Source organism: Panicum virgatum, chromosome 8K (assembly GCF_016808335.1).
Source record: "Panicum virgatum strain AP13 chromosome 8K, P.virgatum_v5, whole genome shotgun sequence".
Lineage (NCBI taxonomy): Eukaryota > Viridiplantae > Streptophyta > Magnoliopsida > Poales > Poaceae > Panicum > Panicum virgatum.
Window position 1 is genome coordinate 43,103,466 of NC_053143.1, and position 70,375 is coordinate 43,173,840.

Consider the following 70,375-nt stretch of genomic DNA (forward strand, 5'->3'; position numbering starts at 1 on the left):
TCTTTACATATAAGATCATGATAAATTTATGTAAAATACTTTGTTAAGTATAATTACAGGATATAATCAGTAAGAATTAGTTTGTGCTATTAAATTGTACTCGTGCAACTTATTTCATTCCTAGCATGTGCAATTTATCTTGTTTTGTGCCATGTAAATATAACATTAGGTGTCACACTTAAATACACACCACCTTGGTTCTTTAGGTAGTTACTAATGCTTGGTTCTCTGTAAACGAGTGTCCAATGAGATAAGTTCAGAAGAGAGTAATTATCATGTTAAGTATCACTTTTACCACCTAATAAATTTCACCTATGTTACTGTAGTTTAAGTCTTACATGTTTGTAACTAAAGGTACTTAATGTATATAGATGATGCAATTAACATGTGGTAGACTTCTTATTCTTGTGACGATATCCATGATGCCTTGTTAGCTTTAATCACTAGGGCAAGTAACTTCATAAGACAAATCTCAAGGATGAACTAGTCCTTCGGGTGAGGATGAGTGATCAACCTTAGTACGATTTGTACCTTACTTCTTTACAACAACGTACCACGCATTACTTTCTGGTCGTCCTTAGAATATGTGCTTATGCCTCTTTTGTGCATGCATGTGCATCTATGCATATCATTTAGGTACGAGGGTAGATCAATTGAAGAACGATTGGAACATGAAGATGGAGAAAACTCCAAAAGATGGTGTGTTAGTTTCTATCCAGAAGGTGGTGGATTATCTATCATGAAGCTCCAACCTACTAACTTATAGCGATACTTTACTCCCAGGCAAGCCCCGGTGCATGTCCTATTATTTTAAATTATGACTCACTATATATATTATTACTTGTGCATTACGTTTCAGGAGTTGTTTGGAACCCTAGTTGTATGATCCCTAGGTTTCCTTGAGTTATACTAGGATGTATAGGATGATAGAAATGCTATGCTTAATGGTTCCCGGTAGAAGTCGAGTGATTTCTTGTCACTCGCGAGATATAAGATGTTTAGAAGTCGAGTAATTTCCGGTTACTCACGAGATATAAGATATATTTATATTCCAGTACATGAGTTGTTGAATTTGATATGGAATGAATGGAGAATTGAGACCGGACGAAAAAATATGATATATAGGTATGGCAGCAGGACAGAGTTCCTGAGTGTCTTAGTCCCGTCTGTGTCGGTTAAGGACCATCCGTTGTCTGGCCCTACTGATCATGTTTGAATTGTACTAACCGCATGCCGGGAGTAGGAGTTAGTCGAAACCGGTAAGCCGAGTACTGGCTTGCTTCGAAAGTACAGAACTTATACCCACCCCTTAGGGCGAGTCGAGTAGTCACGGAGAATTAGGATGCATGTATTTACTTTTGGTGGTCTCACATTGAGCTCGGCTGACTATATGCAGGTGGGGCGGTTCTGTAGTTCGAGGCAGAGAGGGAAATGGTTGGCACGTATAGTCCGATGGGGCTTATACGTGCCATGTTGGTTAGGTTCACCTTGCAAGATTAAATCGGATCGATTCGCCGTCAGTCGCTCTCGGATATGAGCACCTTGATCGCAACACCGCATCGTAGTAATGAGTTGGAATATGAATGATATATGAGGAGGATTATTTTGAACTGTTATTTAATGCTCCATCATGATTGCTCTAGTTAGGAGGCAAATATTACATGATGGTTACCATACAAAAATCCTGAGCTAAAATATAGAAAATAAGGATCCACTTTTAGTTGCTTTTCTGCAAAATAAACTATCAGCCAGAAAGCTTTGCATATCTAGATATGTGGGCTAAGTATACCCAATAGTCGGGTAAGTCTTGCTGAGTATTAGTTGCTCAGGGTTTGTTGTTTACCCTATTTTAGGTATAGGAGCTAACTAGTTTTCACATCGGTGGGCTCGATGTGGTGCCTTGTCTTCACGTCTCGGTAGTTCTCGACTTATTTATTTTATTTTATTTATTCTCTAGTAAAAATGCTCTGTAAGTTAGATTTTCTTCCGCTGCTATTTTTTCTTTTGTAAATTTTAAATTTAAAGCTGTTTTGTAAAAACCTTAATATTATTTACTATTTAGTAAGATTTTATCATGCCGGTACCGTCTGCGCTCGTTGTCGCGCGAGACTTCTGGTGTGTTTCGATCGGCCTGTGGGTTGGAAACAGGCTGTCAGATTACACTTAATTAAGCTAATGCGCCTGATGCGTTCAAATGATGGCCATTACGCTCAATTAAGCCGTTTAACTGAAGCGTCCCCTCATAAGAGAAGACTTAAATGTGATACCAACATCAGTCCCAGGAGGCTGATAACACATTTATTACATCAGATGGTTCATCACAGTATAACTCTACGCGGTAATGGGCAGTGAAGCGCCACTATCGCGAGGATTACAACTAAAACCCACACGACTACATTAACTATGAAGAGGTCATCAGTGTCTTGCGCCATGCGGAACTTCCTGCGGGTGACCCTAACCACAGGCAAGACTGGGTGCAGGACGGTACCCCTACTCAGCGTCGTCAGGAACGAAGTCTGGATCTTCCTCTGTAAAAATAAAGAATGGGGTGAGTACAAACGTACTCAGCAAGTCCAACCACACCCACGGAGGAGATATAAATAGAATATAATGCACAGGGTAAATCAAGGATAAGGCTAGGGTTTAATTTGCAGAAAGCAATATTTTATGCAGGGGTTCATTTGAAAGAAAGGATTTTCAAAGCAAGTTTTCATGTACCGAGTAACACGTAGTGTTGACCCACACAGGATCCAAGTTTTAAGCTGCTACCAGACTCCTCATCCGCCGTAGCACACGGCACAACTGCCGGACACTCTTCCTAAAACAACTCACGCCAACTCATCCCAAAATAAACACTAGTTATATGACCACACCGTAACTCGGCCAGTACCGTGGGCACGGCTATTCGAATAGATTTTAACTCTGCAGAGGTGTGCAACTTTACCCACAAACGGGGTACCACAGCTCGAACACCGTAGTGTCGGTGTAGATCCCAACAAAACCATTACCTACCTTAGCTAGACCTGACTAGCCATCACGGGATCCACCAAGGGGTCATTGACCTATCACAGAGGTTTTAACCGGGGCATAAGTCACACCGAGCTAATCCTTTCTCCTTGATCACCCGTTGCTCTCAGCTCTCCTGATGGCTATCAGACTAACTAGTGGAGTTTATGCTAAGCCGTTGTCCATTCAACGGTCGAGTGGTTTACACGATAGTGGAGTTAGGTGAGATGACACACCAACTCGATCCTTAATTGTGACAAGATGGATATCTACCTTCCTTGCTCTGCTACACAGGCACGAGCACAACAATCGGCAAATCACACAGAGATGCCATCCATCCCGTCTAAACTCATCTTTCGAAATTCCACATTTCTCCATTCCCACACACGCACACATTTTCTTTATAAAACAAGTTGTATTGTGTATAAGGTCCTAAGCATTCTAGCAGCGATTAATGTCCAAACAAGACACATTCAGACATTAATCTAGGTGGTCAAGGAATGGTTACAACAAATCAAGGGGTGGGTATCCAACCATATTTTTAGCAGGCAAAACATATGCAATTTTATAAAACAAGCCAATAGGTTGTGTTTATAAAAATTAGGACAGAAGCATGCATCAAAGGATGAGATTAAACTTGCCTTCGCTCAACAAACGGGTATTTCAACTCGCGGTACGTGTTTCGATTTCCGGCTCGCGGTACTAGTCCTCGTGCTCGTGGTACGTACTCTGGGCTTCTGCTTGTGGTACAAACTTCCTATCCTGCGGCACCGGACTCCAGGCTTCTTCTCGTCGTTGTTCGCGAACTCTCAGTGACTATTACGCGTCACAAATCAAACAAACAAAGCATACATAAATATAAACTGAACTCTATAAATTATAAAACTAACAAAGACAGTTAGAGTTAGATATTAGATAAATTTAGGAAGATGAATTAGGCCAGATAGCATGCAGTGCTTACCAAGAGCACGACAAGCTCGGGAGATTTTCCCCTAAAGGGTGGTCGGAGAGAGAGCAACGAGCAAAACCTTGCTCTAGTGGAACCGAGAGGGTGAGTGAGCCAGGTTTGGGAAGGTGGCCGTGTTGGTTGGAAATGAGTTGGGAGTGATGGAGGAGCTACGCGAATGCGCCATTTTATAGACCAAGAGGAGGCAGTGGCCGACAGCGGCGTGACGGGATACTGGTGCAAGAACAGAGCCAACGCTGTAGCGAGGAGCGGCGTTGTCACCACACGCGCGACGAGACGGCAAAGCCGGCGCGGGCGGCAAAGCATCATGGTACCACAGTGCGGAGCGGCGCCGAAAGCTGCCGGACATTGATGTGCAGTCTCATCGTGGGGCCAGAGTGTCGCGACATGCATGAGTGCGGTTCGCGCGTGTCGCGGGCTCAGCGAAAGGGGATGGCACCGTGAGGGGCGCCTTGAGCAGGATGTTGGCACGTGGCGACGAAAGGCTCGATTTTTTTGGCCAGGGTGAAGCAGGCGCGCGTGCTCGCATTGTCCTGGCACTCCAGGTCCGCGGCGCACGGTGGCAAGGCAGCGGCTAGGCGGGGCGGTGGTGAGGTGGCGCACGTTTAGGAGCAGGAAGAGGTCAGCTTGTTAACGTGGGTGCATGCATCATCAGTGGACTGAAGCTTGTTGTTCAACGTGTACAAGTTGTTAGCACAAGTTAGTTAGTGGTGATCTGCATGCAGGTAAGTGTGGCTTGCATGCAGGGAGGCGTGGTCAGGCCACGAGTGCTCGGCCATGTGGTGGGACCGGACGTGATGTGGGGTGTGTTTATTTAAACTGTGTAATCAGCTTGTACTGCATGTGTGTGGAGGTGAATACAAGTGCAGTGTTGGTGGGCAGCACGGAAGAGTTTCTGTGTGAGTTAGTGATCCTCTCAGAGTTTGTGTTCTTGTATTTGTTTTCCTCAAGTGTGTGTGCGTGTTTCCATCCACCGAGAGAAACTAGCAAGGTGCTCTTACTTGCCTTCGTGTAAACATCAGAGAGTGCGCGAGGGGAGCCGGTCATTTTGATCAGTCCCGACACATGCGAGCTCCGGTATCCCGGTTCGCGGCGGCCAGCGACTGCGGTGGTGGACGTGGGCGATGGCGAGGCAAAGGTAGGGCCTTTTGGTCCCGGCTCAGGTGGTGTTCGGCGCGTACGCGCGCGGGCTCTCGGCAACCCGTGTTCACGGCGGCCGCGTGTGCTCAGTGGTGGCCAAGAAGAAAATAAAGGGGCCGGCACTGCTGCACCGAGCGTGTGCGTGCACGGCATTCAGCATAGCCAAGGCCGCGGCATCTCCGCGGTGTTTGCGAAGCTCCAGCGCAGCCGGGCCACGATGGCGTCAGGCGGCAACAGGAAACGGATGGCGACGACGGATGGCGACGACGTTCGGCTTCTGCACAAAAATGGTAGAACAGGGAATTCCTAGGGTCAACTATGATGTTCATCGGCCATCGGCCGGCAGCACATGGTGGTTGGCAAGGATGAGACTCGGCTAGTGCTCACCGTGGGTCGACGGTGTAGGCGTGGCCGGCATGGTGTGGACTTGCGGTTCGACGACACTCGGCTCGGCGGCGGCAGCTTGGGCTGAGCCGTCGGCGAGGTCGGGGCTACAGTTCGCGGTACGGCTCGTCGTGGCCATCGGTGACTCGGCGTCGGCATCCATGTCGGCGTCGGCGTCTTCGCGCTCATGGCTGCCATCTTCGTTAGCGAGGCTGCTAGCTGGTGGTTGTGCTGCTCCGAGGGAGTGCCGTCCCCAAGCAGCGCAACATCGTGGCAGCTCGAAGATGGAGGGGACGTCGTGGTCGCCGGGCTTGGGGTCATCGTCGTTGTGCTGCTCCACTTGAGCAAGGATGGAGCGGAAGGGAGCTGCTGGTGGCATCGTTTGGAGAGAAAAAAGGGGGCTTGCTTGGTTTGCTGCTTGCGATGGAAAACCAACGGAGAGAAGAGAGAACAGGGTGCTTGCTTCACTGGGATGGAAGGACAGAGGACAGAGCAGCAGCGGGCGGCGGCTTCCAGCTGCTAGCTTGCCTGCGATGCTGTGCTTGCGATGGGTGAGAGAGGAACAACAGCTGTTGGTTTGCTCGGTGGAGAGAAGAAGAGCAGTGAGCAAAAGAGCTCCGTGGCTTGCGGTGGAAAAAAAAATCAGAGTAGCTGGTGTGCTGTGCTGCTGCTGCTGCTGCCGCCTTGTGGACTTTTGTCCACGACAGAGGGAGTGAGTCAGAGAGAGCTGCCGACAGAGAGAGAATGAGAGAGTGAGAGAGAACCAAAGAGACTGATTGTTGCTGCATGCTAGCTTGTTTGGATTTGGAGCAGAGAAATCAAGAAGAAGGTGACGTGGGAGAAAAAGAAATGGAGGTGGCATTAAAGAGGAGTTCAGGCTTGCTGTGTACTATGCGTGAGTGTGCACCGACGGAGAGAGTTAATTGCATGCATGTGTGCTGGGTTGGAGTGAACGAGAGTGTGCATGCATCAGCTCTGCTTCTCGCCGCGAATGGCTTCTGTGGTGTGTGCGTGAGTGCTGCACTGTTGTCCGCCTCTAATGCATATGCATGTGTGTGTGCTGCCTGCTTGCTCAGTGGAGCGACAAAAAAAATCAGAGGGGGCGCTGCACCACCGACGGAGAGAGGGAGTATGAAAGAGACGTGTGAGAGTGAGGTGTGTGCAGGGAGTGAGATGAGAATTAATGTGCTGCTGTTTGCTTGCTGTGTTCAAGAAAAGAACAGAGGCCTCGTTTGTTTGCGCGATGTAAAAATTTTGAAAAGTCATCTTTCTACATTTGAAGTACTAAACTTAGACTAATCACAAAAATAATTACATAACTCGTCTGTAAATCGCGAGACGAATCTAATGAGCCTAATTAATCCGTCATTAGAGGTTGTTACTGTAGAATTACTGTAGCAATTTAGCATCTAATTACAGCCTAATTAGGTTCATTAGATTCGTCTCGCCATTTACAGATAGCAGTCGCAATGCGTTTTTTATTTCGTCTAGATTTAAATCTCCATGCAGGTGCCGGAAAAAAAAATTGGAATTTGGAAGTTTGCAACCAAACACGGGCAGAGTGAGGGAGTACGGGTGAAGTAAGAGTTTGGGCTGATTCGTGTGTGCATGCACGTACTGCATCCCTTGGACCGGAGCCGAGATATTCTGGATGGTGGCTCTGATTGATGGAGAGAGGGGGGAATGCACGTGTGCAGAGAGATATTAGAGAAATAAAGAGAGAAACATGATTCGATCATAGTTGTTAGGAAGAAATTAGATAACTTAAACTTATGAGGGATTTTTCATACAAAGGAAGATGAACTCAACAGTCTTGAAATTAGATTTTGAAAATAAATTTTGAATTCAAACAATTTTTATTTGTGTGAGATTTTAGACTGTTACATTAACTTGGCGGTTCTATCACAATTAAGCAAAACCAAGCGTCGCGGTAACCGATTCTTCCTCCATACCTATCATGAACTAACCATCATGCCAATCAGCCAATGGCAGGCGCCCAAGCCAAGCTGACCTATCTAACACACAGGGCATGTGTGGAGCGATGTGACGGAACAGCTAAATTAAAACTTTAATTAAACATAATAGCCGTCATTTGAACACATCTGGCGCAGTAGCTTAACAGCTTAATTTGGCGATCCTTTCTCAACCCACGACCCGATCGAAACAACACCGGTAGTCCCACGCGACGGTGGGCGCAGATGGTACAAGCACGACAATATACTTAGAAATAGAACAACACGACATAAATAATACAAAACTTCTTACAAACCCAGTTCAAATACAGTAGTTTTACAAAGTTTACATAAATAAAATAATTTACAACTTTACACTAGGGAAACCAGGTTCAAACGGAAAGTAACCTACAACTAATTTAGCGTTCAGCCACTGCACTACCGGTCAGACCGGTTCGACCAACCGGTCAGACCGGTCTGCATGGATTCCCCACGTGAATTACCGGTCAGACCGGTCTAAGCAAAACAGAGGGGTTGCACCCTCATGCCTCAAGCGTGCAACCCGCCAATTCCCTAAACTAAGGGTCTCGCTCCATGACCTGCCACCCCTCTGCATCCTGACAGATGAACTTGACACAACAGGGGCAGAAATCGACGTCCCGGGGTCCTGAAATAATTTGGGTAGCAACAAACCCTGAGCAACTAATACTTAGCAAGACTTACCCGACCAGTGGGTATAACTTAGCTCACATACCTAGACATGCAAGTCATTTGGTTGGTGGTTATTTTGCAGAAAAGCGACTAAAGTAATTCCTTACTTTCATGATTTTAGCCCCAAATTCTATATAAATTAACTCTAATCTAACATTTGCATAGACCAACTCTAACAAACATGGTGGTGCAATAAATATTAATTCAAGGTAATAATCTTCATATACATATAACTTATCATCCCATCATAGCACTACTATGTGACTCGGTGACCAAGGTGCTCATATCCGAGAGCGACTGACGGCGAATCGATTCGATTTAACCTTACAAGGTGGACCTAACCAACATGGCACGTATTTGCCCCGTCGGACTATACATGCCAACCATTCCCCTCCCCGCCTCGAACTACAGGAACCAGCCCAACGACATATGGTCAGCCGAGCTCAACGTGAGACCACCAAAGTAAACAATGCATCCCTATTTCTCCACGACAACTCGACTACCCCAGGAGTTGGGTGCGAGTTCCTGTACTTTCGAAGCAAGGCAGTACTCGGCTTACCGGTTTCGACTACCTCCTACTCTCAGCATGCGGTTAGTACAATTCAAACATGATCAGCAGGGCCAACAACGGTACGGTCCTCAATCGATTCGGACGGGACTAAGACACCCAGGAACCCTGTCCTGTTGCCATACCTACACATCATCATCATTCCCCGCCCGGTCTCATATTTCCATGTCAATTTCAACAACTCAGGTACTATAGATAAGTATATAACCTATATCTCGCGAGTAACCGGAAATTACTCGACTTCTAAATATCCTATATCTCGCGAGTGCAAGAAGTCACTCGACTTCTATCGAGAACTATTAAGCATAGCATTTCTATCGTCCTATACATGCTAGTATAACTCAGGGAAACCTAGGGATCATGCAACTAGGGTTCCAATCAACTCCTGAAACGTAATGCACCAGTAATAAATACATATATAGGTGTCATAATTTCAAATAATAGGATTTGCACCGGGGCTTGCCTTGCGTCTGCTACTCAGTGCTAGGGTGAATTGGGCCTTGGGCCGGCCCTTCACGATCCTCCTGCTGCAGGGCTTGCCCCTGTGGCTCATGTGGCTCCGCAACCACCTCGTACACAATTTCCTCCGCCGCGGCTGCTACACGTATGCATATGCATATGATAAGAGAGAATGCATGCATGATTTATAAAAATTACAAGTAACCAATAACCAAATCAATTTCTATCTATTTTCACTAACAAACCCCAATTCAACCCTCTCAGCTCTGCTAGCACCGGTCAGACCGGTATACCAAACCGGTCAGACCGGTCTGGCCTGTGCGCGCCTCGATACCAAAAATTCGGAGTATCCGGACGTATTCTCGGAGTATCCGGACTCCCAAGTCCGGAGAATCCGGACCTAACTCTGGAACATCTAGATCACCACAAACCCGGAGTATCCGATCCAATGGCCGGACAGTCCGGCCCCTACCGGTCAGACCGGTCCCTCCGACCGATCAGACCGGTCCAACCCAGACCAAAAGCTAGAATCCTTGGCGCAGCGAAAATCGCCCACAAATCCTTAAACCCTTCTAGGCACTAGTTCAGGGATACATTTAGACGTTTTTGACCAGAGGAAATCGCCTAATATCATCTAGAAAAGGAGATCGATTCGTTCCTAGCTAGAGTACCTTGGGTGAGTCCTTCCCCTGCGAAGAACTTGGATCCACTGCTCCCCAAGGAGGGAGTCGTGGAGAAGAAGCTTCTCCACACCGGTTTGATCCTTCCTCGGCCTTGAATCGAGTGGAAATGAAGGATTGAAGAATTTAGGGCTTGGGGAGAGGGAGAGCTCGGGAGAGGGCAAGCTGAGCTGAGAGATGGCGAGTGACTGGTTAGGGAGAGAGAGGAAATGGTTTAAGTGATGTGGGGCCCAAAAACTGTTGAAGAGGTTAAACAGGTCAGATCGGTTGCTCATGCCGGTCAGACCGGTCCGGCCAGGCTGACAATGAATTTTTGCTATCTTAAGGTTTTATAGTTTAAGTTCGAATCTAATGACCCTGATTAACTTTAATTAGGGTTAATTAACACCTGGTTGTTACGAGTTGTGCGCCTTCCTAGCTACTGGAGTTAGGAGTAGTTAGCTAGTACAGTAACAAAGAAAAAATCTCCCACATGGCACTAGCTCGTGTGCAGTGTGAGTAGTGTGTTGCATAGCCTCGTACGTGGCGGGGAGATTTTTTTTTAAAGGAAGCCAATCAAGCAGCAGTGTGCTTGCATGATTCCGATCCTAACACAGAAAATTCACTGAGCAAACGACTATATTCCTCCTGGTGCATCGGAACCTTTCTGGCTGAGGTTCAATTGTTTTTTTTTCTGCCGAGGTTCAGTTAAAGAATGAAACATTGGCGGCTAAGTAAAGAACCCAAAGGTAAAAGAGACAAATCTCTTGTCCATTAATCTTACCACCCTTGTGAGAAACGTACGTTTGGCCCGGTACCATGACCAGTTGGGTGTCATTTGGTGGGGTGATAAAGCCGAGGTAAGTGTTTAAAATAAATCCTATTAACCCGACCTTATCCACATCCACATCTTTGTACAATGTATAGAAGACTTGTACATTATTCGTTACGTGTTTTATTGAAAACCTACATGTGGCAAGCGAGACCCTTCTGCTCCCTCCATTCCAAATTATAATTTGTTTGACTTTTTAACCATAAGTTTAACTGTTCGTCTTATTCAAAAATTTAGGTAAAATATCACCTCTTTTGTTGTGTCTTGCTTTATTATTAATACAAATTCTTCAAAAATAACTTAAATTTGACTAGATTTGCATAAAATTTTTGAATAAAACAGGTGGTCAAAAAAGAGTCAAACAAATTATAATTTAGAACAGAAAGAGTAGTTAACATTGGTTGCTAGGTAAAAACCAGAGGTAAATTGAAAGAGATAGGTCTCTTGTCCATTCTTACCATCCCTTGTGATAAACGTATGACCTAGTACCATGATCCGGGAAATACCATGACCAACCTCGCTACATCCTCATGACGGGGAGATTTTTTCTTTTTAAAAAAAGAAGAAGCCAATCAAGCAGTGTGCTTGCATGATTCCGAGCCCACCACGGAGAAGATGCCGCCTCCTTGCGGTTTTGGGCACTTGCTTCCTTGTAGCTCGTCACCACAATTCGCAAGCTCTACGTTTCCAAAAACAAAAACAAAAACAAAAATTGCAAGCTGATGATGTGCCTCGCTCTCGATCCATATATAAAAGCCAAACCACAACGCCGGCCGGCCTATATTACAACACCTCCTGCTGCTAAGCATAAGCACCGTCTTCCTCTCGCTCTAGCTAGCCTCTCTCCGGCCTTACTCCTCGCTCTCTCGACGCGCACGAGAGGAAGAGCGAGAGAGACATCAGGAGGTCGTCGCCATGCTCCTTGCAGCTCATCACGCTCACGGCGCTGGCGTCCGGCCAGCGGCGGCGTCATCGCCACCCTCTCTGCCGAAGCAGCAACGGAGCCGCTGCGGCTACACGAGGAGGGAGCGTGGGCTTCCCGCCGTGCGCGCGGTCATGGCAGGGCCGCATCAGAACGTGGCGCCGCCACCGGCCAGCAGGAAGATGGTGGCGGCGCCGCCGTCACCGGTGAGGGAGACGACGACGACCACGACGACGACGGTGTACCGCGACAACTGGTTCGACAAGCTGGCCATCGGATACCTGTCCCGGAACCTTCAAGAAGCTTCGGGTAATCCTCGCGCCTAAGCATTCCCGCCATGGCGCTTCCATGGCTGCGACTGGATTTGCATGAACCAGCCATGCTTTTGGAGAACTGTTCATGTTTTTTCTGTTCTTGGATTCATCATTCATGTGTCTCTTTTGATGTGCTAGTATTTGGCCTGCTTGCTATCGACAGACGTACAGTAGTGTGACCTCCTATGCTTGCTAGCTAGTTTGCCCCTGTCTCTATTTTAGCAATGGTCGACGATGTTGTTGATCATGCAAGCGACTGCATGATGTGACGCTAAGGTCATATAGATTTCCTCCTCGACTTCAACGGACTAGTGCTGATGCCTACTTGAACCTCTTACAAACTTTTGTGTTGAATTTGCAAGTGCTTTTTTAAAAAGAAGGGATTTGTAAGTGCTTTTTTTTTTAAAAAAAAGAACGAATTTGCAAGTGTTAGTTTGTTGTGTTGCTAGGCCAAAAGTTAGATGCGAGAGGCTTCTTAAAATTTATCCAATTGGGAGCTACAATAAGGTACATGTATAGAAAATTGCAGCACATGAAAGGAAGTGCATCATCAGCGTACGTACCGGCAACTAAGAGAGGTCGAAACCGGCGATTCGCACAGGTGTGAGGTGCGCATTTCTAGGAATCTAGTAGTGGATGAATCTATCCTCAAGTTTGGGTTTTCCCCTCCAACCTTTTTTTCTCTCTTGGAGCAAAGATGCCCAAGAAAATGGTGTTCAGCCTCCAAAAGACATCACGCGTGCAGATTTTTTTCCCCTTCAGTAGAAATTAATCAACCACGCTTCCCCTCTTGTAAATCTACCTGTTTATAACAATTAAGCATCCTTTACATGCACGGTTACTACAATAACTGGAACAAGATTCTCTGATCACTAGAGTAAATTAAGGCCGTAGTAGATCCATGTACCTCCGCGCCTTATCATAAACCTCGACCATCGGATCTGAAACGGAGAGCCTAGATCGACTGCAACAGATCAGCACAGTGGCCGCCACGGTGTCCTCCACTGTTCTCCACAGTGCCCTCCGCCCCCTACCGGACCAAACCCCATGCCGGCCCTCTCAGTTTTCTCCTCTCTCCCAGCACTGCGCTGACAGGGGAAAAAGGCATGAAGAAAAGCATGGGAAAGTTTGTTAACCAATTTCCCCACAGTCTTGTGATTGATACTCCTACCAGCGTGGATTCAGTGGATGTGTTATGCAGGGCTGAAGAACGGAAAGGACGGCTATGAAGGCCTGATAGAGGCAGCCCTCGCCATCTCCGGGCTGTTCAAGGTTGATCAGCAGTGGCAGACTGTGGCCACCGCTCTCGAACGGGCGTTCCCCAGCTACATCCTCACAATGGCAAGTATTTTTATGCTCTGGAAAAAGTAATGTCCATTTTTGCAAATTAGATAAAGTCCTTTCAAAATGACAAGAAAAATAGGATTATATAGGCAGTTCAGGAATAGTATTCTTTGAATAGAAGGTAAATTTATTTAATTTTACCTTAGCTTGTATTGACAACGTTCATTATGTTGGGCAGATCAAAGTGATGATGCCGCCTTCAAGATTTTCCCGGGAGTACTTTGCGGCCTTCACCACCATATTCTTCCCTTGGCTCGTTGGACCATGTGAGGTATAACACATCTTTCTCCTCCATATTATAATTTATTTCAGGAATGACCAAGGAATAGCCTGAAACAGAGTATTCTTTAAGAGTTCATGCATGTTGAGCATCTAGTGCATATAGTAGTGGAAAATGTAGTCATGGATGCAACATTCTCCAATATGTTTTTTCTTTCTTTGTGTGTGTGTGTGTGTGTGTGTGTGTGTTCTTACGTATACGCGTCCCAGAAGTATTCATAAAGTTGTACGAGTAATCATTGTGTCACTGAACGAATGCAAGGTCAGGGAATCGGAAGTTGATGGAAAGAAAGAGAAGAATGTGGTCTACATCCCCAAATGCAGGTAAACCGTTCAACATCCAGATTCTTTGATTGCATGAATAAGCTAGATGCATAGTGAATTCATTGCATAAGTTTAATAGGTATAAATATATATTGTTCAAACAACTTCTGGGTGCCAAGACTTCATAGCTAGTATAAATTCTTAAGGTTTATCTAAACATGATTAGGATTGCCACGTTATGAATCTGTAGCGTAAATTAGCTCAGCATAAACTTTTTGCAATATGTCAATCTTTACTCAAGTAAAACCACTTGGAAAAGGTGTGAAAGAACTAAGGCTCAAATGCAACATGTACTGCCCATGTCGTAATTGTGGCGAACTGGGCAATCCTACTCATACTCCACAAACTAGCTATATAATAGGGATACATTTTGAATAAAAAAAAGTACAGGGTAGTGCGATATACAATTCCATCCATGCGACCACTCTTAAAAACAATCTAAAAACATAGTAAGGTGCAGGTATAACAAAAAAATGGTTAAGAACAGGATAGTGGTACAGGGTATTCCTGACCTTTTCTTCCTTATCTTACTCTGACAGATTTCTGGAAAGCACCAACTGTGTTGGGATGTGCACGAATCTATGCAAGATCCCATGCCAGACGTTCATCCAAGATTCACTCGGCACGGCTGTCTACATGTCTCCCAGTAAGTTCCATTTGTTCTTATCCATGAGAACGATAACCTGAGAGACCAATCTAAACATATCAATGAGTAAAACAGCATGAACACTTCGATTTTAGAATACAAGAAAAATAATCAAGTCCAGTCAATGAATAAAGTTCGGAAGAAATTAGTGGACTGGCAGTCAACCAATCATCATCTCAAATTCAGAAAATGTGTCAGGATTTTAATCTTAACTTCCTTTGGTCACTAGCCTAATTGTTTGATAGCTGAACATTACACTGACCGTGGCCAAACATAAGTGAACTCAGAATATGACCTTTCCACTAGTGCTGGTGAAAGTCTTTGTGTATGGACATCTCGTGTAAGACGTCCATAGCCACACAACTCTTCCTACTATCTCTGAAACGGAATCTTAATGCTGAAAGCAACGCATCAAGATTCTCAGTCATATGAAAAATACAGAAGTTTAGCTACTTAGCTTGATGTGTTAAATCTCATATCCTGCCAGTACACCTTCTGTATTGAGGCACTATGCCTTTTCTGGGCATGGAATCTGTTGTGGACTCATTTGTGGGCCGCACATATGAGAGAAGGAGGAAGAAAAATGTGTGAGAAGTGTTATGGGCTGATCTAGGCCCACGAGTACTGTAGCGCGTGCGTGAACAGTGCCGAATCCTATTTGATTAGGTTAATTTGGTTTATTAGGAAAGAGATAAGATAGATTGATTCGGTTAGGATATTGCTTAGGGGTCAAGTCAGTCGTCTCTATAAAAAAGACTATCTTGTATCAATGAAGAACAAGCAAGATTAGAACCAAATACTTCCCAGAGCCTCCAACGTGAGGGCGGGTAGCCTCTAATCCTGTTATCTACCATATCATCTGGTATCACGATCCTCCGATCCTGCGCCTCCAACCCCACCACCAACCCTAGCCGCCAAAACCCCTACACAAACCATCCCTGCGCCTCCAGCCATAGGCGCCAACCCCTCCCTGCGCACTGCCTCCGCTAAACCCTCAACCAGCCGCCGGATCAGAGACTTCCTCACCCGGCACCACCTCTGTCCGCCAAGGCCGACGCCTAGGTTCCGGCGAACATCAGCGCCAAGCTCGACAACCTCCTCCGCGCGGTCGAGCTCAACACCCATGAGATCAGCCAAGTCAAGAACCAGTATTCAGCACTGGACGTAGCCGTCAATCGGATCCAAACCCGAGTCCTGGAGAAGTTTCCCACAAACCAGTTCGAGGCCTCGGGATCTGACCCGCCATCCCCCCACCCATCGCCCGCGCACAAGCTCAAGTTCCCCGACTACTACGGCAAGGACGATCCGGCAATCTGGCTGCACAAATGCGAGCAGTGCTTCCAAGCCTATCGCACCCCGGAGGCGAACAAGACCTGGACGGCATCCTTCTACCTCCACGAGGCAGCCGCCCGATGGTACTTTCGGCTGGAGCGTAATCGCGGCGTTCCATCGTGGCCAGAGTTCGTTCAGGCCATCAACCATCGCTTCGGGCCGTCCATCCGCAGCAACCCCCTCGGCGAACTGGCCCCGCTCCGCCGGACGGGTACGGTCGACGACTTCATCGACCAGTTCCTCACCCAACTCGCCCGCTGCGACGACGTCTCCGAACGGCAGCAGACCAACCTGTTTATGGCCGGTTTGGGCGGCACACTGCAGATCGATGTGGAGATGCAGCACCCGGAGCACCTCGAGGACGCCATGAATCTCGCTCGGGCATACGAGCGGCGTTCGACTTCGATCGCCATGGAGTCGCGATCTACGTGGCGCCCTCCCCCCCGCCCGGGGTTCCAGATCATCGTCAGCAGCGGCGTCGCCGGCCTCCCCAGCGTCCGCGGCGGCCTCCCAGCATCGGACGGCGCCCTCTGCGTGTTAGCAGCTCAATTTTCACTCTCATTGAGCTGAGAGGATGACACTCAAGTTGGGGAAGTTTTCTGGGTTTTCTTCATTCACACTCACAATGCCATGCCATCCAACGGGAGGGGAGGCAACACATTTATACACAGCTGCAGGGCAGCCAACACTGAGGCATATTCTACTCCTAGTCTAAGATGCCAAATGAAAGGACTAACTGCTGTCCTATCTAGATGCTAAAGCAGTCCAAGATGCTGTCCTCTAGGGCAGCAATGGTGCTAGTGCATGCTGCAGAAAAATGAGATGCTGCAGCCCCACATGCTGCAGCCCCACACAGCCCCACAAAGACCACAAGTACAGAGACTTATTCCCTTCATTCTCCCCCTAAGTCTTGTGCATCGTCTTGTGGGAAGATTGGACCATCCCGGTCTTGGAGCAGAGCTCAAGGAACTTGATCCTCCCAAGGGGCTTGGTGAGCAGATCCGCAAGCTGATCCTTGGTGTTGATGTAGCTCGTCTTGATGGTTCCTTCCTCCAAGCAGCCTCGGATGAAGTGATACCTGATCCGGATGTGCTTGCTCCGTTCGTGGAAAACGGGGTTCTTCGCCAAGGCCAGAGCGGACTTGCTGTCCACCCTGAGCTCCACTGCTCCAGCGTCTCTGCCGAGTAGATCACCAAGTAGTCGAGCGAGCCAGAGCGCCTGAGTCGACGCGGTGGAAGCCGCTATGTACTCGGCCTCGCAGCTGGACAAGGCCACCACCTGCTGCTTGACCGACTGCCAGCTAACGAGGCACTCGCCGAGGAAGAAGAGGATCCCGCTCGTACTCTTGCTGGTGTCGATGTCGCCGGCGTGGTCGCTGTCGCTGTACCCAACGAAGTGTGCCGCCCCAGGGCACCTCGGGTAGTGGAGACCGTGGTCGAGAGTCCCCGCAACATAGCGGATGATCCTCTTCACGGCCTGCTGGTGCTCCGTCGTCGGTCGCTGCATGAACCGACTGACGTAGCCGATGGAGAACGCCAAGTCCGGCCGTGTGTGGGCGAGGTAGCAGAGGCTCCCCACAAGACGCCGGTACTGAGTAGCGTCCACCTCCTCCGCCGTGCTGTCACGGCTCAGCTTCAGCCTCTCCTCCATCGGAGTGAGAGCTGGGTTGCAGTCGGTGAGCCCAGCGAGCTCGACGACGCGCTTGGCGTAGGCGGTCTGTCGAAGTGTGATCCCGGAGTCGTCCTGGTGCACCTCGATCCCCAGGTAGAAGGAGAGAGGCCCCAGGTCGCTCATCTAGAAGGTGGCCTTCATCTCCTCCTTGAACGCCACCACCTCCGCATCCTTGGTGCCGGTGATCACCAAGTCGTCGACGTAGACACCCACCAGCAGGGCATTTCCGCCATTGCCCCGCCGGTAGATGGCCGCCTCGTGCGGGCTTTGCTCGAAGCCCATCCCCTTGAGCGTGGAGTCCAGCTTGGCGTTCCACGCCCTCGGGGCCTGCCGCAAGCCGTAGAGGGCCTTGCGCAGACGTAGCACCTTACCCTCCTTGCCGGGGATCGCAAACCCCGGCGGCTGGTGCACGTAGACCTCCTCCTTCAAGTCGCCGTTGAGAAACGCCGACTTGACGTCCATGTGATGGACACGCCAGCCCTCCTGGGCAGCTAGCGCAAGGAGTCGCACGGACTCCATCCGTGCCACGGGAGCGAAGGCATCGTCGAAGTCGACTCCCTCCTGCTGCACGAAACCTCGTGCCACCAGGCGAGCCTTGTGCTTGACGACGGTGCCGGCCTCATCCCTCTTCAGCTTGAACACCCACTTAAGGGTGATCGCGCGGTGACCGCAAGGGAGATCAGCAAGCTCCCAAGTGCGGTTCTTCTCAACCGCGTCCATCTCCGACTGCATCGCGGCACGCCATGCCGCGTGTCCCTCGGCCTCTGCAAAAGACCGAGGCTCGCCGTCGTCGCACGCGAGGTGCAACTGCGCCTCCAGGTCGTGAGGCACCAGTCCCGGCACCGGCTGATCGCCGAGAAGGTCCTCCATCGTACGGTACCGCAGCGGCTCACCGTCGTGGTACGCGTCGATGCGCTCCTCGTCGTGAGAGAGCGGAGTAGCGAACTCCACCGGGCTGTGAGCAGGTGCTGGAGTAGGCGTGCCCGGAGGAGTGGCTGTCGGTGCTGGAGTGCGCGGCGTCGCCGGCTGTGGTGGTACAGCTGAGGAACTCGGCGCAGCCGGAGTCGTAGCTGAAGGGCGTGGTGCCGCCGGTGTGGCGGGCGCCGGAGTCGGTGGAGGCTCGGGGACCGGGGTAGGCACGCTCGGCGAAGAAGAGCTGCCTACTCCCCCAGCTCCCTCGAAGTGGACGTACTCGACGGTGAAGTCGTCGTACGTCGGAGCCGAGCCGTCGTCCACCGCCTTGTCCCACGCCCATCCTCGCCCTTCGTCGAACACAACGTCGCGCGCCGTGCGCACACGCTGTCTCCGGGTCGAGAATGCGGTAGGCCTTCGAACCCGCCGCGTAGCCGATGAACACTCCCGGAGTGCTCCTGTCGTCGAGCTTGCCGATGTGGCCAAGCTCCTTGGCGAACGCGAGGCAGCCGAAGACCCGCAGGTGGGAGACCGCCGGCTTGCGCCCATGCCAAGCCTCATACGGCGTCATGCCGTCGAGTGCCTTGGTGGGCGAGCGGTTGAGGATGTAGACGGCCGTCACCACCGCCTCTCCCCAGAAGACAGTCGGCATCCCCCTCTGCTTGAGGAGGGCCCGGGCCATCCCCACAACCGTCTGGTTGCGCCGCTCGACGACGCCGTTCTGCTGCGGGCTGTACGGCGCGGAGTAGTGGCGCTGGATGCCCTCATCCGCGCAGTACGCCGCGAACTCGGCCGCCGTGAACTCGCCGCCATTGTCGGTGCGCAGCACGCGCAACTTGCGGCCGCTCTCCGCCTCCGCAGCAGCCTGAGCACGCCTGATGGCGTCCGCAGCCTCTCCCTTGCTGCCGAGGATCATCACCCACATGAAGCGGGAGAGGTCATCGACGAGCAGCAGGAAGTAGCGCCGTCCTCCTGGTGTGACCGGTGTCACCGGGCCACACAAGTCCTCGTGTACGAGCTCGAGCCGCTCCTTGGCTCGGAAGCTCGCCTGCTGGGGGAAGGAGTGCCGCCTCTGCTTCGTCAGCACGCAGACGTCGCAGAGCTGCTCCACGTGGTCGAGGCACGGGAGGCCTCGCACCATCTCCTTGGCGCCGAGCCGCTTCAGGGCCTCAAAGTGGAGGTGCCCAAAGCGCTCGTGCCACTGCCATGCCTCGTCGTCCCTGCGAGCTGCAAGACAAAGAGGCTGGGCCACCCCGACATGGAGGATGTAGAGGCGGTTCTTCCCTCGAACCACCCTGGCGAGAAGCTGGCGACGGTGGTCCCAGATGCGGAGGACCCCGCTGTCGATCACCACGCGGGAGCCGCTCTCATCGAGCTGCCCAAGGCTGATGATGGAGTTCCGCAGCGCCGGGATGTAGTAGACTCCGGTAAGCATCCGGTGCTCTCCGGACTTGGCGGTGAAGATCACGGAGCCCACGCCCTTGATCTCCACGGCGGAGGAGTCCCCGAACCTGACGGAGCCACCTACGTCGACGTCCAGGTCGGAGAAGAACTCCCGCCGCCCGGTCATGTGGTGCGTGGCGCCGGAGTCGAGGTACCAGCCATCGACCCTGTCGTCGTCGGAGCCGTTGCCGAGGAGAACTCGGGCACGCGGCTCGTCGAGGTGGAGTAGAGCGGTGACAGGCGGTGCCGCCGGCTGCGGCTCCATGTCCCCGTGGAGTAGGAACAGAGCCGGCTCGTCATCCGGCTGGGCCTCCGCGACGTGGGCTTGGCCCCACGCCTCCGCTGCGGGCAGTCCCTGGCCCAGTGGCCGGGCCTGCCACAGTTGTGGCAGGCGTCGTCTCGTGCCGCCTTGGGCCTGTCAGCGGCGCCGCTCTGAGCATCTCCGCGGGCGCCACCCTCGGCGCGCCCTCGTGCCCCGGCTTGGGCACCTCCGCGCCCCTTTCGCGGCTTGCCGCGCTTGCGGCCACCAGTCGAGGAAGAGGGCTCCCCCCTCCTCCTGTCACCGCGCCGAGCCTCCCACTGCTCCTGAGTGAGGTGGAGCTTCCCACCGATGGAGATGCCTCCCGAGGGAGGCTGTGGCTCGTCGCTATCGACGACCTTGAGGCGACCTATCGCCTCCTCGATCGTCATGGTGGAGAGGTCTAGCAGAGACTCGATCGAGCGAGCGGTCTGCCTGTACCTCTCGGGGACGCAGCGGAAGAGCTTCTCGACGGCTCTCTCCTCGTCGTAGGTGTCGTCGCCGAACTGCACCACCTTCTGCAGTAGAGTGTTGAGACGGAGGGCGAAGTCATCAACATCCTCACCTGGCTTGAAGGCCAGGTTCTCCCACTCCTTGCGAAGTGCCTGGAGAGTGGTCTTACGGGCGCGGTCGCTGCCGATACGTGCCGCAGCGATGGAGTCCCAGGCCTCCTTGGCAGTTCGCTTCTTGGAAAGCGTGAACTGCATCTCGGGCGGGGCTGCTGCGATGAGAGCATCCAGCGCCCGTCGATCCTCATCGTAGTCGACGTCGCCGTACCGGACTGCCTCCCACATATGCCGCACCTGGAGCTTCACCTCCATGACTGCGGCCCACTCGACGTAGTTGGTCTTGGTGAGGGTGGGCCACCCACCACCGGGACCGACGTCCCTGACCACCGCCTGGAGGCCGTGGTAGCCGGGGGCGCCGCCGCGCGCACCCCAGCCAGGAGCTCCGCCACCGCCCTGCGCGCCGCCGCCAAGGGCGCAGCCGCCGCCAGGGGCGCCGCCTCCGCCGCCGGGCGCGCGGCCCCCTGGGCCGTCGCCGGGCGCGCCGCCCCCTGGGCCGTCGCCGGTCGCGCGGGCCCCTGGACCGTCGCCGGGCGCGCCGCCATCTAGGCCGCCGCCGGGCGCGCGGGCCCCTGGACCGCGCGCCGGGGTGGACTGCTGCCCACCGCGCGGTCCTCTCCCGCGCTCTCTCCCTCTCCAACTCCTCAAGGTCCTCGTCGGCGGTGGCGTCGCCGGCGATGGAGCCGCTGAGGCTGCCGCGCAAGGTCTCAACCTCGACCTCCGCCGCACGCGCTGCATCCTCCGCCGCCTCTGCTTCCACCTCCGCCCTGGCCGCCGCCAGCTCCGCTGCAGCCAGCCTGGCCGCCCTCGCCGCTGCTGCAGCGGCTTGTGCCGTCGCTCGCCTGCGCTCCTCTGCCGCGGCGAGCTCGGCATCTCGCTGACGCCGTGCGCTCGAGGCGACCGAGCGCTGAGACGGTGCGTCGGACATGGCGCGCCTCCAGGGGGCTGCTGCGTGGAGAAGACGCAGCCTTAGACGAGCTGCCGCTCGTCTGCTCGGGTGAGGAAGGTGGAGTAGAGGGTGCAGCAGGTGCTGCTGCGCTAGCCGCTGCTGCTGCGCTAACTGCCGCTGCTGCTGCGCTAGCTGCTGCTGTGCTAGCTGCTGCTTGGGAGGGAGAAGTGCAGGAAATGTCTAACCTACAGGAAAGTACGGCTCGGATACCAGATGTTAGCAGCTCAATTTTCACTCTCATTGAGCTGAGAGGATGACACTCAAGTTGGGGAAGTTTTCTGGGTTTTCTTCATTCACACTCATAATGCCATGCCATCCAACGGGAGGGGAGGCAACACATTTATACACAGCTGCAGGGCAGCCAACACTGAGGCATATTCTACTCCTAGTCTAAGATGCCAAATGAAAGGACTACTCCTAGTCTAAGATGCCAAATGAAAGGACTAACTGCTGTCCTATCTAGATGCTAAAGCAGTCCAAGATGCTGTCCTCTAGGGCAGCAATGGTGCTAGTGCATGCTGCAGAAAAATGAGATGCTGCAGCCCCACACAGCCCCACAAAGACCACAAGTACAGAGACTTATTCCCTTCACTGCGTCCTCGGCCGTCCCTCCACCGCCGCCAGATCCTTCGCCAGCAGCCCCGCCGTTTACACGCTTCCGGCGGCTGTCCGCAGAGGAGATGGACGATCGCCGCACCCGCGGCCTGTGCTTCAACTGCCCCGAGAAGTTCGCTCCCGGGCACAACAAGGTGTGCAAGGGCAAGGGGGTCTACACCATCGAGATATCCGAAGACTTCCCCCTAGAAGACGACGCCTCCGACAACGACTCCGAGCCGGCCGTCGAGGTGTCCATGTGCGCCATGACAGGCCTCGGTAGCACCGACACTTTCCTCCTCGAGACCGACATCGCGGGCGTCCCCATCAACGCCCTGGTCGACTCGGGATCCACACACACCTTCATGGCGTCATCCACAGCAGACCGTCTGGGCTTATCTCCAGAGCCCTTGAGTGGCGTCCACGTCAAAGTAGCCAACGGCGAGAGGCTGCAGTCATCCGGGGTTTGCCGTGCGGTCTGCGTCATCATCGGCGGCAAACCCTTCAACATTGACGTCTTCGTCATCCCACTGGAGGGCTACGAGCTGGTCTTGGGGTACCGTTGGCTGCGCTCCCTCGGCTCCTTCAACTGGGACTGCGCGCGCCAGCGCCTATCCTTCTGGAACGGCGGCCGACGGGTGCGCCTCGTGGGCAAGGGCGCTCCTTCTAGACCGCGCCTTGCTGCGGCCGTGGCGGCGATCGACTACCTCCAGCTCCTCCTCGACTCGTTCGCCGACCTCTTCGAGCCGCCGACAACTCTCCCACCGAGCCGCAGCTTCGACCACCACATTCACCTGCTGCCCGGGACGGCTCCAGTGGCGGTTCGACCGTACAGATACCCCCAGCTGCTGAAGGACGAGATCGAGCGCCAATGCGCAGACATGCTGCGACAAGGCATCATACGCCCCAGCACGTCCGCGTTCTCCTCCCCGGTCTTGCTGGTGCGCAAGAAGGACGGGACATGGCGATTCTGCGTCGACTACCGCGCCCTCAATACCGTCACCGTCCGCGACATGTTCCCCATCCCTATCGTCGACGAACTCTTGGACGAGCTCCGCGGCGCCATATTCTTCACCAAGCTCGACCTGAGTAGCGGCTACCACCAGGTCCGGATGTTCGCCGCCGACATCGACAAAACGGCATTCCGGACCCATCATGGCCACTTCGAGTTCTTGGTGATGCCCTTCGGCTTCACAAACGCGCCGTCCACATTCCAGGCGCTCATGAATGAGGTACTGCGCCCTTTTCTCCGTCGCTTCGTTCTTGTCTTCTTCGACGACATCCTCATCTACAGCAAGATATGGAGCGAGCATCTGCAACACGTCCGTGCCGTCTTCGACACCCTCCGGGCGCACGGGCTGGTGTTGAAGCGGTCTAAGTGCTCTTTCGGCGAGAAGAGCATGGCTTATCTGGGCCACATCGTCACCGGCGATGGCGTGGCCACGGATCAGTCCAAGGTAGCGGCTGTTCAGGCCTGGCCGCTGACTAGGACACTGCGGGCGCTTCGGGGCTTCCTCGGCCTCACAGGCTACTACCGGAAGTTCATCAGCAACTACGGCGTCATCGCGGCGCCCCTCACCAGCCTCCTCAAGGAGGATTTCTGCTGGACGCAGGAAGCAACGGACGCTTTACGCGCCCTCCAGCACACCCTCACCACAGGACCCGTGCTACAGCTTCCTAACTTCGACAAGCCGTTTATCGTCGACTGCGACGCCTCCGGCTCGGGCTTCGGGGCCTTGCTACATCAGCTTGACGGCCCCATCGCGTTCTACAGCAAGACGGTCGCGCCCCGTCACATGAAGCTGGCGGCCTACGAACGCGAACTAATCGGTCTTGTGCAAGCGGTGCGTCACTGGAGACCGTACCTGTGGACGCGCCCATTCATCGTCCGGACCGACCACTGCAGCCTCAAGCATCTCCTGGACCAGCGGCTATCCACGATCCCTCTACACACGTGGGTCAGCAAGCTCTTCGGGTACTCCTTCACGGTGGAGTACCGGCCGGGGCGCCAGAACGTCATCGCCAATGCTCTCTCCCGGCGCGAAGAGGATCAGTGCGCCATCAACGCCTTGGCGCTGTCACGACCAGAGTTTGAGCTCTTTGACGAGCTCAAGCAGGAGGTGGCGTCCCTCCCCTCCTTCAACGCCAAGCGCAAGGAGATCGCCGACGGCTTGGCCGGAGCAGCCTGGACAGAGCTGGACGGACTGGTGCTCCACAAGGGACGCATCTTCGTCCCCGACGACTCATCCTTGTGGCCGGTTCTTCTTCAGCATGCACACGGGACCGGCCACGAAGGGGCCCAGAAGACACTGCATCGCCTGCGGACATCCTTCTACAGCCCACACGCGTCCAGACTCGTCACCGACTACGTCCGCAGCTGCGTTGTCTGCCAGCGCAGCAAGACAGAGCATCTTCACCCAGCGGGCCTGCTGCAACCGCTGGAGTTGCCAAGCTCGGTCTGGGCAGATATTGCCATGGACTTCGTGGAGAGTTTTCCCAGGATCGGCGGCAAGACGGTGGTGCTCACTGTCGTCGATCGTTTCTCCAAGTACGCCCACTTCATCGCACTGGGGCACCCCTACACGGCGATCTCCGTCGCCCAGGCCTTCTTCGACAACATCGTGAAGCTCCATGGATTGTCGTGTTCCATCGTGAGCGATCGCGACCCCGTTTTCACCAGCAAGTTTTGGACGGAACTCTTCTCCCTCGCCGGTGTCAAGCTGCGCCTCAGCTCTGCCTTCCACCCTCAGACGGATGGGCAGTCTGAGGTCACGAACAGAATCTTGGGCGTCTATCTACGGTGCCTCGCTGGTGATCGACCACGGCAATGGTTGCGGTGGCTGCCATGGGCCGAGTATTGCTACAACACCAGCTACCAGACTGCGCTTAAGACCACGTCATTTGAGGTGGTCTACGGGCGTTCTCCACCGACTTTGGCATCTTACAGGCCAGGTTTGGCGCGGGTGGTGGCCCTGGACCGCCAGCTCTATGAGCGTGACGTCTTCCTCACCGACATTCGTGATCGCCTTCACCAAGCCCAAGACATCATGAAGGAGACGGCTGACCGCTCTCGCCGTTTCGTGGAGTTTGCTATCAGAGATTGGGTATGGTTACGCCTCAACCATCGGGCTGCGGCGGGCATTACATCCAATGCGGCTGCCAAGCTGGCACACAAGTTCTATGGTCCCTTTCAGGTTGTGGAGCGCATTGGGGACGTCGCCTACCGTCTACAGCTTCCAGCTTCAGCCCGCATCCACAACGTCTTCCATGTGATCTTCCTCAAGAAGCATGTGGGCGATCCTCCTGTTGCACCAGTACCCCTACCGCCGATCGACCACGGTCGGGCTGTCCCTACTCCTCAGAAGGTGCTGCGCGCAAGGCTCAACCGTGGCGTGTGGGAGCTTTCGGTGCAGTGGCTCGGCCTTCCAGCGGCCGACACGACCTGGGAGCCCTTGGAGTCGTTCAAGGAGCGCTATCCATCATTCCAGCTCGAGGACGAGCTATTTCGAAAGAAGGGCGGAAGTGTTGTGGACTCATTTGTGGGCCGCACATATGAGAGAAGGAGGAAGAAAAATGTGTGAGAAGTGTTATGGGCCGATCTAGGCCCACGAGTACTGTAGCGCGTGCGTGAACAGTGCCGAATCCTATTTGATTAGGTTAATTTGGTTTATTAGGAAAGAGATAAGATAGATTGATTCGGTTAGGATATTGCTTAGGGGTCAAGTCAGTCGTCTCTATAAAAGAGACTATCTTGTATCAATGAAGGACAAGCAAGATTAGAACCAAATACTTCCCAGAGCCTCCAACATGAGGGCGGGTAGCCTCTAATCCTGTTATCTACCATATCAGAATCACAGGATACCATTTGGGGGACAGAAAAGATTGAAGTGGGACCAACATGTTTGCACGTTGTAGAGCAATTGCAATCAAGTTGTACAGAGAAAATGGGGTGCCTCCTACTTGTAATTCTTAGTGGGAAAACTGCAAATAACAGAAACAAGTTGATAGTAGTGTCTTTTCCAAACAATTCAGTGGCTACCAAGTACAGTACAAGCACCTTTACTTAACATTACAGAGCCAACATGTTTCAGTGATCAGAGCAATATGATTAAATCTTGCTTATGAGAAGCAATTATTGTGAGTGTTGACTCATTCTTGGAGAATTATTTCAACAACACCAATCATTGTTTTGGGGTCAAAAGATGTTGACATTTAATGACATCAGTACAGATAATTGGAGATCAATTTGTGTTGGAATTTGTTATGCCTCATTTTCTCCTGCCAAGTGGTTATCACTCGTATGTTAGCTTAATGGCAACGCTTATGGTCTGTGGGCTTATCTTCACTACTTTCTCCACTCTTATATATTGCAAATCAGTGTTCCAAACCTGACTAAAGTATTTTATTTCTGAATCCTAGAAAAACAAATTTATGTTAAGCAGTTATTTTTCTACTTAACTGGTCAAAATAGGACACTAGCTTATGTTCCGTTGCAAAAAAGCCCTATATTAGGGGCAACAGAATAGCATGTACTTATGTCTACTGTATTAATTACCTTTGTTCAGATTTTGAGGACATGAGCTGTGAAATGATCTTCGGACAGCAACCTCCTGAAGATGACCCAGCACTAAAGCAACCCTGCTTCCGTACAAAATGTAAGCCTGTACTGAAACATCTGAACAGATTTAATCAAATTTCCAATTAAAGCACTCATACCCTTTTCTTCCTGTATATGCAGGTATTGCAAAGCAGAATCGTCAAGTGAATTGCTCTATTTAACTTGAGAGGAAATGTAAATTATTAGACTAAATATCAGTAAAATGCCCAAAGTTCCATGCATTCGTGTTATTTCCTTAGGACGCAGCATCAGGTTCACACAAAGATTCTTTTTACTCGCGATAACAGCAGAAGGCAATTCTAGTATACATTAAATTGTTAGGAAAGTGGTTGTATGGTTGTTCCAGAGAAATTGAAGAGGGAATACAGGACATACTTTTGGAAAATACAAAGCATTTTAGTGCATCCTACATAAGTTTCAAGAGGAACCTGAGATAAAATTGAAGAAGTTGGAAGAAAGGAATTATTCATACCAGAAATTTTCATGTTAATTGAATATGGTCAAACTAGTTAACAAGAAAAGGACTTGGTGGACAAACTATAAGCATGGAATTAACAATCATTTGGTGGAGCGTGTTGTATATCTATCAGGTTTAAGCCAACTCTCATCTGCGTTATGAATCAAGTTAATATGCAGATTCCTCTATCAAAGTTAAAAACTACAAGCCTACAACTGATAGATTGGTTCAAATTTAACTCTCACATTTCACAGCTGGTTTCAGATTTCCGGGCGCATGCGACAATTTCACCTAGTCCCCTCTTACAAATTGTGGTGCTTTTTTCATATCAGAGTTTCTTACAATGTATTGTTCGAGTGCAATACCGCAGGACGTTTTCTCAATAGCATGAAAAAATTGGAACATGTTGTACTTTCAACTGTAACAATATGGTGGATTCATAACTTTAAAAATCTTCTGGTACATTATAAAACCTCTATCTGATAGAGGTTAAGTTGTAATGCCGATTCGATATGTTATGTTAGAAGGAAATTTATTAGAATCTTCTCAAATTATGGACTATACTTCCAGAAAGACAGCCATGATCCTTGGAAAAAGAACAGGCCTTTCCACATCTTGATTCTAGAATTGGTGGTAAATAAATCATGAGGGGCTTGACTAAAAAAGACAAAAGGTCCTGCAACTTTAACATTATTACAGATGAAGAACACGTGGGGATGAGGGATCTAGCAGTCTGAAGATGCCACTTTCTGCAACCTTGAGCACTTACAGCATATATTGACATAAAAAATTCATAGAACACAAAAGAGTCTAGACAGGGATAACAATTAGCATTCAATTCCGACATTGATTTTGTGCACTCTGCTGGGTTTTGCCTACTGAGCTTTTTTGCATGATTTGCTTTGAAGCTGTTAACTTAGTTGATTTCACCACAAATTCGTAGTAGGTGCTGGTCAAATCTTCCTGGTAAATTTGCTAAGAGAAAGGGTTCTATTTTGAAGAAGAAAATATAAACTAGGCAATGATTGTCTGAGGGTGATTTAAGAGATGAAATAAGATAAACCCAATGTTTCTAACAATCCACGTTGCGATGGTATCCAACAAAAGGACTCTCTCTGATGGCATTTAGCAATTTTCCGAGCCTTTTGTGCGGTACCTGAATCAACAGAGACCATGATATATATATATATATATATATATATATATATATATATATATATATATATATATATATATATATATATATATTGTGGATTATCCATTGGAGAAGTAAATAGCAATAAAATGAACAATCAGCATAATGCGCAACATAAGCCTCAAAATTTTCAACCTTCTTGATTTGTATTTGAACATGCAATACTTTAATAATTATAAGTTTAAAACATGCCATTAAGCCCTAATAACAGTCTTCAATAAGACTAGCTCCAGAAATCTCCGCAATCCCCATAACATCAGTTCTCTTTGAGCATTATAGGGTTCGAGAAGAATTTGAATGGTCAATATTTACTTGGCCTAACCTAGATAAGAAAAGTAGGCTAGATGGAATAATAAATGTAAACTGAGCAAAAGAATATGCTTTATGGCATGGTTCAAGTTATTGGTGCAGCTGTGCAATCTGCTCCACTGAGATGGTGACCAGCACTGACTGTCAAATAGAATAACGATAGTAATTGTCTTTCATGCACAAATTGCACATAGTACAATACTGCATAGTGTTCATCCTTAGAAAAAGCAGTAATAAAGGGAACAAGATGAAAACATTTTAACGAACACAAATATTTATATTCCATCTATTTGACAAAGTATGGAAGCCCTAACTTATTCATTAGTTGCAATCACCTAATATTGAATTTGGCAGCACCCAAAGGATCTCTAGGTTTAGCATAACTGTCTAGATGCTTCATTAATTTACTTTTTCCTGCCCTCTAATCTCTTTAATTTTTCATTAAAAAGGTAATGTCAAATGTCATTCCTGGCCTAGCTGTAATGATCATCTTACCATTTACCCTTCATTTGATTTTTATCACGAAAATGTCCTTTTGTAATCCTGTCAGAGCCACAGCAAACTTTCCTAATCTCGCACATGAAATCCACTGTCAGTTCCGGACCCACATCATCAGTGACACAAGCTGGAAATTTTCAAGTTTGAAATGGCATGAGAGGACTTGTTCGTTAATATTAACACAATAGATGTTTATATGGAACAAAAAATTCCAACTGAACTTAATGTTAATTCGCATATAATCATACCTTCTAGCATATATTGCAATCTTTAGCCACCTTCAGTCCAGGTACAGCCTGGTCTTAAATCCAGTTCTCTTGACATCAACAGTCTCAAGACATCATCAGCATTGTCCCTTCTCCCAAGTGAAACATAAATATCAGCCAGCATCTTATAGTTAGCTTTGTTTTCTGGATCCAAGGACAAAAGATGCCTGGCTGCTGCTTCTCCAATCACCAAATTCCCCCATGAACGGGAACCACTTAACAATGTCCCCCACAATATAGGGTTGTTTGCGTGTTCAGAATGAGAATTCTGGATCAGGTGGTATGCATCAGTCAAGCGTCCAGTACGACAAAGCATATCAACAACACATGATATATGCTCAATATGAGGATCTAGACCATACTGCTCTTTCATGCACTTAAGAAAGCACATTCCCTCCTCAACAAGACCCGTGTTTTTACAGGCAGACAGCACAGCAACAAAAGTATAGTGATTTGGTTGTACTTCTGTTTCCTTCATCAACTCAAAAAGCTTGACAACATCTGCAGCAAGTCCATTCCATGCATAGACCTGCATCATAGAAGTCCAAGAAATTGCATCCTTGTCCATAATCCCAGTAAATGCACCGACTGAAAGACTAAGACTCCCGCACCGACCATACATGGACACAAGTGAATTAGCAATCGTCCGTTCATTCTGGAAACCCCTTTTGACAATCTGAGCATGTGCTTCCATCCCCTTCTTCAGTGAGGGGATCAGTGAGATCATCGGTAGGATCTCCAAGAATGTAACAGCATCCGGATCAATGCCCATCCTCTGCATTTCTATTGCAAACCAGATTGCCTTTTCCATTTGTCCAAGCTCTCCACAGCCTTTGATCAGGGCATTCCACGCAACCACGTCGCTTCTAACCTCTCCAGATCCATGAAGAAGACTTTCTGACAAACCTAACTGTCCGCACTTTGCATACATATATATCAGCATGGTCGACACAGAAGGATCTCTTTTGAATGCACTGCCATTACACAATACGTAGTTTTCTTCAATCCATTTCCCTTCTCTCCAGTTCCCCAACTCAGCGCAGGCCATAATCACGTTAAGCAAGATAGACCGTGTGACCAACACCTTCGAATGCAAAACCATCCAGTGGAAAAGCTTAACAGCATGACCCGGTTTCCCATTCCGAACAAGCCCACCAATCATCGAGCTCCAAGTAACAGAATCCTTCACCTCCATATGCCGAAACACCATCACCGCCTCGCTCAAAGAGCCCAACTCCGCATACATCTCCAGCAGAGCATTGGAGACGAAAAGGCTGCAGTGGAAACCAGACTTAACCACAACGCCATGCATCATGCCTCTGCCCCTCCAAGGACCGAAGCCGGCATAACCAGAGATCAAGCTCACGAGCGTCGCCTCCGTCGGCTGGGCTCCGTCCGCGGACCTCATCCTGGCGAACATCTCCACGGCCTCTCCCAGGCGGCCCGCGCGCGCGTACCCGCCGATCAGCGCGCTCCACGCCACGGCGTCCGGGCGCGGCACTCCGTCGAACACCCTCCGCGCGGCGCCCATGTCCCCGGCCTCGGCGTGCCTCCCGACCAGCGCCGTGGCCACCAGGAGGTCGGACGCGAGGCCGGCGGCCGCGGCTGCCGCCCCGACGCGGCGCCTGAGCTCGGGGTCCGGCGGGGCGCGCGCGCAGGCCGTGGCGGCGAGGTGGTACGTGTGGCGGTCGCGCGGGCAGCCGGGGGCATGGCGCGGAAGAGCAGCGCGGCCTCGCGCGGGAGGCCCAGGGCGAGGTAGGCCCGCAGCATGGCGTTGTAGAGGAGCGGCTTGGGCGGCGGCGCGGCGGGGGGTGAGAAGGAGGGCGCGGCGGCGGCGTCGAAGACCCCGCGCGCGGCATCGGGGTCGCCGAGGCGGGCGTAGCGGGCGACGAGGAGGGAGGCGAGGTAGCCGTTGGCGGCGAGGCCGGAGACGACGGCGAGCGCGTGGGGTCGGCGGGGGTCGGCGGCGGCGTGTGGGGAGGAGGTGATGGCGGCGGCGAGGGATTCCTTGAGGGCCTGGTACCGGTAGGTCACGGCGGGCATCTAGCTTCGGATTTTTTTTTCCTTTTCTCTTCTCTTTTTCTTTAAAAAAATAATCAGACTGCGTGTTTGAATTTGGGCGCGAAATGGCCTCTCGTCGTGGGGAGCAGAGGGGAAGGCCGAAGCAGAACGGCGAGAATGCGGCGGCGAACGGTCCTGATGATGGAACGACCCCAAGGAAATCATAAAAGCTAGAGAAATCATTTCTTTTCTAAAAATGGCCTCTTTGGGTTGAAAGAGAAAACGAGAGAGAAAAGAACATGAACGGTGTGCTATTATAGAGGCTTGTTTGGTAGGGTTCTGACTCTTTTAAATACGGCTCCAGCTCCGGCTCTTCTGGTGAAGCGGTTTTTTTGGTAGAGGTGAAGCCATTTTAAAAAACATTTGACAAAACAACTTCATCATATTTTTTATCAATAGATGAGGAAATCAAATGTCCAATATACCTTTAGCTATGGAAGAGTAATTTTAAGTCATATTAGCTCCTCCAATATACCTTTTTTTCCTTCCTATTTTTTCTTCTCATTCTCTCTCGTCTTTATCCCTTCTTCCTCCCGGGACCCGTCTCCTTGCTCCCGAGGACCTGTCTCCGATTTTCCCCCATAATAAAAAACGTCTCCGATCCGCGCGTCGCCACCGTTCCGCGCGTCCTACTCGCGCCTTCACATGTCGTGGCCGCCTCCGTCCGCGCCATAGGGCACCTCCATCCCGCGCCTCCTCGCGTTACTGGCCGTCGCCGATCTGCCTCCGCCCGCACCTCCTGCTCCGGTCTGGCCGCCTCCGTCCCAAGCCGCTGCTCTCGCCGCCGGCTGTGTCCAACCTGCCCCGGGCTCGTGCTCCCATGGCTGCTCGCACCTCCTGCTCGCAGCCCCGCCGCCGACCGCATTCATCCGTGCTGCTGGTTGGGCCGCCACCCACGGGCCCATTGGCACCACCGCGAGAGAGGTCAAAACTGGCAAGCAAAGAGGAGGAGCCGCGCGGAGCCGGACGGAGCCACGTTTTCTGGCTCCGTCTCGCCCAAAGCGCTCCAGTCAGCGGGAATTTAGGGGCTCCGATGTTGGAGCCGTCGCCGCGCACCCCGTTTGGCAGGGCTTGACGTGGAGCCGGAGTCGGTTTTGAAGCCTTGCCAAACAGGGCCCAGACCTTGTCCAACACCGTAATTTGTCAAGTCCTAAACCACAAGTCCACAAGAGAAAAAAATATTTTTGGTCCTAGCTTCATACCAAAGATAAAGTATAGCTGTATAGCTCATGCTCAATGCTAAGCCCTGGACATTCGAGTAATAAGATTATATAATAATAGAAACATGAATTACGAAAGGGGAAAACATACTCATAAAATTTTGATAAGGAAATTCTCGAAATAAAAACTTAAACTACAATTATTATTATTATTATTATTATTATTATTATTATTATTATTATTATTATTATTATTACTACTACTACTACTATTATTACTACTACTATTATTACTATTATTATTATTAATATTAGGAGGAGGAGGAGGAGAATTATAGAAACAAAAGGAATCCTATTTTTTAGTTCCTATGATGCATGTGGAGCCTATGGACAAATGAATCAGTCATACAATTCGAACGCGGATGGTCATGACATAAATAAACCTGCCAGGCATCTTTTAAATAAAAATAACATAATTTCGTAATGCACATAGAGAGCGTTAATTGAACATCACCAGTTGACGGCTCACGCAAGCCCTTAGCAAGTCTTGTTATTATTAATTAGATGATCACTTGTCCCATCACCTCATATGTGCTAGATGGCTAGTCCAAGGCCTTGTTCAGTTCTCCCGGGTAAAGTTCTTAGAATCTTTTCACATTTGAAGTATCAAACATAGACTAATCACAAAACTCATCTGTAAAGTATGATATGAATTTATTAAGACTAATTAATCCATTATTAGCACAAATTTAATGTAACAATTTATTGTCTAATGACGGACTAATTAGGCTTAAAAATTCTTCTCGCAATTTATAGGCAATGTGTGCGCCATGCATATCCAAATATTGATGTGGTTGATGTGTAAAGTTTTTGATGAACTAAACAAGGCCCAAAACTCTTTCTTGCCGCAAATGAATATGTGATATGTGTGTAGGCAGAAAAACAAAATAAGAGATGTGACCTGTGAGTAGGGGCATGTGCCCCCTCCCTACACACACCAGCGCGCATACAACGTGTTTGTCGATTCTGGAAATGGCCAACAAATAAACTACTCGATTGCTAGTTTCTCGTGTGTTGAATCGGAATGATCTAGCACACAATGACTCGAGGATTTAGACTAGTTCGGGCCGGCAATATCCTATTTCCAGTATGGGGTGGTTCTCTTGCTCTATTGCTCGAGCCCATGTGCTCAAAGTTAGAGGGGAGCTTACAAGCTTTCAAGCAGTGGCATGTTCTCCCTTTCCTATGTGAGGGGCTCTCCCTTTCCTACGTGAGGGGCTCCCCTTTTATGCTTCAAGGTTGCACCCAGTTTTAAGGACAAAATCGAAAGTATAACTATATGTATGCTAGGATAAAGTTTCATACATATATAGACATTATAAGTGAATAATCAGTAATAGTATCACGAAAAAGAGAATTAAAATAACTAAAAGACTATCAGAGTTATACAGCTTATCCTGGAAACGAAAGCTTCAAACTTCACAGGCAATCCACTGGGGGTTGCGTACGCCTAGAACTCAGCAACATCTTCAATAGACTTCACCACAACTTTCTCCTTCTGAGCAGCAGTAAATAAGGGTGATTACACTTATGGTTGGTACTCAGCAAGGCCATAAAAAATAACCAGAAAATGATTTAAATCCATCTTTAAGTTAAATTAATCATGTAAGGGTCCAAGCCGCTCTTAACCGTGAGCACGGCTGATATATCAGTTTTACACTCTACAGAGGTTGTACACTTTCACCACAATTCGCGTAAAATTTCCGAAAAACTTTGAACCCAACCATGCAAGTGCGGGCTAAGTACCATATCACACTTCCTTAGGTATGACTACATAGGGACGCTACGAGGCTTTTCCAAAGAATCACTATATGTACGCACTGGTCCCTTGCTTTCTGCGGTTCCTCAGAAGACGAAGCTTCCTTCACCCGCTCCTCAAATTTCGATAACCCAAAATCCACCAATCAAATGCCCCAGGCACGACATATAGATCATCTAATTACTTAGCCAAGACCAGAGCCATATGATATTATGGTTGTACGGTTTTCTTGGATGGTTCTTCATGTTCCAATTAAATCAAATATTCTCATAAATAAGCATAGATAGAAGTATGGTTAGGGTCACTTGCCTTTCTCCAAGGAAAAGCTACTCTTACTGCTCTTTAGCTTTTGCTCACTCGAACAACTTGATCTTCAACATTCGAACGGCAATCCTTCTACTCGAAGCAATCAACAAGCAAACATACAAACAAACAAGAAATACAACTAAGAACAATACACCAGAACAAAAGAAAGGCTTGAAAAGAGCGCACTAAAGAATAGGGCTTGCTGCTACGGTTACGAGGGCGCAAGAAACACGAAAAACGAAGCTAAAATGAAGAAGTTATGGCTAAAACAGAGCTTCCAAGGGCTAGATCTGAAGAAACCAGGGACCTAAACATAATTAAACACTAAACTTGAGGGTTAGCATTCAAAACTCCAGCTCAGGGACGGTGGGTTCTATTTTACAAAAGAACAGGGGCTAAACTGAAAAGAAAAAGGGCCTTTATGTAATTATTTTTGAACTAACGTGGACCGCGGGTTAATTTCAATAAAACTAAAGGGCTTTTTTGCAAAACTGGATAGGGTTGACCGGTACCTGGTTTGGTTGACTTGGATCTAAACTGATCTGAGCCGTTCGATTGAGATTTGACGGCCGGAAGCGACTAAGGCGGCGCGGGCGGCGGCGAGCTAGGCGGCGCAGGGGTGGTCGGACTTGGCCGAATCGGCCGTCCGGGGCTCAATTTCGAGCGCGGCTTCGACTGGGGGCATGCACGCGGCACGGCGAACGCGTCTAGGGTAGCGGCTCGGGCTAGCACGGGCAGAGCGGAGCTCGTGGCGGCGCATGGCGGAGCAGCGGCGACGGCCAGCAGGACCGGGCGGAGTAGAGCGAGGGAGAGGGAGAGGGAGAGAACGGGCCCGCGCGGTTCACTACCTCGGTGTGAAGCTCCTGGAGGCTTGAGGTCGACGGGAAGCAGCGGAATCGGCGGCGCGGCGGCGACTCCGAGCTTGAGCTCGTCAATGGCGCGGCAGCTAGGGTTTTGCGCGACTTGGGGTGGCGGCTGCGGCTCGATGGGGGCTCAAGGGGGGCGCTGGCGTCGCTTTTATAGGGCGGAGCGAGGGTGCCTTGGCATGTGGGCCAGGGGGCGCGTGTGGCGCTCGGACTCGGCGGAGTCCTGGTCGAGCGCGGCGCGGGGAAGACGGCCCCGGCAGGTGGGCCCCACCTGTCGGCGGCTGCGGGAGAGGGGGGCCGAAATGGGTTGGGCCGGGAAGGTGGAAAGGAAAACGGGCCGGCGGGGAAATCTGGGCCGGTTTGGGGTTTTGGGCCCGCGGGGAAAAAGAAAAAAAGGAGGGGGAGAGAGTGGGCCTGCTGGGCTGAAAGCGAGATAGGGAGAAGGAAAGGGTTTTGCATTTTTGAAATAGATTCAAACAATTCAATTCAAATTTAAATTCAAAAGAATTTAAACTCGAGTTCTACAACAAGCAATAAAGTAATGCGATGCAGCATGAATGCAAAATACATCGAACATCCTTATTTAATTTCGAAAAACAATTTATCTATTTTCTTTTACACTAAATTCTCTGTAAAGAAAATAAATGTTGGGAAAATTTTAAAATTATGAGAAAATTGTTGTTTTGTTTTTAATTTTAATCACATCCTGAAATTCAAAAATTTCAGGGTGTGACAAAGGTGGACCCCCCGGTGGGTCCCGCTCAGTCGGTCGGGAGTGGAGAAGCTGCGTCCAGTTGGTTTTCTTGGGCGATGAGTTGTCGTTCTATTGTCCCATCCCAGTCATTCGGGATCGTCGCGGTGCTCGGTCGGGCCTCGGCGGTCATCTTCTCGCATGTCCGTCCGTATCGGCTCCGCACGTCCTTCCCTGCGTGGCTTTTGTCCTGAGGACAGCACGCCAGTTGAGGGGTGCCCTGCCATGGTCTGGCGGCCTCGCCCCGTCATAGTCCCTGGCATAATGGAGTGGCGTCAGGGAGATGCATGATGACAGCGTGCAGGATGGAGCTCGTTGACGCCCTCTCCTGTCCCTCGTCCGTTAGGACGAGTAGGCTCCACAATCTATACTGTGACCTTGTTGAGCGTGCAGGTGTGGCGTGCAGCAAGGGTGGGCGGTGTGTACTGTGGAATAGGGGCTGGCTTGACCAGCACACCCATCATCCCAAGTGGCGTCCTTGGTGCGCCCGGCTCGGGCTGTGCGGTACTGAGTGGACCGGCAGCTCCTCGGTCGGGAGGCCGCCACGTGGACCTCTTCAAAGGGTCGGCAACTAGCTGGGCCGGGCCTCATTAGCTGGCGTCCGTCCACGTCCCTTGAGGGCTTCGCGGGTGTACGTCTAACAGGATCCTGGGCTGGCGCCATTAAGGTGGGCCCGCTGGGACTCTGGGTCCCTGCCCCCATTAATGTTGATCGTGCTGTCAGAGAAGGACTTGCCGTAATATCAAAGCATACAAGTGACATTTAGCGTGACAATTTGGTGGGAGCAACTCAAAGAGAAATGGCATTGGGTAAATATTGGACGCAATGAAGCATCGTTGTGGCGACATTTGAGAATGTTTGCTTTGGTACATTTTTTGTATGCACCAGTGCAAGCCATGCACCACCACCTGTTGTTACTTATGCATTGCCTAGTTATAATCTTTGGGTTGATGAATCTGAAACAATTGAAAAGAACAATCGGTTAAGTAGTGGGCGGAATTGGCCGTATAAGAATAATAAAGACATGTAAGGTATAACATCTTCTATTATCCACACTAGAAGAGAGCGAAATTACGCGTCGCAGGAGCTCGTACAACTGGTGAAGCGAACAAAACACTCACGGTTCGAAAGTTCAACGCACGCGCCGGCATCTCAAACAAAAGCTGACCACAGCGGAGGGAGCAAGAGCAAATTTGCTCCCTCCTCGTTTCCCACGCCCTCTCTGTCTACAGTGCCAAACAGTGCATCTACAGTGTCAAACAGTATATTTGCTCCTTCATTTGCTCCCTCCACTGTGGACGGTCTTATGCGGTTCAGTAGTCCAAACTGTTTTCTAGCTAGTGCTTTTTTTTTAGAAATAAGGGGGATGCCGCTGAAAATTATAGTTTAAGTTTCTGCTAACTTATAGAGATTTAGATGGAATCTAAAACCCTCATCCCAACAAGACCTGAAGAGGGCCGGTCAGTGCCTGCGTTTTATGGTTCTGCCGCTGCAGTATGGTCCTCTCACATTTCCAGGTCCTCATGCACACCACTGCATTAGGCTGTGGCAGGCCGGCTGGAGGCTGGTGGCAGCGACTATTTCGGAGTACTAAATGAAGTCTATTTACAAATTTTTTTTATAAATGGGTTGTAAATCGCGAGACGAATCTAACGAGCCTAATTAATCCATAATCAGCGGATGGTTACTGTAGCATCACTGTCTCAAATTATGGATTAAGTAGGCTCATTAGATTCGTCTCGCCATTTACAACCCATTCGTGTAAAAAAATTTGTAAATAGACTCTATTTGGTACTCCATACATGTGTCCAAACTAGGGGTGGTAAAGAACCTAAGATTTTGAACTAGAAAATCTAAAGGCCGGGCCTAAAAGGGCTGGGCTCTAATTTTATATAATTTTGAGCTAAAAATTTTAAGGATTTTGTTGGGCTGTGAAGAGATCACTAGTGCCATGGTCCATTACCACCCCTAGTCCAAACATGTGATGTGACATTCTTTGCTAAAATTTATTGGCATTTAAACACGGCCTCTAGAGTGTGATTGGTTGGTTGCTCAAATTGCATTCCGAGCTTGCAGCTAGATGCGAAAAGGAACTTCTCAGCCCAGCTCTGCACATACATAGATTTTGAGCGTTCCTACGGAGCCAAGCTCGCTATGCAACCACTTACTTAATTAATGATGGCATTATAGTTAATGATGGCCTTAGTATGTGATGATTAGTACATATTAAGCGATATTAATATATTTCAAGGAATATTAAGATAAAACAAAAGCAATAATAAGAATGTAGTTATACAAGCAATAAGATGGTGTTTGATTGACAATATTTTATCCTCTTCTGTCTCATGCAACATATCTTTGTACATGCAAACAAACATCATCTTCTCTCAACCAATCCGATCAGATACTAACAACCAAACAGCATGTCGTTGCATGAATCGAGCCTGACCGAGGACAGCTTGGCTCATGGATACCAGGACTAATGAGTGGCCTCGGGGTGAACGGTTCCCACCATTTTTCATCAAGAGAAGCAACTCGGCTTCTCCTGACTGCGGAAAAATCTCCGAACCCTAGCTCATGCCCGAGAGTGCCATGCCTCGCAGCGAGCATAGCGAGGGAGCTTTTGTTACCCGTAGGCAGAAAATTCGTTCCAACTGGAGTTCGAACTTGCGACCTGCAGGGTGCCGTCCGGCTGTTGGTGCCGCTTGGGCTAGCTTAGGCCCGACCCATGCTGCTAATGGTTTGGGTAGAAACCGGGTTAAGCAGTTTGGATTTTGCTTTGGTCCCTGGTTAGTTTGGTGGCAAATGGTTGCTCCAGCTATCAGTTTGGTTCGGTTTTGGTTTGAGAAAGAAAAGTGTTTGGTTTGGTTCGGTTGTCACTGCTTCGAAATCGTTAAAATCTACAGCGGAGGATGCTTCTAACCTGAAAGTAGGTGGTCTTGCCGACGGATGTCCACTTGACGACAGCCAACGTCGCTCCTAATCATAGCACCCTTGCTTGAGAGTTGAGAAGCTGGCGGCCATGCACAAACCACTAATGTTTTGGTTTTAAATTGTAGAAAGGTTGATTTGGTCTGGTTGTGATATGTCATAGTGTTGTCTGGTGCGGTTTCATTTGAAGTGTCAAAGGAAAATGGTTTGGTGTGGGTTTAGTTTGGATTACAGCCCATTAGCAGCTTGAGGCCCGACTAACCAATCAGCCCATATCGATCAAGTATACTAGTGACGTCGCGCGGGCCCACTGGTCCCTTCTCCTACCCCCAGGCCAACTCGAATCGCGCGCGGTTGCGTCACCTGATGATCGGCGGCAGGCTTCTCCCCGTGCCCCATTCCGGCCGCGCGCGCCCATGCAAGCATGCCACTACTCATTACTCCAACAAGCCGGCGGCCGGTCAGTGTGGAGTATGCCAAGGTAGCCGCCGCCGATCGAGCTGAGCGCCGTCGATCTACTGCGTGAGAGGGAGCTCGGGGACCAATCGGCGATCGAATTCGAATCCATCGGAGTTCGGTCTTGCGACGCCGACGGCGACGGCAACGAGTTCCAAACTAATCCTGCTCATCATTGTTCTCAGCTTATCTGATCTGTTCCTGTGGTCCCGTCGATCCGGGCTTCAAACTCGGCTGCCGTACGTCGAGTTTCTCGGCCCAGCTCGACCTCATCTGCTCACCGCCGTTCGTTCCCAGGCGCATCGGGCCCGCCAGGGTCCTCTCATCCTCTTCCCGTCCGGCCGGCCGGTCGGTGACGTCGTCGCCGACGGCGGCGCGAATCGTGACAAAACGTGGGAGCGGTGGGGCGGCCTCCTCCTCCTCCTCCTCGGTGCTGCGCGCGCGCCTGGAGCCCTGGATCTCTCGCTCTCCACTACGCACGGGGATCTAAAAAGCTTGGCGACGGCAGGGCCCCCTTCTTCCCCGCCTGACGCAGCGGCCGTCGTCACCAGATCGGCGGCGCGCATCACTGCGCTACGGCCGGTCCTGCCGGCTGCCGCCACCTGCGTGCGCATGCATGCGGTGCGCATCGTTGCAGGCAGCAGGCAGGCGTGCAGCGAGCTCCAATCATTGCAGGCCGGTGGGCGGTGGCCCGCTGGTTGCCGGGCTGGGCGTAGGCCGGGGGGACCAAGCGGCGGCGGCGGTCATTGAACCTTGATCGGACACATCGGAGCCCCGACGCGGGCAGAACGGCGGCTGCTGCTGCTGCCGTGCTGCGTCATGCGCAGCGGCCTGAGACGATGAGCTACGCGCACTAGCTACTAGCTCTCTAGCTAGCTAGCCCAGGTGCGGTGCGCCGGTGGGCGCGGCGTGGCAGGCAACGGCTACCGGGCTAGCGCGCGGCGGCAGGCGGAGTAGTAACTCCCCGCTGGGCACCGGCTTGGCCTTGGCCCATCCGATGCGCTCGCTCGCCGCCGGCGCGGGACCATGCCGTGGCACTGGCACTGGCACTGGCACTGGCACGGCGCGGGAGGCAGGAGGTGCGCGTGACGCGACGCGACGCGCGCGCGCACGGACCCAACCGATCGAGATCGACCCAACGAACCAACCAACCAACAACCATGCGAGCGAGCGAGCGAGCGAGCGAGGGGATCCCTCGAGAAAAGCCTGGCGCGCCGGTGGCGTAGCGCGGCCCGGCCAGGCCAGGGCCCGCTTGCCCTCCGGCCGGGGGACAGCGCCGCGCGCGCCCGCAGCGCGGGCCGGGCTGGGAGCGCGAGCCGAGCCTGCCGGCCGTGGTCCTGCTCCTGCTCCTGCTCCGCGCGGCCGGCCCACTGCAGGCGCCTACTAGTCTGTTTCAGCGCCGCGCTTTCGATTCGAGGTCGCGTCCGCATTCCCGGCGGATCCCCATCCATCCAGCCAGCCAGCAAGCCCGGAGCAACTCCCACCAGCCACCACCCCACCCCACCAACCAGAGCCGCCGCCGGCTCGCCGCTCTCGTCTTCAGCAGCCGGCCGGCCCTCCGGAGAGCTCCGCCTCCGCTTCGCCTTCGCTTGCGTGCTGCGCCCGCCACCAGTTCCGCCGCAGCGCCGCCGGCGACCCACCCCCAGTCAAGGGACTGTGCCGGGGCTTAACTGGCAGTCAGGCGCGGGGCAGCCTTTCACCTTCACGCCACTGTACCTGCGTCTTCCTCCCCACGAATAATGGCGCCATTCAAGCGGGCTGTACGACGGCGAGGTCGAGGGGCCGATCAGGCAGGCAGGCGCGCTTTACGCCTGTACTGCCCGCCACGGTCGCCGGCTCTTCACTGCCGCCACATGCCCGGAACAGCAGCCCGATCATACCAACCATCTTCAGAGATCAGCAGCAGCAATGGCGGCCGTCAGTAACCACTGGGAGAAGTAGTAACGTGCGACGATGGCGCGAGGACAGGGACGAAACGGAACGAAATGTGCATCCTTGAGTGGAGTGGTTAAAACTGCTCCGTCATTACATCAACGCTACTTCATGGCTATTCAAACACACCGATTAGCAGTAATTAACATGGCCTAAGACTAGCAGGGGTAAACACCAGTAAAAAAACTAAATAATTTTACATGGCTCTCTAAAACTAGGAAGAAGAACAGCAGAGTAAGAAACGGAAATCAAGCGTCGAATCCAATTATTTCCCCTCCCTTTTCGCTTCCCTGACCCTCGCGGACGCCTGGCGGCTCCGGCGACGTTGCCTCCGGGGTGATCAGAAGACCAGCTTCCGGCGCGGCAGGGGCCGGTCCGCGTCGGCGAGCTCGCGGATGGTGTCGGCGACGAGGTCCCGGAACACCAGCCGCTCGATCTGCAGCACGGCCTCGGCCGCCTCCGCGCCGGACACCACCACCCCCACCCGCCGCCGCTGCGTCGCCGCCCACCGCCCCTCGTCCGCCGCCATGTCGCGCCGGATCGCGCGGCACGTGACGGCGTTCAGGTCCTCCTCGGCTTCCCCCTCCTCCTCCTCCTCGTCCCCGGCCGCCCGCGGCGCGGGCTCGCCGGCGCGCCGGACCTCGGCCCGGACGTGGTCCACGAGCTCGGCGCCGCGGAGCCACGCCGCGGGCTCCCAGGGGCACGCCGCGCGCTGCCGCTCCAGCGCCTCCCCAACCGCGCCGCACAGCAGCCGGCGGTGGTGCCACGTGTCGCAGGGGTCGCCGCCACGCTGGCGCCGCCGCTGCTCCGCGGCCTTGTACACGTCGGCCGGGTCCCGCAGCCAGCTGCCGCGGGCGCCACCGAACAGGCGGACCAGATCCGCCACGTAGGCGTAGTCCGGGTCGCCGCTCGCCTCGGGGCCCACGGGGCCTGTCCCCAGGGCCCACTCGTCATCCTCCGGGTCGGAGGACGCCGTCGCGGCCGGTGGCTTCGGGCCCGCTCCACCACCAACGCTGCTGAAGTCGATGGCCCGTTTCGACCCCGACGAGGACGACGGCGAGTCCCCGTCGGCGAGGAAGGCTGCCGCGTCGAGCACGGACACCGGGCTCGGCTGCTGGTCGGACCCCGCCGCGTCGCCGCCGGTGAACGCCTGGATGCTGCTCAGGAGCTTCCCGCACCGCTCCAGCAGGCCGCGGTCAGTCCGGGAGTCCGGCTGCTGCCATTGCGTAAATGGAATGTTCAGAGACGCTGCGAAAAACGTCGCGAGTTGAGGGGAGGTGGCGGGCATGGAGGCTTACCGGCTCCAAGTCCCAGCGGGAGGAGGCGCTGAAGGAGCTGCTGCTGCCGCCGTCGGAGAAGGTGGTGGAGGCCTCGTCGTCGGGAGAAAGCGCCGCGGCGTTGTGCGCCGCGCGGCGGGCAATGCGGACCGGGGCGCCGGCGGAGTCGAAGCCGCTTGGCCTCCTGAAAGGCGGCTGCGGCTGCTGCTGCTGCTTCGGGGACTGCACGGGCGACACGCGCCGCTGCGGCGAGTGCGGGCCGCGCCGAGCAGGGGAGGCCGGGCTCCGCGCGGGGGAAGCGGACGGGTCTGGAGACCGTGGGCGGCGGGCGCGGTCGACGTCGACGCGGAGCCGCCGCGCGGGTGTGAGCCGCGACGGCGGCTGCGCGCGGTGGTTCGGGCGCATGACGACGATGGGCGGCGGCGGCGGAGCGGTGCGTACGGGCGGCGGCGGCGTGGGAGTGTGGTGGAGCAGGCCCTTGAGCTGCAGCGCCTCGAGTATTTGCTTCAGCGTCTCGAGATCCCGGGCCGGCTCCGCGATGCCGCGCTTGCGGAGGCGGCGCTCGATCTCGCCGTAGAGCGCGATCTCGCCGTGGGCGCCGGCGGCCGCCGGGTCGGCGCGGTTCGCGGGCTCCGGGAACACCTCGTGCGCGTCGAAGCGGCTGCGCCTCTGGAACGAGCGCGGGCACCCCGGATCCGGCGCCCGCCGCATCGCCTCCCCCGCGGCCGGCGCCGAGGCCGCCGGCGACGGCCGCTCCACCAGCGGCGGGAGCGGCGACGCCGGGCGCTCGAAGAAGGCCGGGTCGACGAACCGGAAGTGTGACGGGTCCCGCGGCGGCACGCGCTCGGACGCCGACCGCCGGAGCGCGGCCGGGCTCGCGGCGCCGTCCCCCGCCGCGTCCAAGCCGTGCGGCAGCGCGTCGAGGCCCATGAGCCGCGCGACGACGCTGGGCGAGCGGCGCTCGTCGCCCGCGGCGGACGGCGACGGCGGCGCGCCGGGGGCGGGCGCCGTCCGGATCTCGCGCGGCCGGAGCTTGCCCCCGGCGTCCACCACGGCGCGGCTGTCGAGCGAGAGCCGCGGCAGCCGCCACGACGGCGCGGCCCAGCCGCCCGCCCCGCCCCCGCCGCCGCCTCCGTCCTTGGGGTCCAGCTGCAGCGACGGCCTCGGCGCGGCGGGCGGCGTCATGTCCGGCGACGACGGCGCAGGCGTCGCCCGCTCCAGCGGCATCGACCGCTCCGACGGCGTCGCCGACCCCTGCACGCGCACACAACACAGCAGCCGCCAAAGCATCATCAGAAACCAGCCACCAGCAGCGTCAGCAGCAAGACCAGGAACGGAGGAGCGGACGCGCGCGCGCTTACGCTGGAGCCCGAGGACAGGAGGCGGCGCGGCGAGCCGTGGAGCCGGCGGCCGGAGAGGATCTGGGGGCGGTCGAAGAGGTGGAGGAACCCCGCCATGCAGCCCTGGTGCACGGGCCGCTCGTCCATCCGCCGCTCCTCGTCCTCGTCCACGCCCATGGCCACCATCTCGCCGGCCTCTTCCTCCCCGTCCGCCTTCTCCCCTGCTCCGCTCCGCCTCCGCGCTGGGTGCGGCGCTCTGGGTGCCTCCTCTGTTCGGCTCCCGCTTTTGGGAGCGATTTAAAGCGGTGGCGGGGGGCGAAGAGCCCCCCCGAATCCCCGCGCTGCCCCCGCCCCACCGCCGGTAATTACGTCCCCTGCCACTGCCCCCGCCGTGTCGACGCGTCGGGGCACGAGCGGAGGCGGAAATCCAATCGGACGCGCGAGCGTTAGCTGGCATGCGGGCGCTCGATTCCCGACCGGACCGCGCCGTCCGCACGGACGTACACACGTCACTTGTGATGCATACATTAGTTTCATTTCCTTTTCTATGCGTGAACCAAGCCACCAAACAAAAGCTGCAGCAACTGGCACAAGCGATGCTGCCGTGCTGAATCAGAAACTCGTGTGGTACTGTGAATCCGAGCATGCCTTTTCTTTTCTTTTTTATTAGATTTTTTCCTTAATATTTTACTTCATAACATTTTATAAATTCACAACCTACGAACATAAATTTTGTTTTCATATAATGTGTGCATACAACTTAAGCTTTTTTATTTGCATTACTTATGAACAGTAGTCTATGTGCATAATTTTTGTAGTACAATTTATGCACATAATTTTTGTATCATGCAATTTATGCAAATATTTTTTATTTGAAAACTTATATCGACAAGTTATATTTTTACAAGCTGTATGATGAACTTATGCATCAAAGTTGTAGTCCGAGAAGTTTCATGGAAGTTATGTTCAAAATTATCATTTAGTAAGGAGGCTAAAAAAAATATCATTTAGTAAGGAGGCTAAAAAAATTATGTGTAAAATTTGTAGTGTCGTGTTAAAAAATTGTCCTATAAGTTGGTTGGAAAAATTTATATGTATCGTGAAAGTTATACTAAGAAATTATTCCTCAAGTTGCTAGAAAAAAGTTATACGTAAAAGTTATGTCTATCATAAAAAGTTATGATGATAGTTTATTCTCCACTGAAGGCGCGCAAAAGTTATACTAAAAACTTATATTTATAAATTATAAATTTCCAAAAGTAGAAAAATGCGGGATAAGAAAACTTTCCAAAAAAGGAAAGAAACTTATATTTACAAGTTATAATTTTTATCTTTATGAATGTTGTTTGGAGAATTTTATGTATTACTTGTCCACAATGTACGCACATACAAAAATTATTGAATGAAAAACGAAATGAAAAAAAAAGAGAAGCTAGCCTATGTAGCAGAGGTGCGTATCGTGCGCCAGGAAAAAAGAGCCTTGCGCGCTGAATAAAAAAAGAAAGGGAAGGAGCCTTGTCGGATTGGGGGCTCGCACCCCTACCCTACGCAGTGGTATAATTGAGCCGTAAATATGTTGGACGCCTCCCCCAGAAACCGAAAAGAGAATGGACACGGATTCCCAAAATAGAAAGTTTTGAGCTGTCGGAAATCGATTGTTGCTTTTCTTCTTAGGGCACGCGCGCTAACTAGCCAGCCCCGCGGAGGGGAGCTGAGACGTTGGTGGCGTCTGGGGACGCGAGGCGTCGCTAGCCGAGGATGACGCGCGGGGTCCACACGGCAGGCTTTTCGCCTTTTTGGATGTTTTTTTTTCCTTTTTTTTATTCTTGGCCGGCTTGTTTAAAGGTTGTCAGCGAGGCAGCTCGTGCTCGTGCGTGCGTGCGTGGGTTCACTGAATCACTGCCACTGGCTCGATCGGCTTTTTCACAGCGAAGCTAGCTTGGTGTACTATACACGTAATAAATCCCAACTTATAATGGTGCCGTTGGTCCTAATCTTGCTGTGTTAGGAAATGATACGGTCGGTTAATTTTATGCTTGGCAAGGGTCGCAGATGCGTGTAGCCGGCCTTAACGTATTCTACGCATGTCACGCTTGCTTTTCTTTTTTAGGTTATGGTCATGTCATGTACTCATGTTTGCTTGAAACGCATGGCAGTGTAGTAGAAAAGTTGGGACACGAGAGATATTCTTTGCCGTGTCAGATAGTGTCGAGGAGGCCAAGCGGTTACCGGATCGGAGCGGAAGCCCCGGCCGAGCTACGTTTCGGTCACGTATAGGAGCTGCTAAAGAAAACAAATGAAATAAATCTTTGCACCGTAGTGCTAGTTCGGGGTGATGCTGCTCTGCAGTTTGGAGAGAGCGGGAATGTTTGCCTCGTTTGTTGGGAGCCAACACTTAGCGTTTTTAACAGATTACTCGTCTTTCTTCTTAATACAAAAACATTGATGTTTCAGTGATGGATATGCTCCAGCAGATTACCAATCTAACTCCTATTAATTTTTTGGTAATTACCAAAACACACCTCTCTCTCCTAAATGAGGATTTTCCTCTACCCTATTTTTTGGTGATTGGATTTTGGTAGTCCGCTGCAGCAACTATTATCTAAAATACAAAATATAGTTATTAATAGTGGAGAGAGTATGTTTTGGATATGAGGTAAGAGTAATCTATTGAAGATGCTCTAACCAGACATCACGGAGCGACAGCTGAGTCGTAATATTGGACTTTCAATTCACGAGCCTTTTAGAATCAGACAACCGAAAATGAATTGCTCGATTCGTCAGGCTCTCGCAGTCTGTTTTGTCATCTCACTTATTCAGTTCTCCAATCCTATTCCTTCACTTTCTACTAAACTGAATTGAGAAGGGGCTAAACTGAAGTAGTAGTAATTCTCATTTCCGGCCGTCTCCCACGAGGTTATTACGCGCGCGCCTGCCACCAGGACGCCGTGCTGTACCAGGACCACCGCCGCCACACCATTGTGTCCATCTGCTGGCACCAGTTGCTCCCGTGCGTGCAGCCGGTGGATGGCGACCCGTCCCGGCCAGCCCGATCGAGCTCCCAACCCCCAACTCCCAACCGGTCAGGTCGGCGCCCTACGGGCGGCCAGGCCAACCCCCAGGCCGGCAGTTCCCCACGAACCGGACGACGGCCACGCACGCACGGCGCGGCTACGCCTCGGGACGGCGGCGGCGACCAACCAGTAGCACACAGCCGGCCCGGGCGGCGGACGAGGACGAGCCCGGCGCGGACTCGGAGGCGGCCCTGCCGAGTCCGTGCGCGCCTGACTGCCCTGCTGCCCCCGTGCCCCGCGCCCTCCCCCGCCTGCCGGACGGACGCGCGGACCGCGACCTTTGACCGGGCGGGGGGTTCACCACGGTCACGGCGATCTCGACGCCCGCCCGCCCGCGCTGCGCATGTGGGCTGCGTGCTCTCGTGGGCGGCGGTCGGGCAGGGCAGGCGCCGGCGCGGGTGCGCGCGCTAGCTGGATTGGGAGGCGGCCCGTGTGTCGCCGCCTGCGCTGCGCCCTTTGCCGGGGGCGGGCCGGCACGGGCACGGGGCGTGGCAGTAGCAGCGGGCAGTGGCAGGGCGATCTAGCGCGCGCCCGGTGCCTGGCCGTTTGCGTCGCCGCCGCCGCCTGCCACGCGCGGCCAGGCCGCGGATATATGCCACTCCCGTGCCGTGCGCGCACTGTGCGCGCCTCGGCGGCTTCCTCCTCCCCTGGCCCCGGCGCGCGGCGAGCGGGTGACCGGGAGCGGCCGCCGGGGCAGAGCAGCTGCCTCTCCGCCGCGCACGGCACCCCGCCGGTAATCAGTTCCCGAGACCTGGGTAGTTAACCGCGAGGCTAACAATAACCAGGATGATTAGGGGACGCAGGAAGGATACGTACAAGTGTCTGCAAGCAGGGCAGGTACGGCGGCGCGCTGCTAGTGCTACCTCCGGGGTTGGTCAAATCGGTCAGAGGGGAGGGAGGGCAGCGTCAGCGTGACCTGAGCCGATCTGGGCAACACACGATCCGCTGACGCGCGCGCGCATGTGTCCCTCCTCCCCCGGCCCCTGCCCTGCCACTGCCATGGCATGCATGCCTCTGCTCTGCCCTCTGCCAGCCACTCCGCGTATCACACACTCGCCTCCGGTCCCACCCACCCGATCTCGGACCGGACATGACGCGGCGCTGACGTAGATATAGATCCACATGGTTGGGGGGTGGTGTCTACAGTAGCCTTGTTCCGATCATGCTAGCTTCAAAAAAAAAAAATCTCACATGGAGGACTAAATAAAGTCTATTTGTAAAAATCTTTTCAGAGATGGGTGTAACTTTTAGCGACGAATCTAGTGACGGTAATTAATCGATGATTGGCAACAGTGATACTACAGTAACCATCCTCTAATCATGCGGTCAAAGGTCTCATTCAATTCTTTATGGTTTCTAGCGCGGGGGTTCTGAAGTTAGTTTTGTGAACTGATTTTATTTGACACATCTAATTGCGATCAAAGTGTGTTCTAGAATTCCTAGCACACTAAAAAAACGGGGCCAGTACTGTATTTACCGTGCTATCATCTCCCGGGCTTTGAATGCAATCAAAATCGTGCGGTAAAAATTCCGATCTTTTTCATTTCCTCCAAAAGAAAAAAAAACTGCTCAATGAAAGGAGGAGCCGCAGCCAAGGCACCAAACACGGGCAGGCATGCCACAAACAGTGAGAGTGAGCTTAAAAAAAAAGAAGAAGAGAAGGGAAGATCGTTGGTGCAGCAAGTGGCGATTCGGTGGTGACTTGTGTTTCAAGGGTGGGTGGTGCACCTTTTCCGGCAACGTGGGGGTCGGGATTTTCCAGGCCGTGATCCATCCATCCATCCCGTTCCCACGGCAGGCAGTATATAAATGGCAACGTGCACGGTGCAAACCGCTCGGGTGATCAGGTCGGATGGGTGGGTGGTTTGGATGGATTGGCAACGGCCGCCGTGGAGCGCGTGCATGGGGCGCGCGGATTGTTTGTTACTCGAGATCGAGGGCCACGGCTGGCCAGGCCTAGCGCCGCGGGTTTAGTGTTGTTTAATTACAGTAACAGAGAAAGGGTTTAGTCTTGTTTAGGGTTGGTTTTGGAGGATCGTAACCGATCTTATTGTACCTTGGTTGGTGGTCAAAACCGTTGTTTAGGGCGTTGTATCTCGGCTGGCCCGGTCAGAAGGGTTGTGTGTACTACCTCTGTTCTGAAATATAAGACATTCCAATATCTATGGAGTGTCAAAGTTTTTCAAATTTAACCAACTTTAGAAAGAATCATAAAAATTTATGACATCAAATAGATATATTATAAAAATATATTTAATGGAGAATCATGTATGTGCCAAGGGCACCTGCTGGCTGGCGCGCGCGCCGCGCACCGTTCGGAGTGGAGTAGAGGCGCGCGTTCGGCGTTCCCCAGCAGAGCGTCGGCGTCGTCGGGCTCCGTCGTCGCCATGACTCGACGAGCGGCGGCTACTGCGGTGTCTGTGATGCCGCGTGAGCTGCCTGCGGCCATGGCGTGCGTGGTGGTGGCCGCCGCGGCAGGCGGAGACCTCGGCAAAGGCGCACTTGGAGCAGGCCCTCTCCTAGGTTGGGTTCCGCGCCGCTGGCCTCCGGGACTCTGCCCCGGCGCGTCATGTCACCAGTCACCACCCCCGCCACCAGCAGCACAGCAGCAGCACCGGTGACCGGCCAGCGCCACCGCCGTGGCGACGGATGGACGGACCGACCGACCTCCGCCAGAGGCGCCTGAGCCGGCCGCGCGCGCGCCCTCCCGTGTCACGGGTCCGACGCCGGCCGGGCGGGTACGTACGTACGACGCGATCGAGCCGCGGCAGCTTTCGCCAGGCCGGTGCGTGCGTTCAACCTCGTCGCACCCGCACCCGCACCCCAAGAGAAAAAGGCGCTCTGGTCTGGGCTGGCCGGAGTACGACTACCACCACCAACCCCGGCAGTCGGCGGTCTGAGCAGGGCCGGTCAAAGATTTGGTCAAGCCGGGGCGTGCAGTGTGGCCAAATGCCCGAATCGAAGGCATTGAATGGTTGCATGCATGGCGCGCCGGTACGGGCCGTCCTACCTCCACCGCCACCACCACTGTGGATCAGGAAGAAAAGGTCTCTGCGGCTGGCGAGCCTCCCTTGTTTGTCACCACGATCACGAGAGAGATCACTCGCTGCGGCTGGATTAATTCGTGTGCATGTATTAGTGCTGCTGATGCAGGATTTGGGATTTAGTCTAGTACGAGCGGTGTTTAGCAGAACTGGAAGGCGTATCTTTTTTTTAAAAAAATGAATTACAAGCCGCGGCAAGGAAAAGACGGCGGCCGCGGGGCAGCTCCGACCTGTGCTCACGTGGGGCGCGGCGGCCCCGCCCACGTGGCCTCCTCGCCCCGGCGCCGTGGCCATGTCGCGCGCGCGCGCGGCCGAGCGGGACCGAACAAACCAGGCGCGGCCGTCACCGTACCAGCGCCCCCGCCGCCGCCGCCGCCGCCGCCGGCGGCGGCAGCTGCCTTCGTCTTCCTCCCCTTCCTCCCCGTGTTCCCGGCCCGTACCGTACCGCCATGCATTGCATCCGGCCTTCTCCCGAACCCGTCCGTCGAGATCGAGACGCGCGGCGCGGCACGCAGGACCGTACCGCCGCACAGTGCCGCAGCACCGGCCGTCCGTTCGTGCGGGCATGCATGTTCCCGCTGCTGACACGACGGCGCGGCGTGCTCCGCCGCCGACGGCGCGGCCGCGCGGTCGTGCGCATGCATGCATGCATCGAACCCGGCCGGCCGGCGCGTTCAAGGTGGCCATCATTCCCGGCCGTCGGTCGATGGACCACCCGGCCGGCCCGGCGAGCGCGCGCGAGGTCGTGGAGATTTGATTCCCTCCCTGCTCCGGCGGCTTATCCGTTCGAACCGGAGCGGATCCGAGCTTTTCCCGCGCCCATCGCTTCAGGGTCGAGTCAATGAGTCGCGACGGGCGTGGCCCCCCACCCCGCGGGCTTTTCAAATCATTCCCTCCCTCCACTCCATCCTTCCCGCCCATTCCTCGGCCTCCGAGCAGAGCCGACATTCCCTTGGCCCCACCGGCATCTCAAGCAAGGAGTATAAACAAAGGCCGGATCGATCGGAAGAAGGAAGAGGATGCGCACTGTAGCAGTTGCAATGCGAGGAGCCAAAGACATCCGCCCTGTTCGGATGCACGTTTTCTCCTGGCTTATTACTGTAGCGTCTGTTTTTTGAGAGGCTAGGCACTGTAGCGGCTGGTACTGTAGCAACTGCACGCGGTATAGACTCGGTAAAACATAGGAGTGCATATATGTATAAGTACTGTAGCCGAACAGGGCGATCCATGCTGCTGCCTGCTGCTGTTTCTCGGCGATCCACAGATCGATGCAATCATGCAAGGCTTTTGACGACGCGTCTAAGCTAGCCGAGTTTGGCCATTGATTTTGGACTAGGGAGCGTGCATGCTAGCTTGGTCCGGAGCCACAGTTTTGGCACAAATTATCTACATTTTTAGCTGAAATTTTCGCAAATGGTAACGGGTGCATGCGGATCCGTCGCGGAAGCGCGCTCGCGCCCCTTCTTCTCCGTGAGCTTGCCGTCGGAGTTCGGGGAGGAGGGTTGATGGGTTTCTGGCGGCCTCCGAGCTTAGACAGGGGAGTGAGAGGTGGTAGGGAGGCGACCCCAGTGGCGGGTTGAGGGGGCGGTGTGACGAGGTAGCGGAAGCCGCCGGCCTCCAGTGGTCGGAAAGATATATAACCAGTACGGTTGGCCAACTACTGGAGGCGGTGGCTCGATGGCAGATCCGGCGGTGGGAGACACGCTTGCTTAGAGTCGCACCTGCGACCTCGACAGGCCTCGATGTTTCTCCCATCACGTCAGATTTTGGTATGTTTTTTTTCTTAGACTCACTACTTTTCTCTTAAACTAAATCAGCACCAGTCACCAATCAACCAGCAGTAATTTTCTCTCACATCAAATCAGCAACAGCCACGGCCCAGCAGATTATAGCGAGAAAAAGAAGGGCCTCGGTAGAAACAAAGCCTGCATAGCTGGCAACTACCTTGGCATGCATGCATGTTTCGCGCAGTGCAAGTCCCAATGCCAAGGCCACGTTTCATCCACTATAGCAACGTACGCATGACACGAGGAGGGATGGAGGGAGAGAAACCGGCCAAAGCGAAGCTAGCTAGAAAGTTGCCATGGACCCGAACCTATCATTTTTTTTCCTGCATGTGGTGATGTGATCTCTGATTGGCGCCCAAGCCTTTTTCTCGTGCACGGCCGCCCGGCCCCTCCACGCATGCGTTGCGCGGCGTCGTACTTGCCACCCTCTCCTTTCTGCCCCGTTGCAAACGCTGCCCTAGAGAGCGAGGTTGGTAACTGATGAGAATGGATGGCGACAGTGGGGACTCACAACCATCACCCTCCAAGCTTGAAACTTCCATGCCCATCCGAGACTATCCCGATTGGTCGTCGATTACCAGTTTCGGCACATGCATTTGATGGCCAAGTTTGGATCGTCCCGGATCGACCGGCCGTGCCGTGTCGAGATCGAGAGAAACATGTTTGCTAGTAGTGTGAGATCTAAGGGTTTTTTTTAAGATAGCTAACAGATGATTTAGAATAATAATGGCCTTAGTGGCACATTATGATTTAGAATTGCATCAGATGGATGTGAAAACGACATTTCTAAATGGGGATTTGTATGAAGATGTCTACATGGCACAGCCCAAAGGTTTTGTCATGGAAGGCAAAGAAAATTTAGGATGCCGCTTGAGAAAATCGATTTATGGCTTGAAGCAAGCCTCGAGGCAGTGGTACTTGAAATTTGATGAAACAATTAGAAAGTTTGGATTTAAAGAAAATGAAGAGGACAATTGTATTTATGCGAAGTTCAAGAACGGAAAATTTATTTTCCTCATCTTGTATGTGGATGATATTCTGCTAGCTAGCAGTGATGTTAATTTACTACTGGAGACAAAGAAATTCTTGTCCTCGAAATTTGATATGAAAGATCTTGGTGAAGCTTCGTTCGTCTTAGGAATTGAGATTCACCGAGATAGAAGAAGAGGGGTTTTAGGATTATCACAGAAAGCATACTTAGAAAAGATATTAAAGAAATACGGTATGCATGCAAGCAAGCCCACACCTGCTCTAATAGTCAAGGGCGACAGTTTCGGGAAACATCAGTGTCCCAAGAACCAGTATGAGCTCGAGCAAATGAAGGCAGTGCCTTATGCTTCGGCTGTCGGAAGCTTACAGTATGCATAAGTGTGCACACGCCCTGACTTAAGTTTCGTTACCGGGGTACTTGGCAGATACCAGAGTAATCCAGGCATAGAGCACTGGAAAATGGTAAAGAAAGCTTGGCGCTATGTGAGGGGCACAACTGGCCTCATGCTAACATATAGAAAATCAGAAACTTTAGAAATAGAAGGGTATTCAGATTCAGATTTTGCAGGAGATGCAGATGATAGAAAGTCCACATCTGGATACATCTTCACTCTTGCAAAAGGAGCAATATCGTGGAAAAGCTCCAAACAGACAGTTACAGCATCCTCCACGATGTATGCTGAATTTGTGGCATGTTATGAGGCCTCGGGGCAGGTCACATGGCTAAAGAAATTCGTACCCGGATTGAAAAGTGGTCGACAGCATAGAAAAACCACTGAAATTATACTGTGACAACGAGCCAGCAGTATTCTATGCTCATAACAACAAGTCGAGTGGTGCTGCCAAACACATCGACATCAAGTTTTATGTTGTTAAGGAGCAAATCCAGGATCAAACTATTTGTCTAGAACATATCAGAACGAACAAGATGTTAGCGGATCCGCTTACAAAAGGCCTACCACCCAATGTGTTCAGAGAACACATAGCCGGCATGGGTTTAAGGGAAAGCCTATGATTCCTGGACAAAGAGGGCCCTAGAATAGGACTCTGTTTCAGACCGGAAAGGTGATTGTGGCTGTTAATCTGATGGTAATAACTTTCATGACGAGGCACGCCCTATACACTGATCTGCAATGAGATGGACCAACTCAGATACAGAACAAAAATAAGAACAATGAGAGATCAAGGGGGAGAATGTTGGAGTTGATCTCCAGGGCCCGATCCAAAGATCGGGCCGTGCCTCTTGATCACACCCTGATCGGGGGTGTCCAGCCCATATGGCTGGTGGGCCCCCGTCGCCCGTGCTATAAAGAACGGGAGAGGGGTCGGGGCACAGACACCCAAGATGACCGCCACTTCCCTCTCCCACGTCCCGATCCGATCTGGGGAAGCGCGTGGCCGACGGGAAGCTCCGCCACTGCCACCACGACGTCCTCTGCTTGACGGGAAGCTCCGCCAGCGGTCTCTCTCCGCCACCACGACGACTGGATCCACCGCCTCCGACGGTCTGCGCCTCCTACACCTTTCTCTCCCTCTGTCTTTCTCTCTCTTGTAGATTAGGGATGAACACTTGTTTACTACTCAGAATCTGTTCCCGATACCCGATTTGTATGGCTAGTCACGATCTTGTACAGAAACTGAGAGTTTATGAATCTAACAAAATGTTCCCAAAAAGGGGCTGACAAATCACTGTACTTTTACTAGTACAAGTCTGCATGAATTATATAAAACCACTTTGGCCAATCCAGTAGTCGTACATGTTCTAAGGAAGTAAGGAGGCATTGCCAACGCGCTTGCGGCGCGGTAGTGAGTTCTTCTGTCACGGAGGCCACTCGCGTTCGGTTCCCAGTCGACTGGATGCACCACCCAAGATTTTCCCCACACAGGGGGCCGAGCGGGCATGTGTGAGTAGTATTTGTGTGTGTACGTGTTCTGAGATTTTTCGGACAGTCTCATAGGTAACTGCATGCCAGTTGAATTCGACGTGAAGGAGAGAGCAAGCATCTCGCGACACGCGCGCGGCAGTCGTCTAAGAGGCCAGCAAGCGGGCGCAGCTATTAGCCTTGCTCTTACATGTTATGCCAGTTACGTGGCCGTGTTAAAAAATTAAAAAACAAGGAGGCATTGAGCCCTAGGCGAGTCATGACCGCAACAGTAGACAGGCGATATTGACCAATGATGGGTGACGCGCCCTCTCCCACGTGTACGTGGCGTCTTCTTCCTCCCCTCCCCTCCCCTCCCCACTCCCCTCTCCACTCGTACCTCCCAACAGGCCAACACACTCCCATCCTTGTTCGTTGCATCCATCGCTGATCACTCTCACCCCCCGCGCGCTGTCTCCAAAAAAGCCATGGATCATGCGGCGCGCACGAGCCCGGACAGAGCAAAAGCCCTAGTAGCTTTTCTATAAAGCCGCCATGGCCTCGACCTCAGATCTCGCATCGATCTCGCTCAGATCGATCGCCCGTCACCCATCGTGATCAGGTCGTCGTGACGTGCTCACAGCCTCACAGGCGCGCGCGCGCCGCCAAGGCCTGCCGTGGAAAGCTGGACGATCGAGGGGATTAGCCGTTGGAGCCGGGGCTCATCCTGGCCGTTCGATGGGGGCGCCGGCTCAAGGTTGGAAGGGATCGTAGGGCCTCGATCGATTGAAATGCCAGACGCTTTGTGCGTGGAGAAACAGAGCCGTCTCGTACGTACTCGTGCCGTTACGCTTGTCTTTTACAAGTGTTAGACGGGCACACGGCTGACGCTGCCACGACTTCCTAGGAGCCTCAGTGGCGTGAACGTGAATGGCAGTGGCAGTCTCAGTCACCTTTTGCTCTGCTAAATCCGTTAGCCTTGGCATCGCTTTCTCTCTCCTACGACCAGTCACAGAGAGTGCTGAGAGCTCGCCGGTATTAGTTTAGAAGATATTGGACTAGGTGGTCAGTGCTTAATCATGCTGTGCAACCACTGTCAATGCGTTCACCGCAGATGCAGGGCCGGCTGTATGATTTCGAGGGCACTAGAGCGAACCGGATGCTATGGGCCCCTTAGACTAAATATTTTTTTTACTTATATAACATGATAAAAAGATAGTAGTACTAATAATATATATTTAATTTTTTAAGAACATTATCGATAGTACAAACTAAAAGAACAGCAAAAAAGCTAGTATAGTTACCTCAAATACTTTATAAATAATAATACTTCAGTCCTTCGCGAAAAAACTTCTATGGGCATTTCTTGATGCAAAATCATTAATAATAGTATCAAGATCAATGATGCCCACATGTTAACAAAGACTTGCTCTGATTTGTCTTGAACAACTTGCAACAAAAACAATAAACTTTGCCCACATGTTTAGAGTAAACCAACCACTTTCTATCAACAACCTCCTTATTAGCTAACTTTCTGGAGTAGTAACCATATGAAAAGTGTCTACCAGTAGCATCCTTTGGAAACTCCAAATTCAATTCTCTGACAGGCCCTTTCTCAATTAATATATCCCTCTTCCTGTTGTCAAGATTATCCCATGTTCTAGGATCATAGATGGATAAAAGAGCATCTTCTTGTTCATCTTCATTTGGATTTTCATGATCAGATGAGGCTTGCAAATTTTCCTCCGGTGTACTATCCCCGTTGACACCAAGTTCTATGCTGCTTAAATTCTGCTCCCCGCCAACATTTTCATTAGCCTGAACTTCTGCATTTAAATTATGATCATTTTCCTACATTTCATCAGGTTCTTGCTCTTGATCTTCATTTAAATCAGCATTACTTGACAGTTGAAAGAACTTGTGCAAAGCACGCTTTTGTGATTCAACGAGCCGTTCATCTTGTTTTCTTTTTTTCCTTTTCTGAGATCCTGACAAATGCTTCTTAGGTAACATTCTAATAACACCTAAATTATGAAGGAAAATAAATAGAGAAATTAGAAGTTTAAACCTAGAAATCTAAGTATCCAACTGTAGTCACGAAGTAGCAGATTACTAGTACAAGCTAATAGTTACTTACCAATTGCAAAATGTTGCTAGCTTGGCGGCTTGCTCACGAGTGCAGTAGCAAGCTATCAGCCGATCACCAATCGGCAGTCGCCGGACGTAGGGCGGGCGGCCGGGAGGCGGCGGCCACAGCGAAGTCTGCGATGCGATGCGAACTTGCGAAGCCGGTGGACGCCGCGACGTTTCGACTGCTGAAGCCAGCGATCGACAGGCTGCCTGTTGGGCTTCTTCTGATGTGTAGGTACTAGTGTATACATATTTGATCCTGGGCCCCCCTCGGCCGTGGGCCCTAGGCGGTTGCCCCTCCCGCCTAGGCCCAGAGCCGGGCCTGCGCAGATGCATGCACTTGCCAGCCTGCCCAAAATGCGATGTTGTTCTTCAGATTTTGCCTGATTCTTCCCTCTGGGAAACACACTTTTTTTGCTGTGAACCTTGCAAAATAGTTGGAAAAAGTTCAGGCTCATCCTATTTCAATCCTTTAGCAATGGAAGAATTGCTTCTCTCTGAAGGTGTCATTCAGGGCATTGCTGTCTTTGTACCAGTAGATGGCTTCGGCATACAGCCCACTGATACCACGCATCATCATGCATGTTTTCCTACTGATAATGCTGATTGTTGTAACAACTACACCTCATCCATGTGCCCTACAAACAAGCTTTCTTTTCTTTTGAAAACTAACAAACAAGCTTTTCGTCCTCGGAGATCACAACCTCATGTAATCTAACCTAATCCCCTCAGTAACCCTATCACTTAACCACCGGCCCAAGAGCCCCTTTGGCGATATTCTTTGTCTGATACCTCAGTGCCTGCCTGTAATCGGGAGCCGTGCCTCAATCATGGTGAACATGGGGCTTGTGATTCCTACTACTTGCCAGCAGTCAGTCAGAGGGTAGGCTACTCACATCTATGCGCATGGACAGCTAACAGAACACTGACATCTTTCCCTCATTTCTTTTTACCATCATGGGAGGAGCAGCAGCTTTTCAAGATTCCTCCGGGCCTCATTCTACTAGTATCAACTATCATGGGCGAGCTAACACCTGCTCTAGGACCATGCCTAGAGAATTTTGGAAGGAATTGCATGTATATAAATGGACTAGTTGTAGAGCATGCATAAACTTTTTTTTAACGCAAGTAGAGTGTGTGCTATGTTCATAGGTTCCTTACTAATTTCAGATGCTCACTGTTTTTTTTCTCCTTCCCTGATTCCATTCCTCTTGCATTGCATTGCAGAGGAGGGGCAGCTGTGTACTATGATTTGAAAGCATCTTCTACTGTTGGCACCAGTGAAGTGAGGTGGGCATGTGCCATGTTCTTGAGTGAGTGCAGCATAATTGCTCACAACCCATGCAGTGCCAGTGCCAAGGGTGATCTAAAAACCTACTTTCTTTCAAAAAAAAAAGATCTAAAAACCTACTCGCCCTACCCTAGTGATCTAGGTAGCGATGCACTAACTTAGTGGTGATCCTGATTATTCACAATCACAATGCCAACTTATTATAGGTTGGCATGCCATCAATTGCTTGCATTTCCATTTCCATAAACAATTCAATAATAACCCTACAATCCTACCTTGTAGTAGGTCCCAACACACTTCTTTGTTCCCTTACACAAACTGCTAGAGCTCCTTGACATTTTTTTAAGCTAATACTTTACTTTATTACAGCAAGAAGCAACGTATTACTAATTCCTAGTTGCTTAGCTGCAGTGGATAAAATATTGCAATGGGTATTGGTGAATGTGAAGTTCTGCTGGTGCCTGCGACAGTAAAGAAACATCATCAAATGCCCAATCAGTGGCTAAGTTGGGAACATATTTGATCCCTATTGGGTCCTAGGGTTTAATCACTAGCTACTGCAAGAATAATTACACATGAAAAGTGTTTCTTCGGTAGGCTGTTGTGCTAGTGCTAAAAGGTGACTGCATGGTTATAACTTTACTGACTCCTGAAAGATTTCTTCAACTTTTTGGGTGCAAAGTCTTGAGCTACTACATCATAGGGCAATTGAACCTAAACACCAACGCATGCAACTATAAAATTTCTCACCATGAGGTAGTCTGTGTATCTGCATGTCAGTATTACCCCTTTGAACTATAAACGAACAGAAATTACTGACAAGCACCAAGGACATTCACAAGAACCATATAATGGTCATATTAGTGTGTCCGTAACATAAGCTAATCTGCCCCCACATTTTTTTATTATTCACCAAAAGCCAGATTTAGGACCACATGAGCAGCTCTGCTTGTCCCTGTCATGTCCAATAGGAAGCAGCCATAAGCACCACACAGTCACACTGCCAGTGCAGCCATTCAGATTTCAGAGGGGCTCGTGATGAGTGATGACATCACCCATCTCTCTTGGAGGGTCCCACCTTGCCATTATCCGTGGCAACACTTGCTATGGTCGTGCTGCCATGGCACCATGGCTCAGCCTCAGCAAGGCCATGTTTGGATGAGGGGTGGAAATATTTTGATGAGAGAGAAACGATGCTTTGATCACTAATTAGGGGTATTAAATAAAGTCTAATTACCAAATTACCTCCACAACTATGATACTGTAGCAGTTGCTCTAGCTAATGAAGCCTTTGACCGCACGATTAGAGGATGATTGAGCGCGGTCACTGTAGCATCACTGTAGCCAATCATGATGAAACTTGGCTCATTAGATTCGTCTCGAAAATTTATACCCATTCCTAAAAAAGTTTTACAAATAGACTTCATCTAGTACTCCATGCGGAAATTCGTTGTTTTGTGAAATCTTGACAAGACCTGTAACCAAACACGGCCCAAAAGTAATTGGGGCTATGTTTGGGTTACACCATGAAATTTTTTTCACAAAAAGACGAATGCATGTATGAAGTATTAAATGAAGTTTATTTGCGAAATCTTTTCATTGATGGGTCTAACTTTTCGAGACGAATCTAATAAGCCAAGTTCCATAATGATTGACTACAGTGATGCTACAATAACCACGTCTAATCATTCCCCAAACGTATGGTCAAAGGCCTCATTACGTAGAATAACTGCTACAGTACCATAGTGGTGGAGATTGTTTTGTAATTAGATTTTATTTAATACCTCTAATTAATGGTCAAAGCATCAAAAAGTTTTTCAGGGCAAACCAAACTCGGCCTGGAATGGAGTATCTTTTCCATTGGAGCCCTTGCAGAAACAAAGGAATCCAGTGAGGGCATGTGGCTGCATCAGACATTGCCCGTCAGCAGTTAGTTAATAAAGGAGCCAGGGAATCTTTCTGCGCTGTGGCATCTGCTGACTGTTGCTGTGGTCTCGCGGTGGTAGAACAAGTGAAGCAGAGGTGAATGAAATCCATGGTCCTTGCCCGCAAACGCACACCGCTGCGCTGTACAGAAGGTGGTCAAGGACACTTGTTGAGATGATGTGGAGAGGTCCATAAACCAGCCTGCAGAAACTCTGCTCCTGATTGAGCCCATTCAGTTACCACACCTTGCCTCCTTGCAATTGGTAGGAGACATGGCATCAGATGATATGCAGTACATGTGTCTCCTGCTAGTACTGTTCCCTGATGTTAAGGCTCATGGTTTCACTGTCACAACAATGCTGATGCAACAGTAGTGGTAGTACCTCACTGGCTCACTGTTGCATTGAATTGCATTGCAGTCATGGTTAATCTGAACAACACACGAGATCACCTTGGATTATTCACTCACTTTAGAACTATCCAAAACATTGCCTGTGGCAATCTTATCTGGGAATGCATGAAGCGATCAAAATCACCAGCAATGCTCTTCTACATGTCTGTTTTGTTCCTGTCTTTGAAAAGGGAAACCCGATAAAAATCTCTAGGTGGTTTTGGTCGGGGATTAGCTGTTTACAAGCATGGCCAATGCTGTTCCGTGTTCACCCAGGCATGAGTGCATGACTGCATTGTGCACGAGCATCACACAAACATGCAATGCAATGTGTTAACAACAGAGGAGGGGATCTCACATCACATGGGGCTGCTGCATTCTTGCATAGCCAATCACAGTCCCTACTCAGCTACTCTGACCACAGCAGCAAGATTATATTTCTTGTTAAAAAAAGGATTATATTTCTTGTGCATTTGTTTTGGTCTCACACTGGATCAGATGCGGTGCAGATGCAGATGCTGGTGGTGGTCCATGGCTGCAGGACCGGTGTACGCATAGATTATGTTCTTCCTCATAGGAAGCAGCAAGGAGTGCTAGCTAGTAAAAGGGTGATTTGATGGATGCATTTGAATAGTGTTAGTTTGGGCCATTTGAGACCTTGGCTGTGTTTAGTTCCCTTGAAATGCACTGTAGCGCCAGGGAAAACACTGTAGCACTTTTCGTTTGTTTGTGGTGGATATTGTCCTATCATGACCTAACTAGGCTCAAAAAATTCGTCTCGCAACGTACATCAAAACTCTGCAATTAGTTTTTTTATTTACCTACATTTAGTACTCCATGCATGGGTCATTTGTTATATTTAATGTTTCGATGTGATGGAGATGTGATGGAAAATGATGTTTTTGTGGAGGTTTTTGGTGGATCTAAACGGGGCCCTTGGTAATTGGAACCAATGCCAGTGACCACAGTAGGAAATAAGCAAATGGGGGTGTGTTTAGTTACCCCCAACCCTCCCCCCAAAATCCAAACTTTACATTACATCTCCATCACATCGAAACATTAAATATATCAAATGACCCATGCATTGAGTATTAAATGTAGGTAAATAAAAAAACTAATTGCATAGTTTTGATGTACATTGCGAGACGAATCTTTTGAGCCTAGTTAGGTCATGGTAGGACAACAATTACCACAAACAAACGAAAAGTGCTACAATGTGCTACAGTGTCCGATGTGACTTTTCGCATCCCATTTTCCCTCCATCTAAACACAGCCTGGGTAGTATATTACTGTTCAAACCTGCAACTGGATATGGGTAGTCGAGGTTGGATTCCCTTGATCAACGAGGATAATGCATGTTTAAACCTTCCAAAAAAAAATTCCTGCTGTACTACTATGCACTAGAAATACAGCTTGAAGAAACAACTCAGGCAGTTGCATTCCATCTCTGTTTTAGTCCATGTTTACTTAGCACATAAGTGTATTGTAATTTGTAAGAAGGAAATCAGTGGATAACAGAAGGCGCTGTAGTAATGACAAGAAATGTTTTTTTACTGAACCCTCCGGACATTTAGGAGCATGTGTATTTGTAAATGTAAGTGTTCATACAAGAAGCATGTTTCCTTTGGATGTAAAATGACCTCAACACCAAGCAGTAAAATTAAAATGCTTGGAGGTAAATTACCATGACCTTGGGACATGTAACCAAAGTAAGTCATGTGAGTTACTTTTGGCTTTAGGCCTCGTCTCCGAGGTAGGCACAGCCATGAGAGGGACAACATGGGCACTGATCCAGCCTAGAAATCCTAGTGTGCAGTACAGGAGGTGGCCACACACCACACCACCCAGTTTTTTGGTCTGATTCACCCCAGACTGTCTGTGAAAGCTCTGAATTCCAAGTCAGATAACCAAGTGCCTGTAAATATTACAGGACTAACTTACTCTACTTAGCAGTAAGTAAGCTCTACCACTGAGTTTTCACCTTGTTACTGCTACTCTTCTAGACATCATCTGCAGAAAAACCTGTACTGGTTTCTTGGGGACTCAAAACTGTGGAGCAAAGCACAAGGCATGGTGCTGTGCAGTACTGATGTGTTAGCAGTTGTGGGGGTGTGCGAGGGTGAGGTCATCGATCATCATAGAGAGTTGTACCTACGAGGCTACTGGTAAGGATACTCTGTAGCCGTGCTGCATTACACAGCATATACCGCGTACATTGGAGTAACCACGCCTCAGTTGTCAGTGGACTTCCTGTCGGCAATCTCTCTTGCCAATCCTACTCACCTCACTGTGTGTGTGTGATAAGTGTCTTCACTGTACATTCCTGCTCTCTAGAAACTATTGGCCGTTGCAAAACCTATTTTGGCGCCAGACAACTGCTGCCTCTTGAGGTGTCTGAAACTCTGAATTCGTTGTTTGTGACCTTGTTGCCTGCGCTCTGTATAGTCTAGTCTGTGGCCATGAAAACGGGCGAAAAACTGAATATCTAGTAGACAAGTGGGACCCTCCCAAACAAGTACTGTAGTTCCGTCAAGTGTTAAGGTACAACTGCCAAGAACATTCGGTTCGCTGAACTTATCGAGTTTCATGCATCGGCCAGTTCTCAGAAGTTACCGATGCCGGTTAATTCCACTAACACTGACTTGGATGCAACAGATTTGGGTTCAGCAAATGAACAACAATCAGTCTGTGGGTATCATGCCCATGAGTGAACTAAACGAGTGAGAAGAGAGCATTGATTTGCAAGTGCCCATGTCCCTTTTGGGCCAGCATGACAGTGACCTGAGAGAAGGCCAACCGCATTGTTCATCCACGCATTCATTTTTTTTCTTTCGAAAAGGACGCATTCAGTTGCATATGAGGCCGAAACCATCTGATAACTGATAAGATCAGCGAGGAGCCTGCCCCAGCAAGCATCAGCAGCATGGGGCTGAGCTAGCACATGGACATGTTCTGAATTATAATCTCTATTTTTTTTTTGAGAAATAAGTATCTTTGTATTAAGAAGGAGATTTGTGATCTCTGTCTTGTTACACTTTTCGATCTGTGCATGAGCCTTTCTTAAACTCTTATTGGGGAGGGAGACAAGCCAAGGCATCCTAACAAATCACATGTGACTATGCGAGTCCTTGCAGGGAGAATTTTTTTTCTTGTTCTTCCCTCGGATATGCCTTGCGCGTTACACAACACAGGTAAACTAGCTTAGTAAGTTTGTGCGATGAAGTGTTAGATTCACTAGCATCCTTCCTTTCTCCAACGGTGGTGGAAACAGCATGTGCCAAATCGTGATGCTGAAAGTTTCCATGGCACCATGCCGCGTTGCGACACTGCTTAAGTGGTGTTAACACGTGACAAGATCCATGAAGCAGAAGTTTTGGGGACTCCATGGTACCCCTAGTGCTCTGCTTCTTGGATTGGTAGGAAGGAATCCTCCAGTGGTGGCTCTGAAAGCAGGTAACATGGCTGCCTTCTCCTATACTTGGTCCCAAGGATATGCCAGAAATAATAATCCAGTAGAAAGATCCATGCTCTTCTGAATGTAAGATGACACTTGTAGCCATTGCCACTAGTCCATCATGTTATTGAAAAAACTCTGATTACGAAACCTTCATTGTCATTTAAAAATTAACGTTTTATGCATGACGACAAGCAAGAGATGCTATACTACTCCTTGATAGAACGAAAGTTCTACTGTCAGCTGCGCTCAAAGATCACCAGCTGGTAATGCAAAAGTTCACGCTATGTTCAGTTGTGCACTTGTGCTTCGGGGACTTGGGGGCCGACCCAGACCAGGCCCACCACCGTTAGTATACTAACTTCTAGTATCCTCTGGGTCCTCCTTTTCCATGAATGAATGGAAGTAAATGATCGAGAAGAGTCTACAGAGTAGGCAAGTGCCGGTGTCTCTTTTGGGCCAGCATGACAGTGACTTGAGAGGAGGGCAAGGGCTTTGTTCATCCAGGCACGAGACATTGAGCCTGAAGTCTGGAACAGTCATCCGATTCCGATGAGATCACGGCATGAGTTGCCTGTCCCAGCAACAACAGCAGCATGGCCGCCGCATGGGGCAGCAGCCTCACATGGATGTGTTGTGCGATCGATCGATCTCTGTCAGTCTCACTCTCACTCACACAGTCACACACATGCACAAACCCCACACAGCAATTATGCTCCCTGTCATCTTACGCTTTCCACTATGTCTTCTCCAGCCTTTCTGAACTTCCAAACAAAGCACAGCATGTGACCGAGGGCTTTGCTGGGAGAGTCAAAATCTCTTTCCAGATGCCACAAACTCACAATGTTCTTGGTCTCTTGGAGTAGATTATTGCGCATTACGGTACCGGCTTCGATCGATCTTTCGCACGAGAAGCACAAAGGGAAGCCTGATGGATCGGTGAACCCAGCATGGCCGCTCACAAGATGAAACCACCAGGATGTCCTGCAAATTAAATGACTTTTGCTGAAACGAATTTGTAAATTAAAAGACCTGTTGGGTGGTGTACATGAAAGTGCAGTGTTTGTTTGTCCTGGGATTTGTCTTGGACGCAAAACAGGCCATGTTCTCTTTCTCGATGTGACCATGGAACGGCATGTGCTGCTCGTGGTGCTGGTTGCTGGGAGCCTGATAGTTTCCGTGGCAAGATGCAGTGTGCCAGCATGTGCCAAAGTGCCTGCAGTGGTGTTGGCACGTGACAGGATGAACCGAAAGGTTTGGGGGTCTCCATGCTTCCCCCAGTGATAAATTTCTTGGCATGTTAGGATCGAATCCAACCAGTATGGTGGCTCTCTGAAAGCTGGTAACGTGCTTGCCTCTGTTCAATGCTTGGTCCCAAGGCTATCACAAAAGTTCAGTACAAAGTTTCTTTTTTTTTTTGGCTTGAAATTCCCTATGCTACTACCGTACCACGACGAAATGCTTTAGGGAGTTTATTTTTTTTTCAAATAAAAAAAAATCTACAAGATTAGCTTCACTCCGGACGCACATGGTCGGCCTGTACCTTTTCTCATGCCACATGAGTAAACTACAAAAAGTTTGGGCTCTCCAGCAGTTCTACCATGAGTCCATGACAGATTCATTTCTAAAGACAAGGCCCACAAGACATTCATGAGCCATGAACCTCGGCCCCTAGGACTTCTTGCTCGCGGTTTTTTTATTTTTTTATTTTTTATTTTTGTTTTTTACAAAAAATATATTTTCGATTTGGAAATTTACATGAATATACCCCGGCAGCTGGGCGGCAGGGGCATTTCTGAAAAAAAATTCGCGGAGAAAATTGCGTGCAGGTCCCTGGGGGCCGGTCGCCCGGCAGCGGGGCGGCCGGCCCTGGCCGCCCGGCTGCAGGGCGACCGGCTCTCAGGGTTGGCTGCCCCCCACCCCTCATTTGCATCACTAAAATTCCAGAAACCAAGAAAAAAGAGGGAGGGAGGGAGAGAGGCGAAACCATGCCGGATTTTCGAGCCGGCGACTGCAGGTAACCAAAATTCTTCTACGCTTTACAAATAGATTATGTTGTAACTATTTTTGTTGAAACAGTAGATTATCAATCAATTTAATATCATGATTGTGTGTCCAGATATGTCGAGCAAGCTTCGTTTTCAAGTTCATTATGGTGACTATTATATTTCTCATGATGCGTATGGAGTAGATCTATCAGCTTTTGAACGAAGAGAGTGCGGAATAGATAAACCCTTAGAGAGGAGTTTTGGTTCCATACGCAAATGGCTTCACGAGATATTCAATGTGAATCCAAAGTCTCATTTCCTAACCGTTCAGACTGTGACGAATTGGGGAACTGAATGAGATTTCTGGGAGTTGATGCTTATAGCAAACACCGAAGAATGGCATACTTACATGCAAGCAGCTCTTGACCGCGGGTGGCCTCTTGCAATGCTAATTCAGATTCACCAGAAGGCAGCCCATTTCGGTGAAGGGTCAACAAGTACATCATCTCATATGAACCAAGCAGTGGAAAAAGAAAATGAAGATCAGAACATGCATATCACAGAACCCGAGCCGCAAGGTATAGCTGATCAAGTAGGAGAAAAAGAAGATCAGAACGTGCATGTCATTCAACCTGAGCCGCAAGGTTTAGCTGATGAGGGGGAGCGGATACCTGGAATAGTGGAAGCTGTACAGAATGAAGACCAGGAGGCTCGAATGATGTAAGAATGTGGGGACTCATCAGACGATGAGGACTACCCGTTGCTAGGTGAATGGCGAGACAAGGGTTTTGGAAATCCAGTGATACAGGATATTAGGAGTAATGAGTATGAATACAGAGAGAATGAGGTTGTGCAGGGGCAAAGTATCCTAGCATTGAAGCTGTGAAAGATGCTGTGAAGCTTTGGGCTATATCGTTGAGGAAGGAATTCAGAGTTGTGAAGTCTAGCAGCAAAGAATATGAGGTGAAGTGTGTCAATGACGATTGTACATGGCGAGTACATGCATACAAGGGCAAGTACAAGACACACTAGGAGTGTTCAATTGTTACACCACATACATGTAGATTAACTGCTGTGGTGCAAACTCACCGTAACATCACATCCACTTTCGTGGCCAAGAAGATGTATGGGGTGATTCTGGACAAAATTGATTATGAGCCAAAATTGATAATTAGGGACATCGACGACCGTTTTCAATACAAAATCAGCTATGCAAAGTCTTGGCGGGCAAAACAAAAGTTGTTTGAGATGAGATTCGGCACATATGAGGCATCATATGATAACCTGCCTCACATGCTGTCAGCAATTGTGCAGAGAAATCCTGAAAGCGCGGCTGATACCTACATTGTACCGAGTTTAGATGGGGGACCTGGGTTTCTGCTTCGTGATTTCTTCTGCCTTGGTGCATGTGTGAGGGCATTTATGTATTGTCTTTCTGTTCTATGTATTGACGGCACATTCTTGACAGGAAGATATAAGGGGACAATACTGACAGCGATTGGAGTTGATTGCAACAAGCAGGTGGTTCCCATCGCCTTTGCTTTTGTTGAGAATGAGAACACAGAGAGCTGGTACTGGTTCCTTGAACGTGTGAAGATTCACGTTGCTGCTGGAAGGCCTGATGTTTGCCTCATCAGTGACAGACATGCAGGTCTTCTAGCAGCAATAAGGCAACTACATGAAGGAAGTCGAGGACAACCTCCTCTATGGCCAGATGTTGTGAGTAGGTGGTACTGAAAATAGAAGGGTAGTTACGAATCATAAATTTTTGGTTTGCAATACAGTTTTGTAAATAATGCTACGATTACAAAGCAGAGGCCTAAGGCGTTCGTACTGCTAGGTACTTGAACAATGAAAAGCATGACATGTGCAACACGATAACCTCGTGTTGTGAGTAAACCTAACATGTCTTAGGAAATGTAAAATGCCGGGATTACATGGTGGTGCTTTACTGAGTGCACCGGGGATATTTTCCCTTCCTAATAGCTTCAGACCCTGCTTCCTTAGCACGGCGGGCCCTCTCTCGCTTCCTCTCCCTATCAGCTTCACGTTCCTCTGCCTTCTGACGTTCCACTTCTGCAATCCTCTTCTAAATCTCTTCCTAGTTTTTCTTGCGCTTCTCATCCATCTGTTCTTCATGCAGCATTCGTTGCCACCTTTGTGCAGCCCAGCTTGCTTGACGCTCCACGTTGTCCTTATCCTGCTGAGATTGCTCGGTGTCTAACTACTTCACGAAATCACATAGAGGCGGTGGAGTCTTTTCCCAAATCATGTTAGAAGTCATTACTAGATCTGAAAGTGACAAACTCTGATAGTGTTTTGTAATACCTTTGCTCGGTCCTTGCCGTAATGCTTGGGCGGGTCGTACTCGTAATTCTCGCACATGAAGAATCTCTTGCCAAAGTCGTCCCTCAAAATCCTTGATTTCATTAGTTTGCACAAGGATCCGCAAAAACACATAGACACCTGGACTCCTTGGAGGACTGTTTCCGTCACCTTACTCCATGGAATGTAGGTGGATCATGAGGATGCCATGGTGGTGAGCCCTGGCAATCACAAGTGAGCAATCAGATTGCTAATATACTATATCAACGCTAATCATTATCAATAACTATACATAAATGTACCACTAATCACTCCTAATAATAATTAAACTGATTGCTAAAATACTGTTTCAACAAAATACTTTCTACAATTTTCTAACATTTTCTAAAATTTTTTAATATTATCTTCCAATTTTTTAGACTTTCTAATACTTGTCTAAAAATTTTCTAGTACTTTCTAATACTTAATCTAACACCAAATGTACTGTATCAACGCTAATCATTACAAGTAACTGCACCTAAATATACCACTAATCACTCCTAACAATAATTAAATTGATTGCTAATCTACTGTTTCAACAAAAATAATTACAACATAATCTATTTGTAAAGCGTAGAAGAATTTTGGTTACCTGCAGTCGCCGGCTCGAAAATCCGGCAGGGCTTCGCCTCTCTCCCTCCCTCCCTATTTTTTCTAGGTTTCTGAAATTTTAGTGATGCAAATGACGGGTGGGGGGACCAGCCAACCCTTATATAAGGGTGGGAGAGCCGGTCGCCCTGCAGCCGGGCGGCCAGGGGGGCCGGCCGCCCCGCTGCCGGGCGACCGGCCCCTAGGGACCTGTGCGCAATTTTCTCAGCGAATTTTTTTCCATAAATGCCCCTGCCGCCCCGCTGCCGGGCGGCCAGGTCCCGGCCATGTAAATTTCCAAATCGAAAATATATTTTTGTAAAAAACGAAAATAAAAAATATAAAAATAAAAAAACCGCCTTCTTGCTCACAGATTAGTTGGGTTGTGGTATAACGAGAGAAAGAAAAAACACAACAGAATTCAGGGTATCCTTTCCTCTCAGTAAAAAAAGCCCAGCCAAGCAATGAGTCCATTCCCAGCATAACACATTAACCAGACAGGGCAACAACAAACAAAGAAGCCTAAAGAGGTTGAAATGCCATTAGTCCAAAGCATCTCACAGATTTACATGCACAGGCATAATGTCTGAAAGGCAATCTCAGGTTACCAGGTTCTTTGAATATAGGTTACCATGTTCGTTCTCACTTCTCAGGACCAGGACCCTAAACTGACAGAGCAGACAGTCAGCGAAAGCCATAGATGGTGTTCATTCCTTGACGGTCTTGTTGATGAGCGACTTGTGGATGTGGGGGATGACACCACCACCAGCGATGGTGCCCTTGATAAGGGTGTCCAGCTCTTCATCACCGCGGATCGCCAACTGGAGGTGGCGGGGCGTGATGCGCTTCACCTTGAGATCTTTGCTCGCGTTCCCAGCCAGCTCAAGGACCTCTGCTGTCAGGTACTCCAGGATTGCTGCCGAGTACACAGCAGCGGTTGCTCCCACCCGGTCGCTGGCCTGGACCCTTTCT

At 50.9% G+C, this 70,375-nt stretch overlaps 4 protein-coding genes and 1 pseudogene across 6 annotated transcripts in view; 1 reads left to right on the forward strand and 4 right to left on the reverse strand.

Annotated features, from left to right (window-relative positions):
* Positions 1-2,259: 2,259 nt before the first annotated feature.
* Positions 2,260-6,185, reverse strand: LOC120644772. Its single transcript, XM_039921480.1, has 2 exons — positions 5,501-6,185; positions 2,260-2,528 (listed from the first exon to the last, which is right to left on the reverse strand). The coding sequence occupies exons 1-2, from the start codon at positions 5,874-5,876 to the stop codon at positions 2,491-2,493; spliced, it is 414 nt and encodes a 137-aa protein (XP_039777414.1). The 5' UTR covers positions 5,877-6,185; the 3' UTR covers positions 2,260-2,490.
* A 5,160-nt stretch (positions 6,186-11,345) lies between these two features.
* On the forward strand, positions 11,346-27,730 carry LOC120644774 (beta-carotene isomerase D27, chloroplastic-like). Of its 2 annotated transcripts, XM_039921482.1 has the most exons (7): positions 11,347-11,909; positions 13,116-13,255; positions 13,437-13,529; positions 13,800-13,861; positions 14,401-14,507; positions 26,838-26,927; positions 27,011-27,294. In XM_039921482.1, the coding sequence occupies exons 1-7, from the start codon at positions 11,594-11,596 to the stop codon at positions 27,049-27,051; spliced, it is 849 nt and encodes a 282-aa protein (XP_039777416.1). In that variant the 5' UTR covers positions 11,347-11,593; the 3' UTR covers positions 27,052-27,294. The 2 variants fall into 2 exon arrangements, with proteins under 2 accessions (XP_039777415.1, XP_039777416.1); XM_039921481.1 differs by having other exon boundaries at positions 11,346-11,909; positions 26,838-27,730.
* Positions 27,731-29,102: 1,372 nt separating this feature from the next.
* On the reverse strand, positions 29,103-31,673 carry LOC120644773 (annotated as a pseudogene).
* Positions 31,674-41,938: 10,265 nt separating this feature from the next.
* LOC120644776 (SH3 and multiple ankyrin repeat domains protein 1-like) lies at positions 41,939-44,777 on the reverse strand. 2 transcript variants are annotated; one of them, XM_039921485.1, is made up of 3 exons: positions 44,536-44,777; positions 43,196-44,428; positions 41,939-43,110 (listed from the first exon to the last, which is right to left on the reverse strand). In XM_039921485.1, exons 1-3 carry the CDS (start codon positions 44,698-44,700, stop codon positions 42,238-42,240), a joined length of 2,271 nt encoding a protein of 756 aa, XP_039777419.1. In that variant the 5' UTR covers positions 44,701-44,777; the 3' UTR covers positions 41,939-42,237. The 2 variants fall into 2 exon arrangements, with proteins under 2 accessions (XP_039777419.1, XP_039777418.1); XM_039921484.1 differs by having other exon boundaries at positions 41,939-43,113.
* A 25,069-nt stretch (positions 44,778-69,846) lies between these two features.
* LOC120644777 (probable histone H2A variant 3) overlaps positions 69,847-70,375 on the reverse strand; it is a 3,171-nt gene continuing 2,642 nt past the window's right edge. The window contains exon 3 of the mRNA XM_039921486.1: positions 69,847-70,375. This exon is cut by the window's right edge and continues 32 nt beyond it. Within this exon, the coding sequence (XP_039777420.1) occupies positions 70,111-70,375 (265 nt within the window). The 3' untranslated portion in view covers positions 69,847-70,110.

Excerpts from the sequence above, each read along its gene's own strand:
- LOC120644772 (XM_039921480.1), bottom strand. The coding sequence starts at position 5,876 with ATGCCACCAGCAGCTCCCTTCCGCTCCATCCTTGCTCAAGTGGAGCAG. Across the intron at positions 2,529-5,500 it reads GCCTACACCGTCGACCCACG|AGGAAGATCCAGACTTCGTT; the intron begins GTGAGCACTAGC and ends TTATTTTTACAG.
- LOC120644774 (XM_039921481.1), top strand. The coding sequence starts at position 11,594 with ATGCTCCTTGCAGCTCATCACGCTCACGGCGCTGGCGTCCGGCCAGCG. Across the intron at positions 13,862-14,400 it reads GTCTACATCCCCAAATGCAG|ATTTCTGGAAAGCACCAACT; the intron begins GTAAACCGTTCA and ends TTACTCTGACAG. Across the intron at positions 14,508-26,837 it reads GGCTGTCTACATGTCTCCCA|ATTTTGAGGACATGAGCTGT; the intron begins GTAAGTTCCATT and ends ACCTTTGTTCAG.
- LOC120644776 (XM_039921484.1), bottom strand. The coding sequence starts at position 44,700 with ATGGTGGCCATGGGCGTGGACGAGGACGAGGAGCGGCGGATGGACGAG. Across the intron at positions 44,429-44,535 it reads TCCTGTCCTCGGGCTCCAGC|GGGTCGGCGACGCCGTCGGA; the intron begins GTAAGCGCGCGC and ends GTGCGCGTGCAG. Across the intron at positions 43,114-43,195 it reads CCCGCTGGGACTTGGAGCCG|CAGCCGGACTCCCGGACTGA; the intron begins GTAAGCCTCCAT and ends ACGCAATGGCAG.